Consider the following 72,089-nt stretch of genomic DNA (forward strand, 5'->3'; position numbering starts at 1 on the left):
CTGACCTGTATTATAGTAGATGTGGCCTGTAGACCTGGCCTGTATTAAAATATACCTGGCCTGTATTATACTAGACCTGGCCTGTAGACCTGGCCTGTATTATTATAATAGACCTGGCCTGTATTATAATAGACCGGGCCTGTATTATAATATACCTGACTTGTAGACCTGACCTGTAGTATAATAGACCTGGCCTGTATTATAATAGATCTGGCCTGTATTATAATAGACCTGGATTGTATAATAATAGATCTGACCTGTCGACCTGGCCTGTATTATAGTATACCTGGCCTGTATTATAATAGACCTGGCCTGTATTATAATAGACCTGGCCTGTAGACCTGTTCTGTGTTATAATAATCCTGGCCAGTATTATAATACACCTGGCCTGTATTATAATAGACCTGGCCTGTATTATAATAGACCTGGCCTGTTAACCCGGCCTGTATTATAATAGACCTGGCCTGTATTATAATAGACTTGGTCTGTATTATAACAGACCTTTGCTGTATTATACAAGACCTGGCCTGTATTATAATATACCTGGCCTGTATTATACTAGACCTGGCCTGTAGACCTGGCCTGTATTATAATAGACCTGGCCTGTATTATAATAGACCTGGCCTGTATTATAATAGACCTGGTATGTATTATAATAGACCTGACCTGTATTATAGTAGATGTGGCCTGTAGACCTGGCCTGTATTATAATAGCCCTGGCCTGTATTATAATAGACCTGGCCTGTAAACCTGGCCTGTATTATAATATACCTGGCCTGTATTATACTAGACCTGGCCTGTAGACCTGGCCTGTATTATACTAGACCTGGCCTGTAGACCTGGCCTGTATTATAATAGACCTGGCCTGTATTATACTAGACCTGGCCTGTAGACCTGGCCTGTATTATACTAGACCTGGCCTGTATTATAATAGACCTGGACTGTTTTATACTAGACCTGGCCTGTAGACCTGGCCTGTATTATAATAGACCTGGCCTGTATTATAATAGAAATGGTCTGTATTATAATAGACCTGTTCTGTGTTATAATAATCCTGGCCAGTATTATAATAGACCTGGCCTGTATTATAATACACCTGGCCTGTATTATAATAGACCTGGCCTGTATAATAATATACCTGGCCTGTCGACCTGGCCTGTATTATAGTAGACCTGGCCTGTATTATAATAGACTTGGTCTGTATTATAATAGACCTAACCTGTATTATAATAGACCTGGTCTGTATTATAATATACCTGGCCTGTATTATACTAGACCTGGCCTGTAGACCTGGCCTGTATTATAATAGACCTGGCCTGTATTATAATAGACCTGGCCTGTATTATAATAGACCTGGCCTGTATTATAATAGACCTGGTCTGTATTATAGTAGACCTGGCCTGTAGACCTGGCCTGTATTATAATAGACCTGGCCTGTATTATAATAGACCTGGCCTGTAAACCTGGCCTGTATTATAATAGACCTGGCCAGTATTATACTAGACCTGGCCTGTAGACCTGGACTGTATTATAATAGACCTGGCCTGTAGACCTGGCCTGTATTATAATAGACCTGGCCTGTATTATAATAGAAATGGTCTGTATTTTAATAGACCTGCCCTGTATTATACTAGATGTGGCCTGTAGACCTGGCCTGTATTATAATAGACCTGGCCTGTATTATAATAGACCTGGCCTGTATTATAATATACCTGGCCTGTATTATACTAGACCTGGCCTGTAGACCTGGCCTGTATTATAATAGACCTGGCCTGTATTATAATAGACCTGGCATGTATTATAATAGACATGACTTGTATTACAATATACCTGGTCTGTATTATTATAGATCTGGCCTGTATTATAATAGACCTGGCCCGTATAATAATAGACATGGCCTGTATTATAATAGACCTGGTCTGTATTATAATAGACCTGTCTGAATTATAATAGACCTGGCCTGTAGACCTGACCTGTATTATAATAGACCTTGCCTGTATTATAATATACCTTGTCTGTATAATAATAGACCTGACCTGTAGACCTGTTCTGTATTATAATAGACCACGCACTCTACACACACGTACACATGGATGTTGTATTGTAGATATGTGGTAGTAGAGTAGTTTAATGTGTTGTGAAAAGTGTTATGAAATGTAATGTCATGTAATATTTTAAATTGTACAGTGGCAAGAAAAAGTATGCGAACCCTTTGGAAATACCTGTATTTCTGCATAAATTGGTCATCAAATTTGATCTGATCTTCATCTAGGTCATAACAATAGACAAACAGTCTGCTTAAACTAATAAAACACCAACACATTTTTTTTTCATGTCTTTATTGAACACACCTTATAAACATTCACAGTGCATGGCGGAAGAAGTATGTGAACCCTTTGGCAGAATTAACCTCAACCAAACGTTTTCTGTATTTGCGGACCAGACCTGCACAACGGTCAGGAGGAATTTTGGACAATTCCTCTTTACAAAACTGTTTCAGTTCAGCAATATTCTTGGGATGTCTGGCGTGAACTGCTCTCTTGAGGTCATCTCAATCGGGTTGAGGTCAGGACTCTGACTGGGCCACTCCAGAAGGCGCATTTTCTTCAGTTGAAGCCATTCTGTTGTTGATTTACTTCTGTGTTTTGGGTCATTGTCCTGTTGCATCACCCAACTTCTGTTTAGCTTCAATTGGCGGACAGATAGCTTAACATTCTCCTGCAAAATGTCTTGATATACTTGGAAATTCATTTTTCCATATATGATCGCAAGCTGTCCATGCCCTGAGGCAGCAAAGCAGCCCCAAACCATGATGCTCCCTCCACCAAACTTTACAGTTGGGATGATGTGTTGATGTTGCTGTGCCTTCTTTTATCCACACAGTGTTGTGTGTTTCTTCCAAACAACTCAACTGTAGTTTCATCTGTCCACAGAATATTTTGTAGCGCTGTGAAACATCCAGATGCACTTTTGCAAACTTCAGACGTGCAACAATGTTTTTTTTTACATTAATGGCTTCTTCCGTGGTGTCCTCCCATGAACACCATTCTTGTTTAGTGTTTTACGTATCGTAGACTCGTCAACAGAGATGTTGGCATGTTCCAGAGATTTCTGTAAGTCTTTAACTTACACTCTCCATTTATAGACAATTTGTCTTACCGTGGATTGATGAACATCAAGGCTTTTAGAGATACTTTTGTTACCCTTTCCAGCTTTATGCAAATGTTATAAATCTCCTGTGAATATCAGGTTACAGTGGGTCTGCTTTATAGTGCCCTCTCTCTCCCACAGAGGGGGAGAGGAAGAGAGTTGGACAGTTTTATGATGGTCGTAAATACTTTGCAGAAACTCTGCCTATGGGCTCTGCAGGATGGAGGGGAAAGAAACCTTTTGTTACAAGGACTACAACATAAAAAGGTTGAATAATTATATTTTTAAAAATCCAAACCGTTGGAATGGTCAGTGGGTCCTTAAAGAACAATTGTCAGATCAGTTGTTGTTTTGGGAACTCATTAAGGACGGTATAACTACATAACTGTATCTCTGAATGTTTATATTTCCCAGTTATCAGGTTTGCTATAAATGTTGTGGAATTTATAGGATTAAATATGAAACTATTTGTGAGAAGACGAAATGTGATCTTGGCCTTCTAAATGAGAAAATGTTTTTTCATGTAAAGTTTGTCCAGTCAGTAACCACGTCCACGTGAGCACAGACATTATGCCAAACGTAATGGAATGTAATTTTCCCCCAAGTGTTTAAAATGACCCGCTGAAGAACTCTCTATAGACCAGTTATGTGCAGCGCCAGCTGAATACGTTACAAATGGTTAAGAAAACTACAAGAGACCAAGCAGGCCGGACGGTGTGGAACCGGACATCACGAATGGTCAGACTCTGAGACCAGAAAAACGTGGAGCGTGGCTGCACGTTGAAATGGTTAGAAAACGTTGAAACTCTGTCGAAGACAGACAGGACAGAGGAACTACACAGGAACATCCAGTCTGCAGCTGTTTTAAGTACTTTGGTCTAGTAAACTCGACCGAGAACCATGGGGTGGTACTTTGAAAGATCCATTCAAACGAACATTGGTCTGGAAGATTCGTTCTAACAGACACTCCGAGACCAACCTAGTACAACTACAAAGGACATGGTGATCTCTGGTGGACAACCAGAGACTTACACAACCAGAGACTTTCTGTCAAATTACTCTCCGTAGATGGATCGAGTGTTTTCAACAGAGAGACAGCAAAGACACGTAAATATGTACAGTGGGGCAAAAAAGTATTTAGTCAGCCACCAATTGTGCAAGTTCTCCCACTTAAAAAGATGAGAGAGGCCTGTAATTTTCATCATAGGTACACTTCAACTATGACAGACAAAATGAGAAAAAAAAATCCAGAAAATGACATTGTAGAATTTTTTATGAATTTATTTGCAAATTATGGTGGAAAATAAGTATTTGGTCAATAACAAAAGTTTATCTCAATACTTTGTTATATACCCTTTGTTGGCAATGACAGAGGTCAAATGTTTTCTGTAAGTCTTCACAAGGTTTTCACACACTGTTGCTGGTATTTTGGCCCATTCCTCCATGCAGAGGATAAAATGCAAATGAATTACTTAAAAATCATACAATGTGATTTTCTGGATTTTTGTTTTAGATTCCGTCTCTCACAGTTGAAGTGTACCTATGATAAAAAAATTACAGACCTCTACATGCTTTGTAAGTAGGAAAACCTGCAAAATCGGCAGTGTATCAAATACTTGTTCTCCCCACTGTACCTCGATCCCTGCGGAAGGTGAGGAGTCAGACCACATCCCTGCGGAAGGTGAGGAGTCAGACCACATCCCTGCGGAAGGTGAGGAGTCAGACCACATCCCTGCGGAAGGTGAGGAGTCAGACCACATCCCTGCGGAAGGTGAGGAGTCAGACCACATCCCTGCGGAAGGTGTAGTTTCCTAAAGTATGTTCCAGAAATAACATGTGTTTTTCTCCACTGTGGTGTATATTATCAACACAGTCTCAAGCATCAGATCATATTTTGGTAAAATCACTTTAATATTATTCATAAAGAAATAAGACATAGTTTTGTTAAAAAACACAAGTCACATGAATTAATAAATATAGACAATATAAGCATTTACACAAGTAATTCAGGATATAAAATAAATGAGAAAGAAAGAAATACATTATTTTAAAAAGGGAGTTTTTTTTCTTCTCTTAGATAGCGTTATAGTCTATGCCTCTATATGCATAGTGCTGCGTTCATTGAGATTTGAAACGGATAGAAACCCACAGAGAAGCATGCAACAGGCTCATCTAGTCACATGACGTCTCCTGGTTCCCGTGGTAACCACGGTCAAGGCTACAGGGTCTGTACAATAGGGTCAAGAGTAAATTGGCACTGTAGTGCTATCTGTAGTGCTGCGGATAGCCTAGTAGCTGCTCGCAACAAACAAGTTATGAGGGACTGTACACAGATCGAGATGGAGGGTTGAGAAAACACTGTTGTAAAGCAGTCTCACTTAGCAGTAAGACAGGCCTAGATATATAAATATATGGATATGCCTACACACACTGATGTTTCTCCTTGGTTTATAAAGCCATTGGCAGTGTCGCCTACTGTTGAATCACCAGCAGACCGGTACACTGCATGGTCTTCAGTGTCTAAACCTGACACAGAGCACAGGACTATAGCCTCAGCATCTCTGACTGATGCTTCTGGTAGTCAGGCTGCAGTTCTGAGTGGTCATGGGATGGCTGAGGGACAGATATGTAGTGGACTGATCGTTCCCCCAATCACCGCTACTAGAAGAACAACGCAGTCCAGTGATGTGCTGATCTGTAATGTAATATTGGTAGGATAAAGACAGATGATTAGGCTCACTGCCTGAATACTGCATGTCTGTCAAGTCTTCTCCACAACATTTCCATTCATTATAATCCACATTATAATTCACATTTCCTGTTGCCACTGCAGGATTAATTTATTTCTGTAGGAAACTGGTTCAAATGAAGATCCTACATCTGTAAATGTTGTTGACCATATTCTGCCAGGGTAGTAAACATAACCCATGTGAAGATCCTACATCTGTAAATGTTGTTGACCATATTCTGCCAGGGTAGTAAACATAACCCATGTGGTTCAACTGGCCTTTAATGACTCATTAGAAAGTGAACAACGGCAGATGCTTGGGAGGAATGGTTTTCTATGAATTCACTATTTCCATGTATTATGATCTGTTTACATGCTGCCCACACGTCCTTAGACTGGCAGTAGTAGTGTGGTGGATGTCGCTGTGCTTGCTTCGCTGGAGCTGAGTTTGGAAGCAGCGTCACACCAGGGAGTGAAGGGAGATCTTACATGCATTGTTCATTCAGGGGTAAGGAAGATATGGTTTGGTAGGCTATGTTATGGTAGGGTATAGGAAGATATGGTTTGGTAGGGTATATTATGGTAGAGTACTGTTTGGTAGGCTATGTTATGGTTGGGTATAGGAAGATATGGTTTGGTAGGGTATATTATGGTAGAGTACTGTTTGGTAGGGTATGTTATGGTAGGGTATAGGAGGATATGGTATGGTAGGATATGGTAGGGTAGGATATATGATATTGTAGGGTATGGTACTGTAGGGTAGGGTATGGTATGGTAGGATAGGGTATTGTATGATATGGTAGGGTAGGGTATTGTAGGGTAGGGTAGGATAGGATATGGTATAGTATGGTATTGTAGGATATGGTAGGATAGGATATGGTATAGTATGGTATTGTAGGATATGGTATAGTATGGTATTGTAGGGTAGGATAGGATAGGATATGGTATAGTATGGTATTGTAGGATAGGGTAGGGTATGGTATAGTATGGTATTGTAGGGTAGAATAGGATATGGTATAGTATGGTATTGTAGGATAGGATAGGATAGGATATGGTATAGTATGGTATTGTAGGGTAGGATAGGATATGGTATAGTATGGTATTGTAGGATAGGGTAGGATAGGATATGGTATAGTATGGTATTGTAGGATAGGATATGGTATAGTATGGTATTGTAGGGTAGGATAGGATATGGTATAGTATGGTATTGTAGGATAGGGTAGGATAGGATATGGTATAGTATGGTATTGTAGGATAGGGTAGGATAGGTTATGGTATAGTATGGTATTGTAGGATAGGGTAGGATAGGTTATGGTATAGTATGGTATTGTAGGATAGGATAGGATAGATATGGTATAGTATGGTATTGTAGGATAGGATATGGTATAGTATGGTATTGTAGGATAGGGTAGGATATGGTATCGTATGGTATTGTAGGATAGGGTAGGATAGGTTATGGTATAGTATGGTATTGTAGGATAGGGTAGGATAGATATGGTATAGTATGGTATTGTAGGATAGGATATGGTATAGTATGGTATTGTAGGATAGGGTAGGATAGGATATGGTATAGTATGGTATTGTAGGATAGGATAGGATAGGATATGGTATAGTATGGTATTGTAGGATAGGATAGGTTATGGTATAGTATGGTATTGTAGGATAGGGTAGGATAGATATGGTATAGTATGGTATTGTAGGATAGGATATGGTATAGTATGGTATTGTAGGATAGGGTAGGATAGATATGGTATAGTATGTTATTGTAGGATAGGGCAGGGTATGGTCGGGAAGGGTAGGATATATGGTAGGATAAGGGAATTTGTAGGGTATGGTAGGATATGGTATTGTAGAGTATGGTAGGGTAGGGTATGGTTTTATAGGGTATGGTAGGGTAGGGTATGGTAGGGTATGGTAGGGTATGGTATTGTAGGGTATGGTAGAGTATGGTAGGATATGGTATTGTCGGGTATGGTATGGTAGGATATATGGTATTGTATGGTATGGTAGGATATATGGTATTGTAGGGTATGGTAGGATATGGTATTGTAGGGTATGGTAGGATATGGTATTTTAGGGTATGGTAGAATATATGGTATGGTATGGTAGGATAGGATATGGTCAGGTATGGTATGATACAGCAATCCAACTGCAATGGATACCTAGCTATGATAAATTATTAACAGGGTGGAGCTGGAAAGATAAAAAAAAAAAAAGCATTGTAGACAGCGACCATACCGGTAACATTGCAGGCATTTTTTTACTGATATCCATCATTACGATAAGTAGCCCATACTAGAGAAATGTGACGTTTTAAATGAAATAACTTTGCTAATATGGGTGATTGTTCATGGAACAATTGATGGCCACAACCATCAAACTAGCAGTAGTAGTTTAAAACCTTTTCTCAATAGGGGGTGCTGTTTTCACTAGCAGTAGTAGTTTAAAAGATAATAACAAACTGTGGTGCACATTAATGATAGAAACTGTGGTGCACATTAATGATAGAAACTGTGGTGCACATTCATGTTAGAAACTGTGGTGCACATTAATGATAGAAACTGTGGTGCACATTAATGTTAGAAACTGTGGTGCACATTAATGATAGAAACTGTGGTGCACATTAATGATAGAAACTGTGGTGCACATTAATGATAGAAACTGTGGTGCACATTAATGATAGAAACTGTGGTGCACATTCATGTTAGAAACTGTGGTGCACATTCATGATAGAAACTGTGGTGCACATTAATGTTAGAAACTGTGGTGCACATTAATGATAGAAACTGTGGTGCACATTCATGATAGAAACTGTGGTGCACATTAATGATAGAAACTGTGGTGCACATTAATGATAGAAACTGTGGTGCACATTCATGATAGAAACTGTGGTGCACATTCATGATAGAAACTGTGGTGCACATTAATGATAGAAACTGTGGTGCACATTCATGATAGAAACTGTGGTGCACATTCATGATAGAAACTGTGGTGCACATTAATGCTAGAAACTGTGGTGCACATTCATGCTAGAAACTGTGGTGCACATTCATGATAGAAACTGTGGTGCACATTCATGATAGAAACTGTGGTGCACATTAATGTTAGAAACTGTGGTGCACATTAATGATAGAAACTGTGGTGCACATTAATGCTAGAAACTGTGGTGCACATTCATGATAGAAACTGTGGTGCACATTAATGTTAGAAACTGTGGTGCACATTCATGATAGAAACTGTGGTGCACATTCATGATAGAAACTGTGGTGCACATTCATGATAGAAACTGTGGTGCACATTCATGATAGAAACTGTGGTGCACATTCATGTTAGATACGGATCCTTCATTTTATCGTTATTGTACCAATTCAGGCAATTTATGGCCATATGGATATTTTTCCATATGATCCAGCTCTGTTACAGGGCTTCAATCATTGTTATGTGGACTTAGTTTGGGTAGAGGAGCGTTGGTCTGAAATGGCACCCTTATTCCCTTGTCTTGACCAGAGCCTACCCAGTTCCCTATGTAGTGCACTAGTTCTGACCAGTTTGTACCCAGTTCCCTATGTAGTGCACTAGTTCTGACCAGTTTGTACCCTGTTCCCTATGTAGTGCACTAGCTCTGACCAGTTTGTACCCTATTCCCTATGTAGTGCACTAGCTCTGACCAGTTTGTACCCTATTCCCTATGTAGTGCACTAGTTCTGACCAGTTTGTACCCTATTCCCTATGTAGTGCACTAGTTCTGACCAGTTTGTACCCTATTCCCTATGTAGTGCACTAGCTCTGACCAGTTTGTACCCTATTCCCTATGTAGTGCACTAGCTCTGACCAGTTTGTACCCAGTTCCCTATGTAGTGCACTAGTTCTGACCAGTTTGTACCCAGTTCCCTATGTAGTGCACTAGTTCTGACCAGTTTGTACCCTATTCCCTATGTAGTGCACTAGTTCTGACCAGTTTGTACCCTATTCCCTATGTAGTGCACTAGTTCTGACCAGTTTGTACCCTATTCCCTATGTAGTGCACTAGTTCTGACCAGTTTGTACCCTATTCCCTATGTAGTGCACTAGTTCTGACCAGTTTATACCCTATTCCCTATGTAGTGCACTAGTTCTGACCAGTTTGTACCCTATTCCCTATGTAGTGCACTAGTTCTGACCAGTTTGTACCCTATTCCCTATGTAGTGCACTAGTTCTGACCAGTTTGTACCCTATTCCCTATGTAGTGCACTAGTTCTGACCAGTTTGTACCCTATTCCCTATGTAGTGCACTAGTTCTGACCAGGAACTGTATAGGGACTAAGGTGCCATTTCAGATGTACCCTTGGAGGAGTGTGGAGACTGAGAAATCTGGCAGTGGAGCCGTCCTCCTCCCTCCCTCCCTCCCTCCCTCCCTCCCTCCCTCCCTGGGGCCAATGTGACACCTCTGCCTGCCAGCTGAGATCTCAGGTTTTTGATTTAGAACGCCACAGATGCTAGCATCAAGACCATGTCTGAGGCGTATGTTGACGTCCTGTGACTTGTGTGAGAGAAGAGACCAACGTCTGTCTGTTCAGATGGTTTCCGATCCGATCCCAGCTGTGGTGTCCAATTATAACTACTGTGAAGGAGTAACATGACAGATAGCTAGGTTAGGAGCCTGCTAGGCTACTTTAGGAGCCCGCTATGCTAGGAGCCTGCTATGCTAGGTTAGGTTAGGAGCCCGCTAGGCTAGGAGTCCAAGGAGTTTTGGGGATGTTGTGGGTCACTCATCAGAGAGATCATATACAGTTTGTGGACCAGCTCAAATGTGACAACGGAGTGGAGGACATTGCATCTGCAAATGGAGGACAGGGAGGCAGCTGTAGAAGTCACTCCTACTGTTCACCCTACTGTTCGACTCCAGACGACCAGCTGATGATGATAAGATGTTGTGGGTCACTCAGGGTGGGTTGGGTCTGTTGGAGACACAGACCAGAGGCAGGGAGCCGTGGTCAAACAGTTTGTACGGCAGCGTCCCCTTGGAGGTCCACACGTCCGTCTTGGGGTCGTAACACTCGAAGCAGTCCGAGTCCTCGATGGTGTCGTGCCCGTTCAGGAAGCGCCCGCCCGTCACGTACAGCTTGTTGTTGATGACCGTGGCGCTGTGGTGCATTCGCCTCTCCTTCAGGTTCTCACACTTTACAAACTTGTTGGCTTTGGTGTCGTAGGCGATCATCCGTCTAGTGTACCCTAAAAAATGAAACATTTCCAATACACATGACTCTTATTAAGGCAGCCGGCGTCCCGAATAGCAGCCTATTCCCTATATAGTGCACTCCTTTCGACCAGAGCCCAGAGGGAACAGGGGGCCATTGGGGACATAGCCTACCCACAGATTGTTCAGAATCACAACATCAAAGTAAATCAAGTTGAAAGGAGATGACTCCATTGAAGATGAAAAAGAGAGACATGCTATCAACTCATGTGGACTGTAACAGCTGTGGATATTCTACATGTTGCAAGCGGCAGCCTGTTCACCTCCAATGATGTAGATCTTATCTTCGATGACAGCAGCAGGTGCACAGACGTTCTTCACCGTCCGGGTTTCCAATCTGGACCACAGGTTCCTGGAGATGTGGTACACCTGAGAGACAGAGATACCAGAGAGAGTTTCAGTCAGTCAGTCAATGACAAGGACCGCCAGAACACGTGTGGTGAGGCCACACCACTTTTGATTTAGTTTAATAAAGGGGAAAGGGCTGTTTTTAGACCAATTTGCCTCATGATTTGTCTCTTTGCGTATCTTGACCAATCAGATTCATGGACATCGCAGGTCTTGTGGGCCGGGCACAAAGCTCAAGGGTCAGTGCTATTGGGATGTCCCTATTCTAAACTCTAACATTAACCCTTACCTAACCCCTACCCTGACCCTTAACCCTGACCTAACCACTACCCTGACCCTTAACCCTTACCTAACCCCTACCCTGACCCTTAACCCTGACCTAACCTAGCCTTAACCCTTACATTAACCATTTTACAATGGGATAGGTTCTTCCAAAGGAAACTGGACAGCACGGACAAAAGTTCAAGGCGTGCTGTTCACCTTCCTCCAGTATTGATTTAGCAAGCGTGATAACACATCACTCCTGACAGACACAACCAAAAACGTACATAAATGTAGCAGCCTATAGACCAGTGGTTGCCAACTGGTCGATCTTCAAGGCATTCTTAGTCGATCACCAAATATTTCTGTAGAAAAACCAACGAACCATAAAGGCTTCCGATCCTTTTATTTAAATCGTGTTGAGCTGTTACCGGTAGGTGCACTTGTTTCAAAAGTCCTGCGCACCGGGTAAGCAAAGTGTTCCCATGAAACAAACTCCGCCTGCCCGGCGGACCGTCAAATCTGTGACTAAATCGAGTGCACCTACTGTGTTGCCCATCAGATAGCTCAAATCACCATGGCTACAGCTTCCATGACACTGGCCACAGCCAAGTCGAATAGGCTACTAACCTACGTCAGATTTAATAACTTTTAAAACCATGAACACAATACTGTCAACGAATACAGCAAAGAGCTGCTGTTTTTATGAGTGAGTTCATGTTTAAGTTTATATTCAGCACTGTCGCTGCTTTTATTCAACGCTATTACAAAACGCGCTTCTCCGTACTTCCGCGCAGGCTGCAGCTGCAATGAATGAGTAGCCAAGTATCGATAGCCCTGCGTTTTATTATTATTAGCAGCTCGTCGTGTCGATTTTAATATTAATGAATATTTAACTTTCTCTGGTCACAGGAACAAAATGAATTTGTTTATGAGGCAGATGCGGTGTGACTCGAGTTTCACCATCAGGTGGAAGACGGGTGTCCCCTCTCTCTGGTCAGTCTCACCGGAGGAAAGGAAGGAGAGAGCAGGGACCGTGAGAGGGAAAAAAATCGTTTTGAATTGTCATCCGACTCAGAATTCCAAGTCGGAAACTCGGGCATCTTTCTGGAGCTCCGGCTTTTCGACCTGAAGATCACTGACGTCATACCATCAGTCCAGTACAATAAAAAAGCAAATGATTTCAATTCATGCTCCACAGTGCCTCACAAGTGCTAAAACAGCTGATCTATTTTGTTATCAAAGCTCGAGTTTTGAAATATAATATGGTGTGATTAACAATATTGGCAGGTCAATCATATAGCCAATATGCTGTGATAATGTATTAGACCGACTGCCCAAACCTCATTCCTACAAAACGGTTTGTGTGAGGTTAATGTAAAATAAAAAACATCTGAGCAGTAGATCTCGGTTTGCTTTTTGACTGCGAAAGTGATCTTGACAAAGGTTGGTGACCACTGCTATAGACCTAAAACATTAGCTGTATTGCATGGCAAATATAAAAAATGTCTGTCAGCTTCCTAGGCAACAGCCTGGGCTCAGAGGTAGATGTAACATAGTAAATGTACTAACAACAGCAGCTTCCTAGTCAACAGCCTGGACTCAGAGGTAGATGTAACATAGTAAATGTACTAACAACAGCAGCTTCATAGTCAACAGCCTGGACTGACAGGTAGATGTAACATAGTAAATGTAAATCTCAGACACTCCAATTAGTATGATATGTTACGTTTCGTATGGTATGTTTTAATTTATGGATGTCCATCATCCATTTCGTATGATATGTGACGAATTGCATTTTGTACAATATGTTACGAATTTGCAAATGGTATTATATGTAGCAAATCCAATTGGTTGTGGTCAACGTAAGCTAGGTGGCTAATGTTAGCTAGGGGTTAAGGTTAGCTAGGTGGCTAACGTTAGCTAGATGGCTAACGTAAGCTAGGGGTTAAGGTTAGCTAGGTGGCTAACGTAAGCTAAGGGTTAAGGTTAGTTAGGTGGCTAACGTTAGCTAGATGGCTAACGTAAGCTAGCGGTTAAGGGTAGCTAGGTGGCTAACGTAAGCTAGGGGTTAAGGTTAGCTAGGTGGCTAACGTAAGCTAGGGGTTAAGGTTAGCTAGGTGGCTAACGTAAGCTAGGGGTTAAGGTTAGCTAGGTGGCTAACGTTAGCTAGATGGCTAACGTAAGCTAGGGGTTAAGGTTAGCGGAAGGGTTAGCGAACATGCAAAGTAGCTAAAAAGTAGTAAGTAGTTGTTGATTAGCTAATGTACTCCGTGATGAGATTCGAACACGCAACCTTTGGGTTAGGGTTATATGCCCACCCATTCACCCCGACCATCCACCCTTATTTTGCCTTATTATGTAATGTTCTGTCTTGTGTAACCATACCAAACGTAACATATCATACTAATTTTAGTGTCCCGGATGTACTTTACTATGTTACGTTGAGTTCATGAGACCAGGCTTTCGTGTAGCCTGCTATGCGCCCTGCCCCTCTGGCCAGTGTAAACGAAGCGGTAACGTTGTGTATTTATAGCCCATTTGTTTGTGAGAAAAATGTGAACGGGATCAAATTTGGTAAATATTCAAACTTGGGCTGACGAGACTACCTATACTTTTACAATCCAAAATGATTGGAACTGGAATGAATGAATTAACACAATAGCTGACAGACTGTTAGTTAATGTGTAATTATGCCCACAGTTGCATAGGGCAGGACTACACGATGAAAAGCTGCATAAAACAAGCCCTGTGAGTTTTATGGTCCAATCATGTTGCTTTCTCTGTGTATTTAGGGTTTTCATCCTTAGCCCATATTAAATCTTTTTTACAAAACGGATTAGTCACGTCATACCGTATAGGGTCCAGAGTTTTACCTGGTTAGGTTACCAGATCAGGAAAAACTACGGGCCCCATAATTATTTTTCTTCTTCGCCCCACCACTCTCTCCACCTCTGGTCAATGATATCAAAGATTAAGATCCATCAACCATCTGTCAGGCTATTAGTGTAACAGTATAACTTTAGACCGTCCCCTCGCCCCGACACGGGCGCGAACCAGGGACCTTCTGCACACATCAACAACGGTCGCCCACGAAGCATCGTTACCCATCGCTCCACAAAAGCCGCGGCCCTTGCAGAGCAAGGGGAACCACTACTTCTAGGTTTCAGAGCAAGTGACGTAACCGACTGAAAGGCTGCTAGCGCGCACCACCGCTAACTAGCTAGCCATTTCACATCCGTTACATTAGCATACACGCTAAAGGAATTGCCTCCTCCCTTCTTTGTTACAACTGTTTCTGTTTCTGTTCTGGATTGGTTGGTTGGTTGATGGTTACCTGTATCTCCCTGACAGGGTTCTGCATGGCGTCCTCCCCTCCGAACACATAGACCCTCTGGTCGTTGGCGGCGACGGCGGGGTGCAGCACGGCGCTGGGGAGAGGAGCCATGGCCTCCCATTGGTTAAACATACTGTTGTACCTCTCCACGGAGTTGGAGATCTGTTTGTCCACTCCGATCCCCCCCAGGACAAAGATGAAGTGGAGATAGGAGACACTCTGATGGGCGTAGCGCGGCTCCAACATGGGCTCCGCCGTCCTCCACTGGTTACAGAGACGGGTGGATTTCAATAAGGCAGCATTACATGGTATCAATAGCAGCTAAGGTCAAAATGTACCATTTTCATAAATTCACAATACAAAATAATTATCGATCAGCACAATAAAATCTAATTTAAAAATACCTATTTTCTGGACAAACCGTCAGTGCTGTGGGTATGCTAGCCCCTTCATACCTGGTTGGTCTTGAGGGAGAGGGTGTAGACGGTGGCAGATACAGAGCTGTCTCCGGAGGCCATACTGAGGCTGAGCCCCCCCACCACATACAGGATGCTGTGGATACAGACGTAGGAGGCCTTGTAGAGTCGCAGGGGCAGCTTGGCCAGCCACTGCCAGCGCTGAGTCCTCTCATCATAGAGCAGGGCTTCCCGGGATGTCTGCTCGTTATTCTTGCGCCCGCCGACCACAACGAGCGTCTCTCGGCAGGTGTAGCGGCGCGGTGTGGTCCAGAGGGGCTTCAGCTCACGACCGCACTTGGCACTGACCGAGAGCATGAGGCGACGGACGGACTCTATGATCTCAGTGCAGAGCGTGGAGGACTGCACTAGCGGGTCGTTGGCGATGAACTGGAACAGGTAGGTGGGGTGGATGTAGCGCAGACGCACCTTCCTGAAGAGGTCGGAGATGGCGCCACGTCGGGAGAACGGGTCGTGGTGGATCCACGCCAGGAGGGTCTCAAACACCTGCGGAATTGGACTTTTAGTACTAATCTCCCATGTTAAAAACGATCTTATATCTCTACTCATCTCTTCTCATCTCATATCACCTGCTCCTCCTCGGCACACAGTCGGTCATCCTCCAGGTAACACATGAGCTCCGGTAAGGAGAGCTCACAGAAGTCCTCGGAGGCAGCTACGTCTGAGAAGCTCCTCACGGCCATCTCCTTAGCCTTCTCCTTCAGACTGTCACAGTGGAGGATCTCTGACAACCTGATCATACTGAGACAGTTGTCTGGGCTCAGCTGCTCCTGAAATATATTATAATTTAACGAAGACCGTGTGTGGGCACATTATTATTATTTAGTATTTTATTTATTTATTTATGCAGGAAAGTCCAATTGAGATAAATGGCCTATTTTGTAAGGGAAGCCTGATTCACAAACACAATCAGGAGTTAGTGGCACAATCACATCAATCAATACTGCAGTTTCAAAATCAATCTGACAGTCCCAGAGTTGGCAAAAAAGCTGATTTCCATCTGTAGTCACCTGAAGGAAGGTGGAGCAGGCCTCAAACAGCCGCCCATAGTACAACATAGAGGCTGCCTGCATTAGAGGCAGCACTATGTCCATGCTGATGGTGATGGCTCCTGTATACACATAGTCCACTATGCCACTGAGCACGTCAGGGGAGATGCCCTTCAGATCCACCCGACCCTGGCTGCTCTCCACAAAGTTACTGCAGAACATGGCCCTGAAGAATAGACATGACAAGTTACTCCAGAACATGGCCCTGAAGAATAGACATGACAAGTTACTGCAGAACATGGCCCTGAAGAATAGACATGACAAGTTACTGCAGAACATGGCCCTGAAGAATAGACATGACAAGTTACTCCAGAACATGGCCCTGAAGAATAGACATGACAAGTTACTGCAGAACATGGCCCTGAAGAATAGACATGACAAGTTACTGCAGAACATGGCCCTGAAGAATAGACATGACAAGTTACTGCAGAACATGGCCCTGAAGAATAGACATGACAAGTTACTCCAGAACATGGCCCTGAAGAATAGACATGACAAGTTACTGCAGAACATGGCCCTGAGGAATAGACATGACAAGTTACTGCAGAACATGGCCCTGAAGAATAGACATGACAAGTTACTGCAGAACATGGCCCTGAAGAATAGACATGACAAGTTACTCCAGAACATGGCCCTGAAGAATAGACATGACAAGTTACTGCAGAACATGGCCCTGAGGAATAGACATGACAAGTTACTCCAGAACATGGCCCTGAAGAATAGACATGACAAGTTACTGCAGAACATGGCCCTGAGGAATAGACATGACAAGTTACTCCAGAACATGGCCCTGAAGAATAGACATGACAAGTTACTCCAGAACATGGCCCTGAAGAATAGACATGACAAGTTACTCCAGATAATGGCCCTGAAGAATAGACATGACAAGTTACTCCAGAACATGGCCCTGAGGAATAGACATGACAAGTTACTCCAGAACATGGCCCTGAAGAATAGACATGACAAGTTACTCCAGAACATGGCCCTGAGGAATAGACATGACAAGTTACTGCAGAACATGGCCCTGAGGAATAGACATGACAAGTTACTGCAGAACATGGCCCTAAAGAATAGACATGACAAGTTACTGCAGAACATGGCCCTGAGGAATAGACATGACAAGTTACTGCAGAACATGGCCCTGAAGAATAGACATGACAAGTTACTGCAGAACATGGCCCTGAAGAATAGACATGACAAGTTACTGCAGAACATGGCCCTGAAGAATAGACATGACAAGTTACTGCAGAACATGGCCCTGAAGAATAGACATGACAAGTTACTCCAGAACATGGCCCTGAGGAATAGACATGACAAGTTACTGCAGAACATGGCCCTGAGGAATAGACATGACAAGTTACTCCAGAACATGGCCCTGAAGAATAGACATGACAAGTTACTGCAGAACATGGCCCTGAGGAATAGACATGACAAGTTACTCCAGAACATGGCCCTGAAGAATAGACATGACAAGTTACTCCAGAACATGGCCCTGAAGAATAGACATGACAAGTTACTGCAGAACATGGCCCTGAGGAATAGACATGACAAGTTACTCCAGAACATGGCCCTGAAGAATAGACATGACAAGTTACTCCAGAACATGGCCCTGAGGAATAGACATGACAAGTTACTCCAGAACATGGCCCTGAGGAATAGACATGACAAGTTACTGCAGAACATGGCCCTGAAGAATAGACATGACAAGTTACTGCAGAACATGGCCCTGAAGAATAGACATGACAAGTTACTGCAGAACATGGCCCTGGAGAATAGACATGACAAGTTACTGCAGAACATGGCCCTGAAGAATAGACATGACAAGTTACTGCAGAACATGGCCCTGAAGAATAGACATGACAAGTTACTGCAGAACATGGCCCTGAAGAATAGACATGACAAGTTACTCCAGAACATGGCCCTGAGGAATAGACATGACAAGTTACTGCAGAACATGGCCCTGAAGAATAGACATGACAAGTTACTGCAGAACATGGCCCTGAGGAATAGACATGACAAGTTACTGCAGAACATGGCCCTGAAGAATAGACATGACAAGTTACTGCAGAACATGGCCCTGAGGAATAGACATGACAAGTTACTGCAGAACATGGCCCTGAAGAATAGACATGACAAGTTACTCCAGAACATGGCCCTGAGGAATAGACATGACAAGTTACTCCAGAACATGGCCCTGAGGAATAGACATGACAAGTTACTGCAGAACATGGCCCTGAGGAATAGACATGACAAGTTACTGCAGAACATGGCCCTGAGGAATAGACATGACAAGTTACTCCAGAACATGGCCCTGAAGAATAGACATGACAAGTTACTGCAGAACATGGCCCTGAAGAATAGACATGACAAGTTACTGCAGAACATGGCCCTGAAGAATAGACATGACAAGTTACTGCAGAACATGGCCCTGAAGAATAGACATGACAAGTTACTCCAGAACATGGCCCTGAGGAATAGACATGACAAGTTACTGCAGAACATGGCCCTGAAGAATAGACATGACAAGTTACTGCAGAACATGGCCCTGAAGAATAGACATGACAAGTTACTGCAGAACATGGCCCTGAAGAATAGACATGACAAGTTACTCCAGAACATGGCCCTGAAGAATAGACATGACAAGTTACTGCAGAACATGGCCCTGAGGAATAGACATGACAAGTTACTGCAGAACATGGCCCTGAAGAATAGACATGACAAGTTACTGCAGAACATGGCCCTGAGGAATAGACATGACAAGTTACTGCAGAACATGGCCCTGAAGAATAGACATGACAAGTTACTGCAGAACATGGCCCTGAAGAATAGACATGACAAGTTACTGCAGAACATGGCCCTGAAGAATAGACATGACAAGTTACTGCAGAACATGGCCCTGAAGAATAGACATGACAAGTTACTGCAGAACATGGCCCTGAAGAATAGACATGACAAGTTACTCCAGAACATGGCCCTAAAGAATAGACATGACAAGTTACTGCAGAACATGGCCCTGAAGAATAGACATGACAAGTTACTCCAGAACATGGCCCTGAAGAATAGACATGACAAGTTACTGCAGAACATGGCCCTGAAGAATAGACATGACAAGTTACTGCAGAACATGGCCCTGAAGAATAGACATGACAAGTTACTCCAGAACATGGCCCTGAAGAATAGACATGACAAGTTACTGCAGAACATGGCCCTGAAGAATAGACATGACAAGTTACTGCAGAACATGGCCCTGAGGAATAGACATGACAAGTTACTCCAGAACATGGCCCTAAAGAATAGACATGACAAGTTACTCCAGAACATGGCCCTGAAGAATAGACATGACAAGTTACTCCAGAACATGGCCCTGAAGAATAGACATGACAAGTTACTGCAGAACATGGCCCTGAAGAATAGACATGACAAGTTACTCCAGAACATGGCCCTGAAGAATAGACATGACAAGTTACTGCAGAACATGGCCCTGAGGAATAGACATGACAAGTTACTGCAGAACATGGCCCTGAGGAATAGACATGACAAGTTACTCCAGAACATGGCCCTGAAGAATAGACATGACAAGTTACTGCAGAACATGGCCCTGAAGAATAGACATGACAAGTTACTGCAGAACATGGCCCTGAAGAATAGACATGACAAGTTACTCCAGAACATGGCCCTGAAGAATAGACATGACAAGTTACTGCAGAACATGGCCCTGAAGAATAGACATGACAGGTTACTGCAGAACATGGCCCTGAAGAATAGACATGACAAGTTACTGCAGAACATGGCCCTGAAGAATAGACATGACAAGTTACTGCAGAACATGGCCCTGAAGAATAGACATGACAAGTTACTGCAGAACATGGCCCTGAAGAATAGACATGACAAGTTACTGCAGAACATGGCCCTGAAGAATAGACATGACAAGTTACTCCAGAACATGGCCCTGAAGAATAGACATGACAAGTTACTGCAGAACATGGCCCTGAAGAATAGACATGACAAGTTACTCCAGAACATGGCCCTGAGGAATAGACATGACAAGTTACTCCAGAACATGGCCCTGAAGAATAGACATGACAAGTTACTCCAGAACATGGCCCTGAAGAATAGACATGACAAGTTACTGCAGAACATGGCCCTAAAGAATAGACATGACAAGTTACTGCAGAACATGGCCCTGAAGAATAGACATGACAAGTTACTCCAGAACATGGCCCTGAAGAATAGACATGACAAGTTACTGCAGAACATGGCCCTGAAGAATAGACATGACAAGTTACTGCAGAACATGGCCCTAAAGAATAGACATGACAAGTTACTGCAGAACATGGCCCTGAAGAATAGACATGACAAGTTACTGCAGAACATGGCCCTGAAGAATAGACATGACAAGTTACTCCAGAACATGGCCCTAAAGAATAGACATGACAAGTTACTCCAGAACATGGCCCTGAAGAATAGACATGACAAGTTACTGCAGAACATGGCCCTAAAGAATAGACATGACAAGTTACTGCAGAACATGGCCCTGAAGAATAGACATGACAAGTTACTGCAGAACATGGCCCTGAAGAATAGACATGACAAGTTACTCCAGAACATGGCCCTGAAGAATAGACATGACAAGTTACTGCAGAACATGGCCCTGAAGAATAGACATGACAAGTTACTGCAGAACATGGCCCTGAAGAATAGACATGACAAGTTACTGCAGAACATGGCCCTGAAGAATAGACATGACAAGTTACTGCAGAACATGGCCCTGAAGAATAGACATGACAAGTTACTCCAGAACATGGCCCTGAAGAATAGACATGACAAGTTACTCCAGAACATGGCCCTGAAGAATAGACATGACAAGTTACTGCAGAACATGGCCCTGAAGAATAGACATGACAAGTTACTCCAGAACATGGCCCTAAAGAATAGACATGACAAGTTACTGCAGAACATGGCCCTGAAGAATAGACATGACAAGTTACTGCAGAACATGGCCCTGAAGAATAGACATGACAAGTTACTCCAGAACATGGCCCTGAAGAATAGACATGACAAGTTACTGCAGAACATGGCCCTGAAGAATAGACATGACAAGTTACTCCAGAACATGGCCCTGAAGAATAGACATGACAAGTTACTGCAGAACATGGCCCTGAAGAATAGACATGACAAGTTACTGCAGAACATGGCCCTGAAGAATAGACATGACAAGTTACTGCAGAACATGGCCCTGAGGAATAGACATGACAAGTTACTCCAGAACATGGCCCTGAAGAATAGACATGACAAGTTACTGCAGAACATGGCCCTGAAGAATAGACATGACAAGTTACTGCAGAACATGGCCCTGAAGAATAGACATGACAAGTTACTGCAGAACATGGCCCTGAGGAATAGACATGACAAGTTACTGCAGAACATGGCCCTGAAGAATAGACATGACAAGTTACTGCAGAACATGGCCCTGAAGAATAGACATGACAAGTTACTGCAGAACATGGCCCTGAAGAATAGACATGACAAGTTACTGCAGAACATGGCCCTGAAGAATAGACATGACAAGTTACTCCAGAACATGGCCCTGAGGAATAGACATGACAAGTTACTGCAGAACATGGCCCTGAAGAATAGACATGACAAGTTACTCCAGAACATGGCCCTGAAGAATAGACATGACAAGTTACTGCAGAACATGGCCCTGAGGAATAGACATGACAAGTTACTGCAGAACATGGCCCTGAAGAATAGACATGACAAGTTACTGCAGAACATGGCCCTGAAGAATAGACATGACAAGTTACTGCAGAACATGGCCCTGAAGAATAGACATGACAAGTTACTGCAGAACATGGCCCTGAAGAATAGACATGACAAGTTACTCCAGAACATGGCCCTGAGGAATAGACATGACAAGTTACTCCAGAACATGGCCCTGAGGAATAGACATGACAAGTTACTGCAGAACATGGCCCTGAAGAATAGACATGACAAGTTACTCCAGAACATGGCCCTGAAGAATAGACATGACAAGTTACTGCAGAACATGGCCCTGAAGAATAGACATGACAAGTTACTGCAGAACATGGCCCTGAAGAATAGACATGACAAGTTACTGCAGAACATGGCCCTGAAGAATAGACATGACAAGTTACTCCAGAACATGGCCCTGAAGAATAGACATGACAAGTTACTGCAGAACATGGCCCTGAAGAATAGACATGACAAGTTACTGCAGAACATGGCCCTGAAGAATAGACATGACAAGTTACTCCAGAACATGGCCCTGAAGAATAGACATGACAAGTTACTGCAGAACATGGCCCTGAAGAATAGACATGACAAGTTACTGCAGAACATGGCCCTGAAGAATAGACATGACAAGTTACTGCAGAACATGGCCCTGAAGAATAGACATGACAAGTTACTGCAGAACATGGCCCTGAAGAATAGACATGACAAGTTACTGCAGAACATGGCCCTGAAGAATAGACATGACAAGTTACTCCAGAACATGGCCCTGAAGAATAGACATGACAAGTTACTGCAGAACATGGCCCTGAAGAATAGACATGACAAGTTACTGCAGAACATGGCCCTGAGGAATAGACATGACAAGTTACTGCAGAACATGGCCCTGAAGAATAGACATGACAAGTTACTGCAGAACATGGCCCTGAGGAATAGACATGACAAGTTACTGCAGAACATGGCCCTGAAGAATAGACATGACAAGTTACTGCAGAACATGGCCCTGAAGAATAGACATGACAGGTTACTCCAGAACATGGCCCTGAAGAATAGACATGACAGGTTACTCCAGAACATGGCCCTGAGGAATAGACATGACAAGTTACTGCAGAACATGGCCCTGAGGAATAGACATGACAAGTTACTGCAGAACATGGCCCTGAAGAATAGACATGACAAGTTACTCCAGAACATGGCCCTGAGGAATAGACATGACAAGTTACTGCAGAACATGGCCCTGAAGAATAGACATGACAAGTTACTCCAGAACATGGCCCTGAGGAATAGACATGACAAGTTACTGCAGAACATGGCCCTGAAGAATAGACATGACAAGTTACTGCAGAACATGGCCCTGAGGAATAGACATGACAAGTTACTGCAGAACATGGCCCTGAAGAATAGACATGACAAGTTACTCCAGAACATGGCCCTGAAGAATAGACATGACAAGTTACTCCAGAACATGGCCCTAAAGAATAGACATGACAAGTTACTGCAGAACATGGCCCTGAGGAATAGACATGACAAGTTACTGCAGAACATGGCCCTGAAGAATAGACATGACAAGTTACTGCAGAACATGGCCCTGAAGAATAGACATGACAAGTTACTGCAGAACATGGCCCTGAGGAATAGACATGACAAGTTACTGCAGAACATGGCCCTAAAGAATAGACATGACAAGTTACTCCAGAACATGGCCCTGAGGAATAGACATGACAAGTTACTGCAGAACATGGCCCTGAAGAATAGACATGACAAGTTACTGCAGAACATGGCCCTGAAGAATAGACATGACAAGTTACTGCAGAACATGGCCCTGAAGAATAGACATGACAAGTTACTGCAGAACATGGCCCTGAAGAATAGACATGACAAGTTACTCCAGAACATGGCCCTGAGGAATAGACATGACAAGTTACTGCAGAACATGGCCCTGAAGAATAGACATGACAAGTTACTGCAGAACATGGCCCTGAGGAATAGACATGACAAGTTACTGCAGAACATGGCCCTAAAGAATAGACATGACAAGTTACTGCAGAACATGGCCCTGAGGAATAGACATGACAAGTTACTCCAGAACATGGCCCTGAAGAATAGACATGACAAGTTACTGCAGAACATGGCCCTGAAGAATAGACATGACAAGTTACTCCAGAACATGGCCCTGAGGAATAGACATGACAAGTTACTGCAGAACATGGCCCTGAAGAATAGACATGACAAGTTACTCCAGAACATGGCCCTGAGGAATAGACATGACAAGTTACTGCAGAACATGGCCCTGAAGAATAGACATGACAAGTTACTGCAGAACATGGCCCTGAGGAATAGACATGACAAGTTACTGCAGAACATGGCCCTGAAGAATAGACATGACAAGTTACTGCAGAACATGGCCCTGAAGAATAGACATGACAAGTTACTGCAGAACATGGCCCTGAGGAATAGACATGACAAGTTACTGCAGAACATGGCCCTGAGGAATAGACATGACAAGTTACTGCAGAACATGGCCCTGAAGAATAGACATGACAAGTTACTGCAGAACATGGCCCTGAAGAATAGACATGACAAGTTACTGCAGAACATGGCCCTGAAGAATAGACATGACAAGTTACTGCAGAACATGGCCCTAAAGAATAGACATGACAAGTTACTGCAGAACATGGCCCTGAGGAATAGACATGACAAGTTACTGCAGAACATGGCCCTGAAGAATAGACATGACAAGTTACTCCAGAACATGGCCCTGAGGAATAGACATGACAAGTTACTGCAGAACATGGCCCTGAAGAATAGACATGACAAGTTACTCCAGAACATGGCCCTGAAGAATAGACATGACAAGTTACTGCAGAACATGGCCCTGAGGAATAGACATGACAAGTTACTGCAGAACATGGCCCTGACGAATAGACATGACAAGTTACTGCAGAACATGGCCCTGAGGAATAGACATGACAAGTTACTCCAGAACATGGCCCTAAAGAATAGACATGACAAGTTACTGCAGAACATGGCCCTGAAGAATAGACATGACAAGTTACTCCAGAACATGGCCCTGAAGAATAGACATGACAAGTTACTGCAGAACATGGCCCTGAAGAATAGACATGACAAGTTACTGCAGAACATGGCCCTGAGGAATAGACATGACAAGTTACTGCAGAACATGGCCCTGAAGAATAGACATGACAAGTTACTGCAGAACATGGCCCTGAAGAATAGACATGACAAGTTACTCCAGAACATGGCCCTGAGGAATAGACATGACAAGTTACTGCAGAACATGGCCCTGAAGAATAGACATGACAAGTTACTCCAGAACATGGCCCTGAAGAATAGACATGACAAGTTACTCCAGAACATGGCCCTGAGGAATAGACATGACAAGTTACTCCAGAACATGGCCCTGAGGAATAGACATGACAAGTTACTGCAGAACATGGCCCTGAGGAATAGACATGACAAGTTACTCCAGAACATGGCCCTAAAGAATAGACATGACAAGTTACTCCAGAACATGGCCCTGAGGAATAGACATGACAAGTTACTCCAGAACATGGCCCTGAGGAATAGACATGACAAGTTACTGCAGAACATGGCCCTGAGGAATAGACATGACAAGTTACTCCAGAACATGGCCCTGAAGAATAGACATGACAAGTTACTCCAGAACATGGCCCTGAGGAATAGACATGACAAGTTACTCCAGAACATGGCCCTGAGGAATAGACATGACAATAATAACAATAATAATGTATCATCTATACATACTTTTCTTTTTTTAAAGATTTTTTTCTTTTTATAAAAAAATACGAAACAAAGCATTCACACACTCTACAAAAGACACAGAGGAACACAAACATCAACAACACACAGAGGAACACAAACATCAACAACACAAACATCAACAACACACAGAGGAACACAAACATCAACAACACACAGAGGAACACAAACATCAACAACACAAACATCAACAACACACAGAGGAACACAAACATCAACAACACAAACATCAACAACACACAGAGGAACACAAACATCAACAACACACAGAGGAACACAAACATCAACAACACAAACATCAACAACACACAGAGGAACACAAACATCAACAACACAAACATCAACAACACACAGAGGAACACAAACATCAACAGCACAAACATCAACAACACACAGAGGAACACAAACATCAACAACACACAGAGGAACACAAACATCAACAACACAAACATCAACAACACACAGAGGAACACAAACATCAACAACACAAACATCAACAACACAAACATCAACAACACACAGAGGAACACAAACATCAACAACACAAACATCAACAACACAAACATCAACAACACAAACATCAACAACACAAACATCAACAACACAAGACAACACACAGAGGAACACAAACATCAACAACACAAACATCAACAACACACAGAGGAACACAAACATCAACAACACAAACATCAACAACACACAGAGGAACATAAACATCAACAACACAAACATCAACAAAACACGGAGGAACACAAACATCAACAACACACAGAGGAACACAAACATCAACAACACAAACATCAACAACACACAGAGGAACACAAACATCAACAACACAAACATCAACAACACACAGAGGCACACAAACATCAACAACACAAACATCAACAACACAAGCATTTCACTACACCCGCAATAACATCTGCTAAATATGTAGGTGAACAAAAAAATCTTGATTTTGATTTGAACATTACTCTCCTGTCTAGACCCATCTGTTCTCACCCCTATCGCCAGTGCCTGCATTACTCTCCTGTCTAGACCCATCTGTTCTCACCCCTATCTCCAGTGCCTGCATTACTCTCCGCCACATGTCCTCAAATTGCACCATTTTGTTCCCCTCCTTCGCCCACGCTCTTTTAATATCCAGATAATGAAGCATATGATTTGTCCCATTGTCTTAACCATGGAGGATTGGTTGATTTCCTGGTAAGTATACGTTTTTTAAAGATAATTGATGAGAAGAGTATCGTCCGTCCCATCGGGTATCTCACCGCACCTCATGTGACATGTCTTGAAGTAGCAGACAGATTAAAAGTACATTTCCGTTGTAATATTTCTGACAGACAACTTTCTAACTCCGCCCATAACTTTTGGACTATTATTATTATTATTATTATTATTATTATTGGTTCATGACTCTGCCGTTGTGCTGTAGAATTTGTGATTTTTTAAAATCTTGTATAATAAATTCTTTACAAGTTTAAACTGGGTTAAGCGTACATTTTAGTTACCTGTAATTTCGTTAGAATGTTCCAATGTTCCCTCCATTTGTGCTAATATCAGTTATTTTTAAGTCTTGGTTCCAGTAGTTTATATTGTTTTTCGAAGAGATTGTTAGTTGGATAGGCTCTCTGCAAGGTTTTGTATATCTTACCTGTTATATAAATATTATTTTCTGATTCAAATAAGATTCCCTCAAGATTGCTCTGATGTACAAAAGATTTCAAATTTAAATTTTGTGATATGAAACTTTTAAGTTGCATGTTTTTGAAAATATCTACATTGGTCAGTCCAAAATTGCTGTTTAATTCTGTCATGGAAATAAATGTTTTTCCTATTACTAAGTAATTTCCGGTTCCTATGCTTTAATTTCCCACGTGGACCAATTTATTGGTGCATTCTGGAAAGCTATCCAAGGATTGCTCCATAGGGTTGTGTTTCTAGGGAGGGATATTGGTTCTTGTAGAATCCATTTAATTTTCTTCCAGATTGTTATAGTGTTCCATATTGTTGTAGTGTTCCATATTGTTGTAGTGTTCCATATTGTTATAGTGTTCCAGATTGTTATAGTGTTCCATATTGTTGTAGTGTTCCATATTGTTGCAGTGTTCCATATTGTTGTAGTGTTCCATATTGTTATAGTGTTCCATATTGTTATAGTGTTCTATATTGTTGTAGTGTTCCATATTGTTGCAGTGTTCCATAATGTTATAGTGTTCCAGATTGTTGTAGTGTTCCAGATTGTTGTAGTGTTCCAGATTGTTATAGTGTTCCATATTGTTATAGTGTTCCATATTGTTGTAGTGTTCCATATTGTTATAGTGTTCCATATTGTTGCAGTGTTCCATATTGTTATAGTGTTCCAGATTGTTGTAGTGTTCCAGATTGTTGTAGTGTTCCAGATTGTTATAGTGTTCCATATTGTTGTAGTGTTCCATATTGTTATAGTGTTCCATATTGTTGTAGTGTTCCAGATTGTTATAGTGTTCCATATTGTTATAGTGTTCCATATTGTTGCAGTGTTCCATAATGTTATAGTGTTCCAGATTGTTGTAGTGTTCCAGATTGTTGTAGTGTTCCAGATTGTTATAGTGTTCCAGATTGTTATAGTGTTCCATATTGTTGTAGTGTTCCATATTTGTAGTGTTCCATATTGTTGTAGTGTTCCATATTGTTTGTAGTGTTCCATATTGTTGTAGTGTTCCATATTGTTGTAGTGTTCCATATTGTTATAGTGTTCTATATTGTTGTAGTGTTCCATATTGTTATAGTGTTCTATATTGTTATAGTGTTCCATATTGTTATAGTGTTCCATATTGTTGTAGTGTTCCATATTTGTAGTGTTCCATATTGTTGTAGTGTTCCATATTGTTTGTAGTGTTCTATATTGTTGTAGTGTTCCATATTGTTGTAGTGTTCCATATTGTTATAGTGTTCCATATTGTTATAGTGTTCCATATTGTTATAGTGTTCCATATTGTTAATGTAGTGTTCCATATTGTTGTAGTGTTCATATTGTTATAGTGTTCCATATTGTTATAGTGTTCCATATTGTTATAGTGTTCCATATTGTTATAGTGTTCCATATTGTTGTAGTGTTCCATATTTGTAGTGTTCCATATTGTTGTAGTGTTCCATATTGTTATAGTGTTCCATATTGTTATAGTGTTCCATATTGTTATAGTGTTCCATATTGTTGTAGTGTTCCATATTGTTGTAGTGTTCCATATTGTTGTAGTGTTCCATATTGTTGTAGTGTTCCATATTGTTGTAGTGTTCCATATTGTTGCAGTGTTCCATATTGTTATAGTGTTCCATATTGTTATAGTGTTCCATATTGTTATAGTGTTCCATATTGTTGTAGTGTTCCATATTGTTGTAGTGTTCCATATTGTTATAGTGTTCCATATTGTTATAGTGTTCCATATTGTTTGTAGTGTTATTGTTGTAGTGTTCCATATTGTTGTAGTGTTCCATATTGTTATAGTGTTCCATATTGTTATAGTGTTCCAGATTGTTGTAGTGTTCCATATTGTTGTAGTGTTCCATATTGTTATAGTGTTCCATATTGTTGTAGTGTTCCATATTGTTATAGTGTTCCATATTGTTATAGTGTTCCATATTGTTGTAGTGTTCCATATTGTTGCAGTGTTCCATATTGTTGCAGTGTTCCATATTGTTATAGTGTTCCATATTGTTATAGTGTTCCATATTGTTAATGTAGTGTTCCATATTGTTATAGTGTTCCATATTGTTATAGTGTTCTATATTGTTGTAGTGTTCCATATTGTTGTAGTGTTCCATATTGTTGTAGTGTTCCATATTGTTGTAGTGTTCCATATTGTTGTAGTGTTCCATATTGTTATAGTGTTCCATATTGTTATAGTGTTCCATATTGTTATAGTGTTCCATATTGTTAATGTAGTGTTCCATATTGTTATAGTGTTCCATATTGTTATAGTGTTCCATATTGTTGTAGTGTTCCATATTGTTGTAGTGTTATTGTTGTAGTGTTCCATATTGTTATAGTGTTCCATATTGTTGTAGTGTTCCATATTGTTGTAGTGTTATTGTTGTAGTGTTCCATATTGTTGTAGTGTTCCATATTGTTGTAGTGTTATTGTTGTAGTGTTCCATATTGTTGTAGTGTTCCATATTGTTGTAGTGTTCCATATTGTTATAGTGTTCCATATTGTTGTAGTGTTATTGTTGTAGTGTTCCATATTGTTGTAGTGTTCCATATTGTTGTAGTGTTCCATATTGTTGTAGTGTTCCATATTGTTGTAGTGTTCCATATTGTTGTAGTGTCCATATTGTTGTAGTGTTCCATATTGTTATAGTGTTCCATATTGTTGTAGTGTTCCATATTGTTGTAGTGTTCCATATTGTTGTAGTGTTATTGTTGTAGTGTTCCATATTGTTATAGTGTTCCATATTGTTGTAGTGTTCCATATTGTTGTAGTGTTCCATATTGTTGTAGTGTTATTGTTGTAGTGTTCCATATTGTTGTAGTGTTCCATATTGTTGTAGTGTTCCATATTGTTATAGTGTTCCATATTGTTGTAGTGTTATTGTTGTAGTGTTCCATATTGTTGTAGTGTTCCATATTGTTATAGTGTTCCATATTGTTGTAGTGTTCCATATTGTTATAGTGTTCCATATTGTTATAGTGTTCCATATTGTTATAGTGTTCCATATTGTTATAGTGTTCTATATTGTTATAGTGTTCCATATTGTTATAGTGTTCCATATTGTTATAGTGTTCCATATTGTTAATGTAGTGTTCCATATTGTTAATGTAGTGTTCCATATTGTTATAGTGTTCCATATTGTTATAGTGTTCCATATTGTTATAGTGTTCCATAATGTGTAGTGTTCCATATTGTTAATGTAGTGTTCCATATTGTTAATGTAGTGTTCCATATTGTTAATGTAGTGTTCCATATTGTTATAGTGTTCCATATTGTTACAATGTAGTGTTCCATAATGTTATAGTGTTCCATATTGTTATAGTGTTCCATATTGTTGTAGTGTTCCATATTGTTGTAGTGTCCATATTGTTGTAGTGTTCCATATTGTTGTAGTGTTCCATATTGTTATAGTGTTCCATATTGTTATAGTGTTCCATATTGTTATAGTGTTCCATATTGTTGTAGTGTTCCATATTGTTGTAGTGTCCATATTGTTGTAGTGTTCCATATTGTTGTAGTGTTCCATATTGTTATAGTGTTCCATATTGTTATAGTGTTCCATATTGTTATAGTGTTCCATATTGTTATAGTGTTCCATATTGTTGTAGTGTTCCATATTGTTGTAGTGTTCCATATTGTTATAGTGTTCCATATTGTTGTAGTGTTCCATATTGTTATAGTGTTCCATATTGTTATAGTGTTCCATATTGTTATAGTGTTCCAGATTGTTATAGTGTTCCATATTGTTGTAGTGTTCCATATTGTTGTAGTGTTCCATATTGTTATAGTGTTCCATATTGTTGTAGTGTTCCATATTGTTATAGTGTTCTATATTGTTATAGTGTTCCATATTGTTGTAGTGTTCCATATTGTTATAGTGTTCCATATTGTTATAGTGTTCCATATTGTTATAGTGTTCTATATTGTTATAGTGTTCCATATTGTTATAGTGTTCTATATTGTTATAGTGTTCCATATTGTTGTAGTGTTCCATATTGTTGTAGTGTTCCATATTGTTATAGTGTTCCATATTGTTATAGTGTTCCATATTGTTATAGTGTTCTATATTGTTATAGTGTTCCATATTGTTATAGTGTTCCATATTGTTATAGTGTTCCATATTGGTATAGTGTTCCATATTGTTTTAGTGTTCCATATTGTTATAGTGTTCCATATTGTTAATGTAGTGTTCCATATTGTTATAGTGTTCCATATTGTTATAGTGTTCCATATTGTTATAGTGTTCCATATTGTTGTAGTGTTCCATATTGTTATAGTGTTCCATATTGTTATAGTGTTCCATATTGTTATAGTGTTCCAGATTGTTATAGTGTTCCATATTGTTGTAGTGTTCCATATTGTTATAGTGTTCCATATTGTTGTAGTGTTATTGTTGTAGTGTTCCATATTGTTATAGTGTTCCATATTGTTATAGTGTTCCATATTGTTGTAGTGTTCCATATTGTTGTAGTGTTCCATATTGTTATAGTGTTCCATATTGTTGTAGTGTTCCATATTGTTGTAGTGTTCCATATTGTTGTAGTGTTCCATATTGTTGCAGTGTTCCATATTGTTGTAGTGTTCCATATTGTTATAGTGTTCCATATTGTTATAGTGTTCCATATTGTTGTAGTGTTCCATATTGTTGTAGTGTTCCATATTGTTGCAGTGTTCCATATTGTTGTAGTGTTCCATATTGTTATAGTGTTCCATATTGTTATAGTGTTCCATATTGTTAATGTAGTGTTCCATATTGTTGTAGTGTTCATATTGTTATAGTGTTCCATATTGTTATAGTGTTCCATATTGTTATAGTGTTCCATATTGTTATAGTGTTCCATATTGTTATAGTGTTCCATATTGTTGTAGTGTTCCATATTGTTGTAGTGTTCCATATTGTTGTAGTGTTCCATATTGTTATAGTGTTCCATATTGTTATAGTGTTCCATATTGTTGTAGTGTTCCATATTGTTGTAGTGTTCCATATTGTTGTAGTGTTCCATATTGTTGTAGTGTTCCATATTGTTGTAGTGTTCCATATTGTTATAGTGTTCCATATTGTTATAGTGTTCCATATTGTTGTAGTGTTATTGTTGTAGTGTTCCATATTGTTATAGTGTTCCATATTGTTATAGTGTTCCATATTGTTATAGTGTTCCATATTGTTATAGTGTTCCATATTGTTGCAGTGTTCCATATTGTTGCAGTGTTCCATATTGTTGCAGTGTTCCATATTGTTGTAGTGTTCCATATTGTTGTAGTGTTCCATATTGTTGTAGTGTTCCATATTGTTATAGTGTTCCATATTGTTGTAGTGTTCCATATTGTTATAGTGTTCCATATTGTTATAGGGTTCCATATTGTTGTAGTGTTCCATATTGTTATAGTGTTCCATATTGTTATAGTGTTCCATATTGTTATAGGGTTCCATATTGTTGTAGTGTTCCATATTGTTATAGTGTTCCATATTATGTAGTGTTCTAAACTATGAAGTTGTTCATGTTCTTAGCTGTATCCTTTGAAAACAGACACATAAAAGATTCTGGGGATGAGCATGCGCATTTTCAATATGTACCCATTGTTCCTCTTTAGTGCATTTAACTATTTGTCTCAAGTTTAATAGGGCTAGGTGTCCCGCTAGTGGGACAACTTCCGGTGAAACTGGAGGGCGTGCTATTCAAATAAATAATCATAAAAATTATGGATATTAAACATTTAGGTACATATGTGTCTTATATCAGTTGAAAGATTACATTCTTGTTAATCTAACTGCACTAACAGCGAACAGCGAAAACATATCATTTTCCAACCGCACAGGTTTCATAAATTCACAAATAGCGATTAAATATGCACTTAGTTTTTGAAAATCTTCCTCTGATTTGTCATCCAAAGGGTTCCAGCTATAACATGTAGTGTTGTTTTGTTAGATAAAATCCTTCTTTATATCCCAAAAAGTCTGTTTAGTTGGCGCCATCGATTTGAGTAATCCACTCGTTCAACTTGCAGAGAAAGGAATCCGAAAATCTACCCCTAAACTTTCTTTCAACAAGTCAAAATACATTTCTATTTACTCCTCATATACCCTAAAATGTAATCAAATGATAATATTTTTTACGGAAATAAGTATGTTCAATAGGAAACCGATTTTAGCAGGTGCGTCCTGTCTTCATGCGCAAACGAATTTCCAAGACTGTGTCCCTGTACTAAAACTGATATTTCTCATTCGTTTTTGAAGTTACAAGCCTGAAACATTGAACATAGACTGCTGACACCCTGTGGAAGCCATAGGAATTGCATCCATGGAGCAAATTTTCAATATGACCTTATACTTGCCATTCTAAGAGGATGGTCTCTCAAAAAAACTCTGGGTGATTATTCTCCTACCATATCTATTGTGTTATATTCTCCTACATTATTTTAATATTTCTACAAACTTCAACGTGCTTTCTATCCAATGGTACCAATTATATGCATATCCTGGCTTCAGGGCCTGAGCAACAGGCAGTCAGTCATTCAGGCGGAAATTGAGGGGGGAAAAGTGGCCTAGCGCTAAGTTAATTAAAGCCTTGGGTGGCAAGTTGATACAATTCCAAGTCTGGGAGGTTAAAACCATCCTCAGACTAAGGAAGATATACAACTTTCCTTTATATTCTGAGTTCTATTTGCCCATATAAAGTCTATTATGGCAGAGTCTACTTTTTTAACTGGGGGCAGTGTTGAGTAGCTTGGATGAATAAGTAAACTGCCTGCTACTCAGTCCCAGAAGCTAGAATATGCATATTATTAGTAGATGTGGATAGAAAACACTCTGAAGTTTCTAAAACTGTTTGAATGATGTCTGTGAGTAAAACAGAACTCATATGGCAGGCAAAAACCTGAGAAAAAATCCAACCAGGAAGTGGAAAATCTGAGGTTTGTCGGTTTGTCTATCCAATATAAAGTGTCTTTGGGGTCATATTGCACTTCCTAAGGCTTCCACTAGACGTCAACAGTCTTTAGAACCTTGTTTGATGCTTCTACTGTGAAGAATGAGGGAAGGAGAGCTCTTTGAGTCAGGTGTCTGGCATGAGCTGGCCATGCGCGCTCCAGTGAGAGCGACCTGCGTTCCATCGCATTTCTGAAGACAAAGGAATTCTCTGGTTGGAACATTATTAAGGATTTATGTTAAAAACATCCTAAGGATTGATTCTAAACATCGTTTGACATGTTTCTACAAACTGTAATGGAATTTTTTGACTTTTCGTCTGACCTACGCGTCATCAATTTGGATTTTGGAACTAAACGCACAAACAAAAGGAGGTATTTGGGCATAAATTATGAACGTTATCGAACAAAACAAACAGTTATTGTGGAACTGGGATTCCTGGGAGTGCATTCTGATGAAGATCATCAAAAATAAGGGAATATTTATAATATTATTTCTGACTAATGCTAACCATGTGTATGTGACCAGTAACATCTGCTAACCATGTGTATGTGACCAGTAACATCTGCTAACCATGTGTATGTGACCAATAACATCTGCTAACCATCTGTATGTGACCAGTAACATCTGCTAACCATGTGACCAATAACATCTGCTAACCATGTGTATGTGACCAATAACATCTGCTAACCATGTGTATGTGACCAATAACATCTGCTAACCATGTGACCAATAACATCTGCTAACCATGTGTATGTGACCAATAACATCTGCTAACCATGTGACCAATAACATCTGCTAACCATGTGTATGTGACCAATAACATCTGCTAACCATGTGTATGTGACCAATAACATCTGCTAACCATGTGTATGTGACCAATAACATCTTCTAACCATGTGTATGTGACCAATAACATCTGCTAACCATGTGTATGTGACCAATAACATCTGCTAACCATGTGTATGTGACCAATAACATCTGCTAACCATGTGTATGTGACCAATAACATCTTCTAACATGTGTATGTGACCAATAACATCTGCTAACCATGTGTATGTGACCAGTAACATCTGCTAACCATGTGTATGTGACCAATAACATCTGCTAACCATGTGTATGTGACCATTAACATCTGCTAACCATGTGACCAATAACATCTGCTAACCATGTGTATGTGACCAATAACATCTGCTGAACACGTGTATGTGACCATTAACATCTGTTAAACATGTGTATGTGACCAATAACATCTGTTAAACATGTGTATGTGACCATTAACATCTGCTAACCATGTGTATGTGACCAATAACATCTGCTAACCATGTGTATGTGACCATTAACATCTGCTAACCATGTGTACGTGACCAATAACATCTGCTAACCATGTGTATGTGACCAATAACATCTGCTAACCATGTGTATGTGACCATTAACATCTGCTAACCATGTGTATGTGACCATTAACATCTGCTAACCATGTGTATGTGACCAATAACATCTGCTAACCATGTGTATGTGACCAATAACATCTGCTAACCATGTGTATGTGACCAATAACATCTGCTAACCATGTGTATGTGACCATTAACATCTGCTAACCATGTGTATGTGACCAATAACATCTGCTAACCATGTGTACGTGACCAATAACATCTGCTAACCATGTGTATGTGACCAATAACATCTGCTAACCATGTGTATGTGACCAATAACATCTGCTAACCATGTGTATGTGACCAATAACATCTGCTAACCATGTGTATGTGACCAATAACATCTGCTAACCATGTGTATGTGACCAATAACATCTGCTAACCATGTGTATGTGACCAATAACATCTGCTAACCATGTGACCAATAACATCTGCTAACCATGTGTATGTGACCAATAACATCTGCTAACCATGTGACCAATAACATCTGCTAACCATGTGTATGTGACCAATAACATCTGCTAACCATGTGTATGTGACCAATAACATCTGCTAACCATGTGTATGTGACCAATAACATCTTCTAACCATGTGTATGTGACCAATAACATCTGCTAACCATGTGTATGTGACCAATAACATCTGCTAACCATGTGTATGTGACCAATAACATATTCTAACCATGTGTATGTGACCAATAACATCTGCTAACCATGTGTATGTGACCAATAACATCTGCTAACCATGTGTATGTGACCAATAACATCTGCTAACCATGTGTATGTGACCATTAACATCTGTTAAACATGTGTATGTGACCAATAACATCTGTTAAACATGTGTATGTGACCAATAACATCTGCTAACCATGTGTATGTGACCAGTAACATCTGCTAACCATGTGTATGTGACCAATAACATCTGCTAACCATGTGTATGTGACCAATAACATCTGCTGAACACGTGTATGTGACTATTAACATCTGATAACCATGTGTATGTGACCAATAACATCTGCTAACCATGTGTATGTGACCAATAACATCTGCTAACCATGTGTATGTGACCAATAACATCTGCTAACCATGTGTATGTGACCATTAACATCTGCTAACCATGTGTATGTGACCAATAACATCTGCTAACCATGTGTACGTGACCAATAACATCTGCTAACCATGTGTATGTGACCAATAACATCTGCTAACCATGTGTATGTGACCAATAACATCTGCTAACCATGTGTATGTGACCAATAACATCTGCTAACCATGTGTATGTGACCAATAACATCTGCTAACCATGTGTATGTGACCAATAACATCTGCTAACCATGTGTATGTGACCAATAACATCTGCTAACCATGTGACCAATAACATCTGCTAACCATGTGTATGTGACCAATAACATCTGCTAACCATGTGACCAATAACATCTGCTAACCATGTGTATGTGACCAATAACATCTGCTAACCATGTGTATGTGACCAATAACATCTGCTAACCATGTGTATGTGACCAATAACATCTTCTAACCATGTGTATGTGACCAATAACATCTGCTAACCATGTGTATGTGACCAATAACATCTGCTAACCATGTGTATGTGACCAATAACATATTCTAACCATGTGTATGTGACCAATAACATCTGCTAACCATGTGTATGTGACCAATAACATCTGCTAACCATGTGTATGTGACCATTAACATCTGCTAACCATGTGTATGTGCCCAATAACATCTGCTAACCATGTGTATGTGACCATTAACATCTGCTAACCATGTGTATGTGACCAATAACACAATAACATCTGCTAACCATGTGTATGTGACCAATAACATCTGCTAACCACGTGTACATGACCAATAACATCTGCTAACCATGTGTATGTGACCAATAACATCTGCTAACCATGTGTATGTGACCAATAACATCTGCTAACCATGTGTATGTGACCTATAACATCTGCTAACCATGTGTATGTGACCAATAACATCTGCTAACCATGTGTATGTGACCAATAACATCTGCTAACCATGTGTATGTGACCAATAACATCTGCTAACCATGTGTATGTGACCAATAACATATTCTAACCATGTGTATGTGACCAATAACATATTCTAACCATGTGTATGTGACCAATAACATCTGCTAACCATGTGTATGTGACCAATAACATCTTCTAACCATGTGTATGTGACCAATAACATCTGCTAACCATGTGTATGTGACCAGTAACATCTGCTAACCATGTGTATGTGACCAATAACATCTGCTAACCATGTGTATGACCAATACAATTAGATTTAATTTGATTTGAACAGAAGGTGGCAGCAGAGCCTCTCCAACCCAACTCCTCTTTAAATATTCAACGTCAAAAAAAATTTAATGTAACAAAAAACCCACATTTAGTTGACAATCTCTTTAGGTTGCTGGAGCCCATGCACAAACCATGTAGTTAGTTAGACTTCTTTAATTTTTTAAAAATTTGTATTTGAATCAAAGTTAACCTTGTCTGTTCCGTCTATCACTGAAGAACCTAATCAAACATTTTAACAGATGAGGGCAGCGGACATCCCATTGAATGGTAGGATCATAGTATACATACGTAGTTATTGTATACATCACATATATAGAGCATGTGGATTGAGCAGACGTTTTAACAGAGAACAACGTAATTATTTCTTCACTGTTTTAGGGCTTTTAAGCTCCAACTCGTCTCCTAATGTACCAAAAGCCTGTGGATTATGTATATACATACACATGACAATACATTGGAGAAAGACTGCCACTTACAGTGCTTTAGAGAAAACACCCCTTGACAATTTCCACATTTTGTTGTGCTACAGCCTGGATTTCAAATGGATTCAATTGTCACTGGCCTACACACAATACCCCAACAGGCCTACACACAATACCCCAACAGCCCTACACACAATACCCCAACAGGCCTACACACAATACACCAACAGGCCTACACACAATACACCAACAGGCCTACACACAATACCCCAACAGACCTACACACAATACCCCAACAGGCCTACACACAATACCCCAACAGGCCTACACACAATACCCCAACAGGCCTACACACAATACCCCAACAGGCCTACACACAATACCCCAACAGACCTACACACAATACCCCAACAGACCTACACACAATACCCCAACAGGCCTACACACAATACCCCAACAGACCTACACACAATACCCCAACAGGCCTACACACAATACCCCAACAGACCTACACACAATACCTCAACAGGCCTACACACAATACACCAACAGGCCTACACACAATACCCCAACAGGCCTACACACAATACACCAACAGGCCTACACACAATACCCCAACAGACCTACACACAATACCCCAACAGGCCTACACACAATACCCCAACAGGCCTACACACAATACCCCAACAGGCCTACACACAATACCCCAACAGGCCTACACACAACACCCCAACAGGCCTACACACAACACCCCAACAGACCTACACACAATACCCCAACAGGCCTACACACAATACCCCAACAGACCTACACACAATACCCCAACAGACCTACACACAATACCCCAACAGGCCTACACACAATACCCCAACAGGCCTACACACAATACCCCAACAGGCCTACACACAATACCCCAACAGGCCTACACACAATACCCCAACAGACCTACACACAATACCCCAACAGACCTACACACAATACCCCAACAGGCCTACACACAATACCCCAACAGACCTACACACAATACCCCAACAGGCCTACACACAATACCCCAACAGACCTACACACAATACCTCAACAGGCCTACACACAATACACCAACAGGCCTACACACAATACCCCAACAGGCCTACACACAATACACCAACAGGCCTACACACAATACCCCAACAGACCTACACACAATACCCCAACAGGCCTACACACAATACCCCAACAGGCCTACACACAATACCCCAACAGGCCTACACACAATACCCCAACAGGCCTACACACAACACCCCAACAGGCCTACACACAACACCCCAACAGGCCTACACACAACACCCCAACAGGCCTACACACAACACCCCAACAGGCCTACACACAATACCCCAACAGACCTACACACAATACCCCAACAGGCCTACACACAATACCCCAACAGGCCTACACACAATACCCCAACAGGCCTACACACAATACCCCAACAGGCCTACACACAACACCCCAACAGGCCTACACACAACACCCCAACAGGCCTACACACAACACCCCAACAGGCCTACACACAACACCCCAACAGGCCTACACACAATACCCCAACAGGCCTACACACAATACCCCAACAGGCCTACACACAATACCCCAACAGACCTACACACAATACCCCAACAGGCCTACACACAATACCCCAACAGGCCTACACACAATACCCCAACAGGCCTACACACAATACCCCAACAGGCCTACACACAATACCCCAACAGGCCTACACACAATACCCCAACAGGCCTACACACAATACCCCAACAGACCTACACACAATACCCCAACAGGCCTACACACAATACCCCAACAGGCCTACACACAATACCCCAACAGGCCTACACACAATACCCCAACAGGCCTACACACAATACACCAACAGGCCTACACACAATACCCCAACAGGCCTACACACAATACCCCAACAGGCCTACACACAATACCCCAACAGACCTACACACAATACCCCAACAGGCCTACACACAATACCCCAACAGGCCTACACACAATACCCCAACAGGCCTACACACAATACCCCAACAGGCCTACACACAATACCCCAACAGGCCTACACACAATACCCCAACAGGCCTACACACAATACCCCAACAGGCCTACACACAATACCCCAACAGGCCTACACACAATACCCCAACAGGCCTACACACAATACACCAACAGGCCTACACACAATACCCCAACAGGCCTACACACAATACCCCAACAGGCCTACACACAATACCCCAACAGGCCTACACACAATACCCCAACAGGCCTACACACAATACACCAACAGGCCTACACACAATACCCCAACAGGCCTACACACAATACCCCAACAGGCCTACACACAATACCCCAACAGGCCTACACACAATACACCAACAGGCCTACACACAATACCACAACAGGCCTACACACAATACCCCAACAGGCCTACACACAATACCCCAACAGGCCTACACACAACACCCCAACAGGCCTACACACAATACCCCAACAGGCCTACACACAATACCCCAACAGGCCTACACACAACACCCCAACAGGCCTACACGCAATACCCCAACAGGCCTACACACAATACACCAACAGGCCTACACACAATACCCCAACAGGCCTACACACAATACACCAACAGGCCTACACACAATACACCAACAGGACTACACACAATACCCCAACGGTCCTACACACAATACCCCAACAGGCCTACACACAATACACCAACAGGCCTACACACAATACCCCAACAGGCCTACACACAATACACCAACAGGCCTACACACAATACCCCAACAGGCCTACACACAATACCCCAACAGGCCTACACACAATACCCCAACAGGCCTACACACAATACCCCAACAGGCCTACACACAATACCCCAACAGGCCTACACACAATACCCCAACAGGCCTACACACAATACACCAACAGGCCTACACACAATACACCAACAGGCCTACACACAATACCCCAACAGGCCTACACACAATACCCCAACAGGCCTACACACAATACCCCAACAGGCCTACACGCAATACCCCAACATGCCTACACACAATACCCCAACAGGCCTACACACAATACCCCAACATGCCTACACACAATACCCCAACAGGCCTACACACAATACCCCAACAGGCCTACACACAATACCCCAACAGGCCTACACACAATACACCAACAGGCCTACACACAATACCCCAACAGGCCTACACACAATACCCCAACAGGCCTACACACAATACCCCAACAGGCCTACACACAATACCCCAACAGGCCTACACACAATACCCCAACAGGCCTACACACAACACCCCAACAGGCCTACACACAATACCCCAACAGGCCTACACACAACACCCCAACAGGCCTACACACAATACCCCAACAGGCCTACACACAATACACCAACAGGCCTACACACAATACCCCAACAGACCTACACACAATACCCCAACAGGCCTACACACAATACCCCAACAGGCCTACACACAATACCCCAACAGGCCTACACACAACACCCCAACACGCCTACACACAATACACCAACAGGCCTACACACAATACCCCAACAGACCTACACACAATACCCCAACAGGCCTACACACAATACCCCAACAGGCCTACACACAATACCCCAACAGGCCTACACACAATACCTCAACAGGCCTACACACAATACACCAACAGGCCTACACACAATACCCCAACAGGCCTACACGCAATACCCCAACATGCCTACACACAATACCTCAACAGGCCTACACACAATACACCAACAGGCCTACACACAATACCCCAACAGGCCTACACACAATACCCCAACAGGCCTACACACAAGACCCCAACAGGCCTACACACAAGACCCCAACAGGCCTACACACAATACACCAACAGGCCTACACACAATACCCCAACAGGCCTACACACAATACCCCAACAGGCCTACACACAATACACCAACAGGCCTACACACAACACCCCATAATGTTAAAGTGGAATTATGTTTTTAGAAATGTTTACAAATGAATTAAAAATGAAAAGCTGAAATGTCTTGAGACAATAAGTATTCAACCCCTTTGTTATGGCAAGGAGCCTAAATAAGTTCAGGAGTAAAAATGTTCCTTAACAAGTCACATAATAAGTTGCATGGAATCACTCTGTCTGTAGTAATAGTATTTAACATGATGTTTGAATGACGAGCTCATCTCTGTACCCCACACATACAATTATCTGTAAGGTCTCTCAGTCGAGCAGTGTCGAGCAAGGGTACCTACTGGTATACAGGTTAAAACACATACAATTATCTGTAAGGTCTCTCAGTCGAGCAGTGAATTACAAGGGTACCTACTGGTATACAGGTTAAAACACATACAATTATCTGTAAGGTCTCTCAGTCGAACAGTGAATTACAAGGGTACCTACTGGTATACAGGTTAAAACACATACAATTATCTGGTCGGTTCCTCAATAGAGAATTACATTTCGACCACAAAGACCAGGGAGGTTTTCCAAATGCCTCACAGAGAAGCGCTCCTATTGGTAGATGGATTAAATAAAAATAAAAAAGCAGACATTGAATATCCCTTTGAGCATGTTGAAGATTTTAATTACACTTTGGAAGGTATATCAATACACCCAGTCACAACAAAGATACAGGCGTCCTTCCTAACTCAGTAGTTGGAGAGGAAGGAAATTGCTCAGAGATTTCACCATGAGGCCAATGGTGACTTGAATACAGTTACAGAGTTTAATGGCTGTGAGAGGAGAGAACTGAGGATGGATCAACAACATTGTAGTTACTCCACAACACTAACCTAAATGACAGAGTGAAAAGAAGGAAGCCTGTACAGAATAAAACATATTCCAAAACATACATCCTGTTTGCAAATAAGGCACTAAAGTAAATCTGCAAAAAATGTAGCTAAGAAATTAACTTTTTGTCCTGAATACAAAGCGTTATGTTTGGGGCAAATCCAACACATCACTGATTACCACTCTTCATATTTTCAAGTATGATGGTGGCTGCAACATGTTATGGGTATGCTTGCAATCGTTTAGGACTAGGGAGTTGTTTAGGATAAAAAATACACGGAACAGAGCTAAGCACAGACAAAATTTGGAGGAAAACCTGGTTCAGTTTGCTTTCCAACAGACACTGGGAGACAAATTCACCTTTCAGCAAGACAATAACCTAAAACACAAGGCCAAATCTACACTGGAGTTGCTTACCAAGATGACATTGAATGTTCCTGAGTGGCCTAGTTACAGTTGAGTTGAATCAGCTTGAAAATATATGGCAAGACAGGAAAATGGCTGTCTAGCAATGATCAACAACCAACTTGACAAACATTGAAGACTCTACCCAGAAAGCTCTACTCAGAATGTCTCACAGCTGTAATCACTGCCAAAGGTGATTCTGACATATATTGACTTAGGAGCATGAATACTTATGTAAATGAGATATTAGTGTATTTAAAAAAAAAAATTGCAAAAAAATTCTAAAAACATATTTTCACTTTGCCGTTATGTGTGTAGATGGGTGAGACAAAAAATCTATTTAATCCATTTTAAAGTCAGTCTGTAACAACAAAATGTGGAATATGTTAATGGTTGGAAATACTTTCAAAAGGCATGGTAAGTATTGTGGTCAGTTTGTAGTACCTCGTGAATTAAATAATACTATACAGTGCATTCTGAAAGTATTCAGACCCCTTCACATTTTCCACATTTTGTTACATTACATCCTTATTCTAAAATTGATTAAATTCTAGATTTCTTTCCTCATCAATCTACACACAATACCCCATAATGACAAAGCGAAAACAGGTTTTTAGAAATACCTTATTTACATAAGTATTCAGACCCTTTGCTATGAGAAATTGAGCTCAGGTGCATCCTGTTTCCATTGATCATGCTTGAGATGTTTCTACAACTTGATTGGAGTCCACCTGTGGTAAATTCAATTGATTGGACATGATTTGGTAAGGCACACACCTGTCTATATAAGGTCCCACATTTGACGGTACATGTCAGAGCAAAAACCAAGCCATGAGGTCGAAGGAATTGTCCGTAGAGCTCTAAGACAGAATTGTGTCGAGACACAGATCTGGTGAAGGGTACCCAAAAATGTCTGTAACATTGAAGGTCCCCAAGAACAGTGGTCTCCATCATTCTAAAATGGAAAAAGTTTGGAACCACCAAGACTCTTCCTAGAGCTGGCCGCCCGGCCAAACTGAGCAATCAGGGGAGAATGGCCTTGGTCAGGGAGGTGACCAAGAACCCGGTGGTCACTATGACAGAGCTACAGAGTTCCTTTGTGGAGATGGGAGAACCTTCCAGAAGGACAACCATCTCTGCAGCATTCCATGGTAGAGTGGCCATAGACATTCCTCAGTAAAAGGCACATGACAGCCTGCTTGGAGTTTGCCAAAAGGCACCTCAAGACTCTCACAAACCTGGCACCATCCCTAAGGCGAAGCATGGTGGTAGCAGCATCATGCTGTGGGGATGTTTTTCAGGGGCAGGGACTGGGAGACTAGTCAGGATCGAAGCAAAGATGAACAGAGCAAAGTACAGAGAGATCCTTGATGAAAACCTGCTCCAGAGCGCTCCGGACCTCAGACTGGGGCGAAGGGTCACCTTCCAACAGGACAACGACCCTAAGCACACAGCCAAGACAATGCAGGAGTGGCTTCGGGACAAGACTCTGAATGTCCTTGAGTGGCCCAGCCAGAGCCCGGACTTGAACCCGATCGAACATCTCTGGAGAGACCTGAAAATAGATGTGCAGCGACACTCCCCATCCAACCTGGCAGAGCTTGAGAGGATCTGCAGAGAAGAATGGGAGAAACTCCCAAATCCCCAAATACAGATGTGCCAAGCTTGTAGTGTCATACGCAAGAAGACCCAAGGCTGTAATTGCTGCCAAAGGTGCTTCAACAAAGTACTGAGTAAAGGGTCTAAATAGTTTTTTTTTTTTTTTACCTTTATATAACTAGGCAAGTCAGTGAAGAACAAATTCATATTTACAATGACGGCCTACCAGGGAACTGCCTTGTTCAGGGGCAGAACGACAGATTTTTACCTTGTCATCTCAGGGATTCTGAATAAATAATACATAAGTATGATATTTAATTTTATAAATGTCCTATAATTTCTAAAAAACTGGTTTTGCTTTGTCATTACAAGGTATTGTGTGTAGATTGATGATGAAATAAGACTAGTTAATCAATTTTGGAATAAGGCTGTAACGTAACAAAATGTGGGAAAACTCAAGGGGTCTGAATACTTTCAGAATGCCCCAATCCATCAGATAGAACACATCTCCACTCTCACCAATAACCACCATTGAATTTTAGCTATGATGGCAAACAAAGAATAATAATGACTCGACATCCTCTCTTAATCTGTCCAGTTTTACTCCCCCCTTTACCGAAACCCAAGCCAAGCTTGCCCCAACCTCCCATCCTTTACCCCGCCCAAGCCAAGCTTGTCCCACCCTCCCCCCTTTACCCCACCCAAGCCAAGCTTGCCCCAACCTCCCATCCTTTACCCTATCCAAGCCAAGCTTGTCCCACCCTCCCCCCTTTACCCCACCCAAGCCAAGCTTGTCCCAGCCTCCCATCTTTACCCCACCCAAGCCAAGCTTGTCCCAACCCCCCACCCAAGCCAAGCTTGTCCCACCCTCCCCTCTTTACCCCACCCAAGCCAAGCTTGTCCCAACCTCCCACCCAAGCCAAGCTTGTCCCAACCCCCCACCCAAGCCAAGCTTGTCCCAACCCCCCACCCAAGCCAAGCTTGTCCCACCCTCCCATCTTTACCCCACCCAAGCCAAGCTTGTCCCAACCCCCCACCCAAGCCAAGCTTGTCCCACCCTCCCCTCTTTACCCCACCCAAGCCAAGCTTGTCCCAACCTCCCACCCAAGCCAAGCTTGTCCCACCCTCCCCTCTTTACCCCACCCAAGCCAAGCTTGTCCCAACCCCCCACCCAAGCCAAGCTTGTCCCACCCTCCCCCCTTTACCCCACCAAAGCCAAGTTTGTCCCAACCTCTCATCTTTTCACACCCTCCCTTCCTCTTAGATATACTTACACCCATCAATCCATCAAGTAACTCATCCATTCTCCTTCATTCACACACAACATATAACCTATGCCTCCACACACCCATTCTCTCCCGCCCTCCTACACATATTCACCATCCCTCACACTCCCATTCATAAGCACACACACACACACACACACGTGCCCCACAGACAGACAGTTCTGTAGTCGTATTGTGTTTGGTGAGTTCTGTAGTCGTGTTGTGTTTGGTGAGGTTCTGTAGTCGTGTTGTGTTTGGTGAGGTTCTGTAGTCGTGTTGTGTTTGGTGAGTTCTGTAGTCATGTTGTGTTTGGTGAGGTTCTGTAGTCATGTTGTGCTTGGTGAGTTCTGTAGTCGTGTTGTGCTAGGTGAGTTCTGTAGTCGTGTTGTGCTAGGTGAGTTCTGTAGTCGTGTTGTGCTAGGTGAGTTCTGTAGTCGTGTTGTGTTTGGTGAGGTTCTGTAGTCGTGTTGTGTTTGGTGAGTTCTGTAGTCGTGTTGTGTTTGGTGAGGTTCTGTAGTCGTGTTGTGTTTGGTGAGTTCTGTAGTCGTGTTGTGTTTGGTGAGTTCTGTAGTCGTGTTGTGTTTGGTGAGGTTCTGTAGTCGTGTTGTGTTTGGTGAGGTGCTGTAGTCATGTTGTGCTAGGTGAGGTTCTGTAGTCATGTTGTGCTAGGTGAGTTCTGTAGTCGTGTTGTGTTTGGTGAGTTCTGTAGTCATGTTGTGCTAGGTGAGTTCTGTAGTCGTGTTGTGTTTGGTGAGGTTCTGTAGTCGTGTTGTGCTAGGTGAGTTCTGTAGTCGTGTTGTGTTTGGTGAGTTCTGTAGTCGTGTTGTGCTAGGTGAGTTCTGTAGTCGTGTTGTGCTAGGTGAGTTCTGTAGTCATGTTGTGCTAGGTGAGGTTCTGTAGTCATGTTGTGTTTGGTGAGGTTCTGTAGTCGTGTTGTGTTTGGTGAGGTTCTGTAGTCGTGTTGTGTTTGGTGAGGTTCTGTAGTCGTGTTGTGTTTGGTGAGGTTCTGTAGTCGTGTTGTGTTTGGTGAGGTTCTGTAGTCGTGTTGTGTTTGGTGAGTTCTGTAGTCATGTTGTGCTAGGTGAGGTTCTGTAGTCGTGTTGTGTTTGGTGAGGTTCTGTAGTCGTGTTGTGTTTGGTGAGTTCTGTAGTCATGTTGTGTTTGGTGAGGTTCTGTAGTCGTGTTGTGCTAGGTGAGTTCTGTAGTCGTGTTGTGCTAGGTGAGTTCTGTAGTCATGTTGTGCTTGGTGAGTTCTGTAGTCGTGTTGTGTTTGGTGAGGTTCTGTAGTCGTGTTGTGCTAGGTGAGGTTCTGTAGTCGTGTTGTGCTAGGTGAGTTCTGTAGTCGTGTTGTGCTAGGTGAGTTCTGTAGTCATGTTGTGCTAGGTGAGTTCTGTAGTCGTGTTGTGCTAGGTGAGTTCTGTAGTCGTGTTGTGTTTGGTGAGTTCTGTAGTCGTGTTGTGCTAGGTGAGTTCTGTAGTCGTGTTGTGCTAGGTGAGTTCTGTAGTCATGTTGTGCTAGGTGAGGTTCTGTAGTCATGTTGTGTTTGGTGAGGTTCTGTAGTCGTGTTGTGTTTGGTGAGGTTCTGTAGTCGTGTTGTGTTTGGTGAGGTTCTGTAGTCGTGTTGTGTTTGGTGAGGTTCTGTAGTCGTGTTGTGTTTGGTGAGGTGCTGTAGTCATGTTGTGCTAGGTGAGGTGCTGTAGTCATGTTGTGCTAGGTGAGGTTCTGTAGTCGTGTTGTGCTAGGTGAGGTTCTGTAGTCGTGTTGTGTTTGGTGAGTTCTGTAGTCGTGTTGTGCTAGGTGAGGTTCTGTAGTCGTGTTGTGCTTGGTGAGGTTCTGTAGTCGTGTTGTGCTTGGTGAGGTTCTGTAGTCGTGTTGTGCTAGGTGAGGTTCTGTAGTCATGTTGTGTTTGGTGAGGTTCTGTAGTCGTGTTGTGTTTGGTGAGGTTCTGTAGTCGTGTTGTGTTTGGTGAGGTTCTGTAGTCGTGTTGTGTTTGGTGAGGTTCTGTAGTCGTGTTGTGTTTGGTGAGGTGCTGTAGTCATGTTGTGCTAGGTGAGGTGCTGTAGTCATGTTGTGCTAGGTGAGGTTCTGTAGTCGTGTTGTGCTAGGTGAGGTTCTGTAGTCGTGTTGTGTTTGGTGAGTTCTGTAGTCGTGTTGTGCTAGGTGAGGTTCTGTAGTCGTGTTGTGCTTGGTGAGGTTCTGTAGTTGTGTTGTGCTTGGTGAGGTTCTGTAGTCGTGTTGTGCTTGGTGAGGTTCTGTAGTCGTGTTGTGCTTGGTGAGGTTCTGTAGTCGTGTTGTGTTTGGTGAGGTTCTGTAGTCGTGTTGTGCTAGGTGAGTTCTGTAGTCGTGTTGTGCTTGGTGAGTTCTGTAGTCGTGTTGTGTTTGGTGAGTTCTGTAGTCGTGTTGTGTTTGGTGAGGTTCTGTAGTCGTGTTGTGCTTGGTGAGGTTCTGTAGTCGTGTTGTGCTAGGTGAGTTCTGTAGTCATGTTGTGTTTGGTGAGGTTCTGTAGTCATGTTGTGCTTGGTGAGTTCTGTAGTCGTGTTGTGTTTGGTGAGTTCTGTAGTCGTGTTGTGTTTGGTGAGGTTCTGTAGTCGTGTTGTGCTTGGTGAGGTTCTGTAGTCATGTTGTGTTTGGTGAGGTTCTGTAGTCGTGTTGTGTTTGGTGAGTTCTGTAGTCGTGTTGTGCTAGGTGAGTTCTGTAGTCGTGTTGTGTTTGGTGAGTTCTGTAGTCGTGTTGTGTTTGGTGAGTTCTGTAGTCGTGTTGTGCTAGGTGAGTTCTGTAGTTGTGTTGTGTTTGGTGAGTTCTGTAGTCATGTTGTGCTAGGTGAGGTTCTGTAGTCGTGTTGTGTTTGGTGAGGTTCTGTAGTCGTGTTGTGTTTGGTGAGTTCTGTAGTCATGTTGTGTTTGGTGAGGTTCTGTAGTCGTGTTGTGCTAGGTGAGGTTCTGTAGTCGTGTTGTGCTAGGTGAGTTCTGTAGTCGTGTTGTGCTAGGTGAGTTCTGTAGTCATGTTGTGCTTGGTGAGTTCTGTAGTCGTGTTGTGTTTGGTGAGGTTCTGTAGTCGTGTTGTGCTAGGTGAGGTTCTGTAGTCGTGTTGTGCTAGGTGAGTTCTGTAGTCGTGTTGTGCTAGGTGAGTTCTGTAGTCATGTTGTGCTAGGTGAGTTCTGTAGTCATGTTGTGTTTGGTGAGTTCTGTAGTCGTGTTGTGTTTGGTGAGGTTCTGTAGTCATGTTGTGCTAGGTGAGGTTCTGTAGTCATGTTGTGCTAGGTGAGGTTCTGTAGTCATGTTGTGCTAGGTGAGTTCTGTAGTCATGTTGTGTTTGGTGAGGTTCTGTAGTCGTGTTGTGTTTGGTGAGTTCTGTAGTCGTGTTGTGTTTGGTGAGGTTCTGTAGTCGTGTTGTGTTTGGTGAGTTCTGTAGTCGTGTTGTGCTAGGTGAGGTTCTGTAGTCGTGTTGTGTTTGGTGAGTTCTGTAGTCGTGTTGTGTTTGGTGAGTTCTGTAGTCGTGTTGTGCTAGGTGAGTTCTGTAGTCGTGTTGTGCTAGGTGAGTTCTGTAGTCGTGTTGTGTTTGGTGAGTTCTGTAGTCGTGTTGTGTTTGGTGAGGTTCTGTAGTCGTGTTGTGTTTGGTGAGTTCTGTAGTCATGTTGTGTTTGGTGAGGTTCTGTAGTAGTGTTGTGTTTGGTGAGGTTCTGTAGTCGTGTTGTGCTTGGTGAGGTTCTGTAGTCATGTTGTGTTTGGTGAGGTTCTGTAGTCGTGTTGTGCTAGGTGAGTTCTGTAGTCATGTTGTGCTAGGTGAGTTCTGTAGTCGTGTTGTGCTAGGTGAGTTCTGTAGTCATGTTGTGCTAGGTGAGTTCTGTAGTCATGTTGTGTTTGGTGAGTTCTGTAGTCGTGTTGTGTTTGGTGAGGTTCTGTAGTCATGTTGTGCTAGGTGAGGTTCTGTAGTCATGTTGTGCTAGGTGAGGTTCTGTAGTCATGTTGTGCTAGGTGAGTTCTGTAGTCATGTTGTGCTTGGTGAGGTTCTGTAGTCGTGTTGTGCTAGGTGAGTTCTGTAGTCGTGTTGTGTTTGGTGAGTTCTGTAGTCGTGTTGTGCTAGGTGAGTTCTGTAGTCATGTTGTGCTAGGTGAGTTCTGTAGTCGTGTTGTGTTTGGTGAGGTTCTGTAGTCATGTTGTGTTTGGTGAGGTTCTGTAGTCGTGTTGTGCTAGGTGAGTTCTGTAGTCGTGTTGTGTTTGGTGAGTTCTGTAGTCGTGTTGTGTTTGGTGAGGTTCTGTAGTCATGTTGTGCTAGGTGAGTTCTGTAGTCGTGTTGTGTTTGGTGAGGTTCTGTAGTCGTGTTGTGTTTGGTGAGTTCTGTAGTCGTGTTGTGCTAGGTGAGTTCTGTAGTCGTGTTGTGCTAGGTGAGGTTCTGTAGTCATGTTGTGCTAGGTGAGTTCTGTAGTCATGTTGTGCTTGGTGAGGTTCTGTAGTCGTGTTGTGCTAGGTGAGTTCTGTAGTCGTGTTGTGTTTGGTGAGTTCTGTAGTCGTGTTGTGTTTGGTGAGTTTCTGTAGTCGTGTTGTGCTTGGTGAGGTTCTGTAGTCGTGTTGTGCTTGGTGAGGTTCTGTAGTCGTGTTGTGCTTGGTGAGGTTCTGTAGTCGTGTTGTGCTTGGTGAGGTTCTGTAGTCGTGTTGTGTTTGGTGAGGTTCTGTAGTCATGTTGTGTTTGGTGAGGTTCTGTAGTCATGTTGTGTTTGGTGAGGTTCTGTAGTCGTGTTGTGCTAGGTGAGTTCTGTAGTCGTGTTGTGCTTGGTGAGGTTCTGTAGTCGTGTTGTGCTAGGTGAGTTCTGTAGTCATGTTGTGTTTGGTGAGTTCTGTAGTCATGTTGTGTTTGGTGAGGTTCTGTAGTCGTGTTGTGCTAGGTGAGTTCTGTAGTCGTGTTGTGCTAGGTGAGGTTCTGTAGTCATGTTGTGCTTGGTGAGTTCTGTAGTTGTGTTGTGTTTGGTGAGTTCTGTAGTCATGTTGTGCTAGGTGAGGTTCTGTAGTCGTGTTGTGTTTGGTGAGGTTCTGTAGTCGTGTTGTGTTTGGTGAGTTCTGTAGTCGTGTTGTGCTTGGTGAGGTTCTGTAGTCATGTTGTGCTTGGTGAGGTTCTGTAGTCATGTTGTGCTTGGTGAGTTCTGTAGTCGTGTTGTGCTAGGTGAGTTCTGTAGTCGTGTTGTGCTAGGTGAGTTCTGTAGTCGTGTTGTGCTAGGTGAGGTTCTGTAGTCGTGTTGTGCTAGGTGAGGTTCTGTAGTCGTGTTGTGCTTGGTGAGGTTCTGTAGTCATGTTGTGTTAGGTGAGGTTCTGTAGTCGTGTTGTGCTAGGTGAGTTCTGTAGTCGTGTTGTGCTAGGTGAGGTTCTGTAGTCGTGTTGTGTTTGGTGAGGTTCTGTAGTCGTGTTGTGCTAGGTGAGGTTCTGTAGTCATGTTGTGCTTGGTGAGGTTCTGTAGTCGTGTTGTGCTAGGTGAGGTTCTGTAGTCGTGTTGTGTTTGGTGAGTTCTGTAGTTGTGTTGTGCTAGGTGAGTTCTGTAGTCGTGTTGTGCTTGGTGAGGTTCTGTAGTCGTGTTGTGTTTGGTGAGGTTCTGTAGTCGGGTTGTGCTAGGTGAGTTCTGTAGTCGTGTTGTGCTAGGTGAGTTCTGTAGTCGTGTTGTGCTAGGTGAGTTCTGTAGTCGTGTTGTGCTAGGTGAGGTTCTGTAGTCATGTTGTGCTAGGTGAGTTCTGTAGTCATGTTGTGCTTGGTGAGGTTCTGTAGTCGTGTTGTGCTAGGTGAGTTCTGTAGTCGTGTTGTGTTTGGTGAGTTCTGTAGTCGTGTTGTGCTAGGTGAGTTCTGTAGTCATGTTGTGTTTGGTGAGGTTCTGTAGTCATGTTGTGTTTGGTGAGGTTCTGTAGTCGTGTTGTGCTAGGTGAGTTCTGTAGTCGTGTTGTGTTTGGTGAGTTCTGTAGTCGTGTTGTGTTTGGTGAGGTTCTGTAGTCATGTTGTGCTAGGTGAGTTCTGTAGTCGTGTTGTGTTTGGTGAGGTTCTGTAGTCGTGTTGTGTTTGGTGAGTTCTGTAGTCGTGTTGTGCTAGGTGAGTTCTGTAGTCGTGTTGTGCTAGGTGAGGTTCTGTAGTCATGTTGTGCTAGGTGAGTTCTGTAGTCATGTTGTGCTTGGTGAGGTTCTGTAGTCGTGTTGTGCTAGGTGAGTTCTGTAGTCGTGTTGTGTTTGGTGAGTTCTGTAGTCGTGTTGTGTTTGGTGAGTTTCTGTAGTCGTGTTGTGCTTGGTGAGGTTCTGTAGTCGTGTTGTGCTTGGTGAGGTTCTGTAGTCGTGTTGTGCTTGGTGAGGTTCTGTAGTCGTGTTGTGCTTGGTGAGGTTCTGTAGTCGTGTTGTGTTTGGTGAGGTTCTGTAGTCATGTTGTGTTTGGTGAGGTTCTGTAGTCATGTTGTGTTTGGTGAGGTTCTGTAGTCGTGTTGTGCTAGGTGAGTTCTGTAGTCGTGTTGTGCTTGGTGAGGTTCTGTAGTCGTGTTGTGCTAGGTGAGTTCTGTAGTCATGTTGTGTTTGGTGAGTTCTGTAGTCATGTTGTGTTTGGTGAGGTTCTGTAGTCGTGTTGTGCTAGGTGAGTTCTGTAGTCGTGTTGTGCTAGGTGAGGTTCTGTAGTCATGTTGTGCTTGGTGAGTTCTGTAGTTGTGTTGTGTTTGGTGAGTTCTGTAGTCATGTTGTGCTAGGTGAGGTTCTGTAGTCGTGTTGTGTTTGGTGAGTTCTGTAGTCGTGTTGTGCTTGGTGAGGTTCTGTAGTCGTGTTGTGTTTGGTGAGTTCTGTAGTCGTGTTGTGCTTGGTGAGGTTCTGTAGTCATGTTGTGCTTGGTGAGGTTCTGTAGTCATGTTGTGCTTGGTGAGTTCTGTAGTCGTGTTGTGCTAGGTGAGTTCTGTAGTCGTGTTGTGCTAGGTGAGTTCTGTAGTCGTGTTGTGTTAGGTGAGGTTCTGTAGTCGTGTTGTGCTAGGTGAGGTTCTGTAGTCGTGTTGTGCTTGGTGAGGTTCTGTAGTCGTGTTGTGTTAGGTGAGGTTCTGTAGTCGTGTTGTGCTAGGTGAGTTCTGTAGTCGTGTTGTGCTAGGTGAGGTTCTGTAGTCGTGTTGTGTTTGGTGAGGTTCTGTAGTCGTGTTGTGCTAGGTGAGGTTCTGTAGTCATGTTGTGCTTGGTGAGGTTCTGTAGTCGTGTTGTGCTAGGTGAGGTTCTGTAGTCGTGTTGTGTTTGGTGAGTTCTGTAGTTGTGTTGTGCTAGGTGAGTTCTGTAGTCGTGTTGTGCTTGGTGAGGTTCTGTAGTCGTGTTGTGTTTGGTGAGGTTCTGTAGTCGGGTTGTGCTAGGTGAGTTCTGTAGTCGTGTTGTGCTTGGTGAGTTCTGTAGTCGTGTTGTGCTAGGTGAGGTTCTGTAGTCGTGTTGTGTTTGGTGAGTTCTGTAGTCGGGTTGTGCTAGGTGAGTTCTGTAGTCGTGTTGTGCTTGGTGAGTTCTGTAGTCGTGTTGTGCTTGGTGAGTTCTGTAGTCATGTTGTGTTTGGTGAGTTCTGTAGTCGTGTTGTGTTTGGTGAGTTCTGTAGTCGTGTTGTGCTAGGTGAGGTTCTGTAGTCGTGTTGTGCTAGGTGAGTTCCGTAGTCGTGTTGTGTTTGGTGAGTTCTGTAGTCGTGTTGTTTTTGGTGAGTTCTGTAGTCGTGTTGTGCTAGGTGAGGTTCTGTAGTCGTGTTGTGTTTGGTGAGTTCTGTAGTCGTGTTGTGCTAGGTGAGGTTCTGTAGTCGTGTTGTGTTTGGTGAGTTCTGTAGTCGTGTTGTGTTTGGTGAGTTCTGTAGTCGTGTTGTGCTAGGTGAGTTCTGTAGTCGTGTTGTGCTAGGTGAGTTCTGTAGTCGTGTTGTGTTTGGTGAGTTCTGTAGTCGTGTTGTGTTTGGTGAGGTTCTGTAGTCGTGTTGTGTTTGGTGAGTTCTGTAGTCATGTTGTGTTTGGTGAGGTTCTGTAGTAGTGTTGTGTTTGGTGAGGTTCTGTAGTCGTGTTGTGCTTGGTGAGGTTCTGTAGTAGTGTTGTGTTTGGTGAGGTTCTGTAGTCGTGTTGTGTTTGGTGAGTTCTGTAGTCATGTTGTGTTTGGTGAGGTTCTGTAGTAGTGTTGTGTTTGGTGAGGTTCTGTAGTCGTGTTGTGCTTGGTGAGGTTCTGTAGTCATGTTGTGTTTGGTGAGGTTCTGTAGTAGTGTTGTGTTTGGTGAGGTTCTGTAGTCGTGTTGTGCTAGGTGAGTTCTGTAGTCGTGTTGTGTTTGGTGAGTTCTGTAGTCATGTTGTGCTAGGTGAGTTCTGTAGTCGTGTTGTGCTAGGTGAGTTCTGTAGTCGTGTTGTGTTTGGTGAGGTTCTGTAGTCATGTTGTGCTAGGTGAGTTCTGTAGTCGTGTTGTGCTAGGTGAGTTCTGTAGTCATGTTGTGCTAGGTGAGTTCTGTAGTCATGTTGTGTTTGGTGAGTTCTGTAGTCGTGTTGTGTTTGGTGAGGTTCTGTAGTCATGTTGTGCTAGGTGAGGTTCTGTAGTCATGTTGTGCTAGGTGAGGTTCTGTAGTCATGTTGTGCTAGGTGAGTTCTGTAGTCATGTTGTGCTTGGTGAGGTTCTGTAGTCGTGTTGTGCTAGGTGAGTTCTGTAGTCGTGTTGTGTTTGGTGAGTTCTGTAGTCGTGTTGTGCTAGGTGAGTTCTGTAGTCATGTTGTGCTAGGTGAGTTCTGTAGTCGTGTTGTGTTTGGTGAGGTTCTGTAGTCATGTTGTGTTTGGTGAGGTTCTGTAGTCGTGTTGTGCTAGGTGAGTTCTGTAGTCGTGTTGTGTTTGGTGAGTTCTGTAGTCGTGTTGTGTTTGGTGAGGTTCTGTAGTCATGTTGTGCTAGGTGAGTTCTGTAGTCGTGTTGTGTTTGGTGAGGTTCTGTAGTCGTGTTGTGTTTGGTGAGTTCTGTAGTCGTGTTGTGCTAGGTGAGTTCTGTAGTCGTGTTGTGCTAGGTGAGGTTCTGTAGTCATGTTGTGCTAGGTGAGTTCTGTAGTCATGTTGTGCTTGGTGAGGTTCTGTAGTCGTGTTGTGCTAGGTGAGTTCTGTAGTCGTGTTGTGTTTGGTGAGTTCTGTAGTCGTGTTGTGTTTGGTGAGTTTCTGTAGTCGTGTTGTGCTTGGTGAGGTTCTGTAGTCGTGTTGTGCTTGGTGAGGTTCTGTAGTCGTGTTGTGCTTGGTGAGGTTCTGTAGTCGTGTTGTGCTTGGTGAGGTTCTGTAGTCGTGTTGTGTTTGGTGAGGTTCTGTAGTCATGTTGTGTTTGGTGAGGTTCTGTAGTCATGTTGTGTTTGGTGAGGTTCTGTAGTCGTGTTGTGCTAGGTGAGTTCTGTAGTCGTGTTGTGCTTGGTGAGGTTCTGTAGTCGTGTTGTGCTAGGTGAGTTCTGTAGTCATGTTGTGTTTGGTGAGTTCTGTAGTCATGTTGTGTTTGGTGAGGTTCTGTAGTCGTGTTGTGCTAGGTGAGTTCTGTAGTCGTGTTGTGCTAGGTGAGGTTCTGTAGTCATGTTGTGCTTGGTGAGTTCTGTAGTTGTGTTGTGTTTGGTGAGTTCTGTAGTCATGTTGTGCTAGGTGAGGTTCTGTAGTCGTGTTGTGTTTGGTGAGGTTCTGTAGTCGTGTTGTGTTTGGTGAGTTCTGTAGTCGTGTTGTGCTTGGTGAGGTTCTGTAGTCATGTTGTGCTTGGTGAGGTTCTGTAGTCATGTTGTGCTTGGTGAGTTCTGTAGTCGTGTTGTGCTAGGTGAGTTCTGTAGTCGTGTTGTGCTAGGTGAGTTCTGTAGTCGTGTTGTGCTAGGTGAGGTTCTGTAGTCGTGTTGTGCTAGGTGAGGTTCTGTAGTCGTGTTGTGCTTGGTGAGGTTCTGTAGTCATGTTGTGTTAGGTGAGGTTCTGTAGTCGTGTTGTGCTAGGTGAGTTCTGTAGTCGTGTTGTGCTAGGTGAGGTTCTGTAGTCGTGTTGTGTTTGGTGAGGTTCTGTAGTCGTGTTGTGCTAGGTGAGGTTCTGTAGTCATGTTGTGCTTGGTGAGGTTCTGTAGTCGTGTTGTGCTAGGTGAGGTTCTGTAGTCGTGTTGTGTTTGGTGAGTTCTGTAGTTGTGTTGTGCTAGGTGAGTTCTGTAGTCGTGTTGTGCTTGGTGAGGTTCTGTAGTCGTGTTGTGTTTGGTGAGGTTCTGTAGTCGGGTTGTGCTAGGTGAGTTCTGTAGTCGTGTTGTGCTAGGTGAGTTCTGTAGTCGTGTTGTGCTAGGTGAGTTCTGTAGTCGTGTTGTGCTAGGTGAGGTTCTGTAGTCATGTTGTGCTAGGTGAGTTCTGTAGTCATGTTGTGCTTGGTGAGGTTCTGTAGTCGTGTTGTGCTAGGTGAGTTCTGTAGTCGTGTTGTGTTTGGTGAGTTCTGTAGTCGTGTTGTGCTAGGTGAGTTCTGTAGTCATGTTGTGTTTGGTGAGGTTCTGTAGTCATGTTGTGTTTGGTGAGGTTCTGTAGTCGTGTTGTGCTAGGTGAGTTCTGTAGTCGTGTTGTGTTTGGTGAGTTCTGTAGTCGTGTTGTGTTTGGTGAGGTTCTGTAGTCATGTTGTGCTAGGTGAGTTCTGTAGTCGTGTTGTGTTTGGTGAGGTTCTGTAGTCGTGTTGTGTTTGGTGAGTTCTGTAGTCGTGTTGTGCTAGGTGAGTTCTGTAGTCGTGTTGTGCTAGGTGAGGTTCTGTAGTCATGTTGTGCTAGGTGAGTTCTGTAGTCATGTTGTGCTTGGTGAGGTTCTGTAGTCGTGTTGTGCTAGGTGAGTTCTGTAGTCGTGTTGTGTTTGGTGAGTTCTGTAGTCGTGTTGTGTTTGGTGAGTTTCTGTAGTCGTGTTGTGCTTGGTGAGGTTCTGTAGTCGTGTTGTGCTTGGTGAGGTTCTGTAGTCGTGTTGTGCTTGGTGAGGTTCTGTAGTCGTGTTGTGCTTGGTGAGGTTCTGTAGTCGTGTTGTGTTTGGTGAGGTTCTGTAGTCATGTTGTGTTTGGTGAGGTTCTGTTGTCATGTTGTGTTTGGTGAGGTTCTGTAGTCGTGTTGTGCTAGGTGAGTTCTGTAGTCGTGTTGTGCTTGGTGAGGTTCTGTAGTCGTGTTGTGCTAGGTGAGTTCTGTAGTCATGTTGTGTTTGGTGAGTTCTGTAGTCATGTTGTGTTTGGTGAGGTTCTGTAGTCGTGTTGTGCTAGGTGAGTTCTGTAGTCGTGTTGTGCTAGGTGAGGTTCTGTAGTCATGTTGTGCTTGGTGAGTTCTGTAGTTGTGTTGTGTTTGGTGAGTTCTGTAGTCATGTTGTGCTAGGTGAGGTTCTGTAGTCGTGTTGTGTTTGGTGAGTTCTGTAGTCGTGTTGTGCTTGGTGAGGTTCTGTAGTCGTGTTGTGTTTGGTGAGTTCTGTAGTCGTGTTGTGCTTGGTGAGGTTCTGTAGTCATGTTGTGCTTGGTGAGGTTCTGTAGTCATGTTGTGCTTGGTGAGTTCTGTAGTCGTGTTGTGCTAGGTGAGTTCTGTAGTCGTGTTGTGCTAGGTGAGTTCTGTAGTCGTGTTGTGTTAGGTGAGGTTCTGTAGTCGTGTTGTGCTAGGTGAGGTTCTGTAGTCGTGTTGTGCTTGGTGAGATTCTGTAGTCGTGTTGTGTTAGGTGAGGTTCTGTAGTCGTGTTGTGCTAGGTGAGTTCTGTAGTCGTGTTGTGCTAGGTGAGGTTCTGTAGTCGTGTTGTGTTTGGTGAGGTTCTGTAGTCGTGTTGTGCTAGGTGAGGTTCTGTAGTCATGTTGTGCTTGGTGAGGTTCTGTAGTCGTGTTGTGCTAGGTGAGGTTCTGTAGTCGTGTTGTGTTTGGTGAGTTCTGTAGTTGTGTTGTGCTAGGTGAGTTCTGTAGTCGTGTTGTGCTTGGTGAGGTTCTGTAGTCGTGTTGTGTTTGGTGAGGTTCTGTAGTCGGGTTGTGCTAGGTGAGTTCTGTAGTCGTGTTGTGCTTGGTGAGTTCTGTAGTCGTGTTGTGCTAGGTGAGGTTCTGTAGTCGTGTTGTGTTTGGTGAGTTCTGTAGTCGGGTTGTGCTAGGTGAGTTCTGTAGTCGTGTTGTGCTTGGTGAGTTCTGTAGTCGTGTTGTGCTTGGTGAGTTCTGTAGTCATGTTGTGTTTGGTGAGTTCTGTAGTCGTGTTGTGTTTGGTGAGTTCTGTAGTCGTGTTGTGCTAGGTGAGGTTCTGTAGTCGTGTTGTGCTAGGTGAGTTCCGTAGTCGTGTTGTGTTTGGTGAGTTCTGTAGTCGTGTTGTTTTTGGTGAGTTCTGTAGTCGTGTTGTGCTAGGTGAGGTTCTGTAGTCGTGTTGTGTTTGGTGAGTTCTGTAGTCGTGTTGTGCTAGGTGAGGTTCTGTAGTCGTGTTGTGCTAGGTGAGTTCTGTAGTCGTGTTGTGTTTGGTGAGTTCTGTAGTCGTGTTGTGCTTGGTGAGTTCTGTAGTCGTGTTGTGCTAGGTGAGTTCTGTAGTCGTGTTGTGCTTGGTGAGGTTCTGTAGTCGTGTTGTGCTAGGTGAGTTCTGTAGTCATGTTGTGTTTGGTGAGGTTCTGTAGTCGTGTTGTGTTTGGTGAGTTCTGTAGTCGTGTTAGGTGAGTTTCTGTAGTCGGGTTGTCTTCTGCTCTCTGTATAATGAATCAATGAGTTTGTACTGTATTGTAGCTGACCTGAAGTATAGGCTGGAGGACACCAGTACGTTCCTATGGCAGGGGATCTCTGTGTTTTCTGAACAGAGCAGCACGTCAGTTAGGATCCTCTCCTGTCTCAGGCTGTTCAGCTGGGACAGCAGGAGGGAAGACAGCTCTGGGTCTCTAAACGGGAACACCTCAAGGGTCTTCAGGGACGCACAGAGAGCCATTCTGTTAAAGGGAGAGAGGGAGGGAGAATAACTGTATTGAATGGTTTTATGAGCATTTTACCAGAGTTGGGGTCAATTTTTGTTCAATATAAATATGAGAATGACACAAATATACATTTTCACAAAGTCTGCTGCCTCAGTTTGTATGATGGCAATTTGCATATACTCCAGAATGTTATGAAGAGTGATCAGATGATTTGCAATTAAGTGGACAAGGCTGGAGATCACTCTGTCATGCTGATTGAGTTCGAATAACAGACTGGAAGCTTCAAAAGGAGGGTGGTGCGTGGAATCATTGTTCTTCCTCTGTCAACCGTGGTTACCTGCAAGGAAACACGTGCCGTCATCATTGCTTTGCACAAAAAGGGCTTCACAGGCAAGGATATTGCTGCCAGTAAGATTGCACCTAAATCAACCATTTATCGGATCATCAAAAACTTAAAGGAGAGCGGTTCAATTGTTGTGAAGGAGGCTTCAGGGCACCCAAGAAAGTCCAGCAAGCGACAGGACCGTCTCCTAAAGTTGATTCAGCTGTGGGGATCGGGGCACCACCAGTACAGAGCTTGCTCAGGAATGGCAGCAGGCAGGTGTGAGTGCATCTGCACGCACAGTGAGGCGAAGACTTTTGGAGGATGGCCTGGTGTCAAGAAGGGCATCAAAGAAGCCACTTCTCGCCAGGAAAAACATCAGGGCAGACTGATATTCTGCGAAAGGTACAGGGATTGGACTGCTGAGGACTGGGGTCAAGAAATTTTCTCTGATGAATCCCCTTTCCGATTGTTTGGGGCATCCGGGAAAAGCTTGTCCGGACAAGACAAGGTGAGCGCTACCATCAGTCCTGTATCATGCCAACAGTAGAGCATCCCGAAACCATTCATGTGTGGGGTTGCTTCTCAGCCAAGGGAGTGGGCTCACTCACAATTTTGCCTAAGAACACAGCCATGAATAAAGAATGGTACCAACACATCCTCCGAGAGCAACTTCTCCCAACCACCGAGGAACAGTTTGGTGACGAACGATGCCTTTTCCAGCATGATGGAGCACCTTGCCATAAGGCAAAAGTGATAACTAAGTGGCTCGGGGAACAAAACATCGATATTTTGGGTCCATGGCCAGGAAACTCCCCAGACCTTAATCCCATTGAGAACTTGTGGTGAATCCTCAAGAGGCGGTTGGACAAACAAAAACCCACAAATTCTGACAAACTCCAAGCATTGCCATCAGTCAGGATGTGGCCCAGAAGTTAATTGACAGCATGCCAGAGCGGATTGCAGAGGTCTTGAAAAAGAAGGGTCAACACTGCAAATATTGACTCTTTGCATCAACTTCATGTACTTGTCAATAAAAGCCTTTGACACTTATGAAATACTTGTAATTATACTTCAGTATTCCATAGTAACATCTGACAAAAATATCTAAAGACACTGAAGCAGCAAACTTGTGGAAATTAATATTTGTGTCATTCTCAAAACTTTTGGCCACGACTGGACACACAATACGCCATATAATGATAAAGTGAATACGTTTTTAGAAAATGTTGGCAAATTTATTGAAAATGAAATACAGAAATGTCTTATTTACATAGGTAATCAAACCCCCGAGTCAATACTTTGTAGAAGCACCTTTGGCAGCGATTACAGTTGTGAGTCTTTCTGGGTAAGTCTCTAAGAGCTTTCCACACCCCTTCGGAAGCACCTTTGGCAGCGATTACAGTTGTGAGTCTTTCTGGGTAAGTCTCTAAGAGCTTTCCACACCCCTTCGGAAGCACCTTTGGCAGCGATTACAGTTGTGAGTCTTTCTGGGTAAGTCTCTAAGAGCTTTCCACACCCCTTCGGAAGCACCTTTGGCAGCGATTACAGCTGTGAGTCTTTCTGGGTAAGTCTCTAAGAGCTTTCCACACCCCTTCGGAAGCACCTTTGGCAGCGATTACAGTTGTGAGTCTTTCTGGGTAAGTCTCTAAGAGCTTTCCACACCCCTTCGGAAGCACCTTTGTACAATATTTGCACATTACTATTTGTTTAATTAATAATATTTATTTGTTTAATTCTTCAAGCTCTGTCAAGTTGGTTGTTGATCATTGCTAGACAGCCATTTTCAAGTTTTGCCATAGATTTTCAAGCAGATTTAAGTCAACTGTAACCACTCAGGAACATTCACTGTCATCTTGGTAAGCAACTCCAGTGTATATTTGGCCTTGTGTTTTAGGTTATTGTCCTGCTGAAAGGTACATTTGTCTCCCAGTGTCTGTTGGAAAGCAGACTGAACCAGGTTATCCTCTAGGATTTTGCCTGTGCTTATCTCTATTCAGTTTATTTTTATCCTAAACAACTCCCTAGTCCTTGTCGATGACAAGCATATCCATAACATGAAGCAGCCACCATGCTTGAAAATATGAAGAGTGGTAATCAGTGATGTGTTGGATTTGCCCCAAACACAATGCTTACATAAAGTACATTTCTTTGCTTTATATTTTGCAGTTTTACTTTAGTGCCTTAATGCATGTTCAGGAATATTTTTATTCTATACATGCTTCCTTCTTTTCACTCTGTCATTTAGGTTAGTGTTGTGGAGTAACTACAATGTTGTTGATCCATCCTCAGTTTTCTCCTATCACAGCTATTAAACTCTGTAACTGTTTTGAAGTCACCATTGGCCTCATGGTGAAATCCCTGAGCGGTTTCCTTCCTCTCCGGTAATTGAGTTAGGAAGGACGCCTGTATCTTTGTAGTGACTGGGTGTATTGATACACCATCCAAAGTGTAAGTAATAACTTCACCATGCTCAAGGGGATATTCAATATTTGCTTCTTATTTAATTTTTACCCAGAATAAATACATTGGAAAACCTCCCTGGTCATTATGGTTGAATCGCCGTGTTTGGAGGAAGAAGAAGGATGAGTACAACCCCAAGAACACCATCCCAACCGTGAAGCATGGAGGTGGAAACATCATTCTTTGGGGATGCTTTTCTGCAAAGGGGACAGGACGAGTGCACTGTATTGAGGGGAGGATGGATGGGGCCATGTATCGCGAGATCTTGGCCAACAATCTCCTTCCCTCAGTAAGAGCATTGAAGATGGGTCGTGGCTGAGACTTCCAGCATGACAACGACCCGAAACACACAGCCAGAGGTAACTAAGGAGTGGCTTCATAAGAAGCATCTCAAGGTTCTGGAGTAGCCTTGCCAGTCTCCAGACCTGAACCCAATAGAAAATCTTTGGAGGGAGCTGAAAGTCCGTATTGCCCAGCGACAGCCCCGAAACCTGAAGGATCTGGAGAAGGTCTGTATGGAGGAGTGGGCCAAAATCCCTGCTGCAGTGTGTGCAAACCTGGTCAAGAACTACAGGAGACGTATGATCTCTGTAATTGCAAACAAAGGTTTCTGTACCAAATATTAAGTTCTGCTTTTCTAATGTATCAAATACTTATGTAATGCAATAAAATGCAAATTAATTACTTAAAAATCAAACAATGTGATTTTCTGGATTTTTGTTTTAGATTCCGTCTCTCACAGTTGAAGTGTACCTATGATAAAAATTACAGACCTCTACATGCTTTGTAAGTAGGAAAACCTGCAAAATCGGCAGTGTATCAAATACTTGTTCTCCCAACTGTATATGTGAAATAATCTGTCTGTAAACAATTGGTGGAAAAACTACTTGTGTCATGCACAAAGTAGATGTCCTAACCGACTTGCCAAAACTATAGTTTGTTAACAAGACATTTGTGGAGTGGTTGAAAAACGAGTTTTAATGCCTCCAACCTAAGTGTATGTAAACTTCCGACTTCAACTGTACATCACATGTCTGTCAATTTTTTGGTCCATAAATGAACTGGTATACTTTTTTATTGATCACAATTTTCTTTAACCAATGATGGTCTTTAATGCCGACAGACAAGTTCATTACATTTTCCCTTCCTTTGCTTTTCTTTGCTGTGATGCTGCAATTATGGGTGTGAATACTTTTTGCAGGGACTGTATATCAATTTATTTTTTATTTTTATGTTGTTAAATTTAATTTTATTGTTTAAAGAAATTATGAAATAGATTGGTGTGTTTTTTTTTCACTATCTAACCTTGGGGTTGTTGAATGACAGACATGTATTTGTTTAAAATCATCACTTGATTTAATTTCAGACATAAAAAATCGTACTGTATATCTGCCTGAGAAAGAAGTGGTGCCGGTTATACAGTCAAATGGAACAAATAAATACTTTTTTTTATAAAGAACTTTTCATTTGTAACATCATCTGTAAAACATTAATATTTAAATACAGTAATATTATATTTTTAGAAATTTAAGTCATTTAGCAGATGCTCTAATCCAGAGAGATTTACTATAAATGCATTAATTTTAAAATAGCTAGGTGAGACAACCATATTTCACAATATTTTCCATAACCAAAAATATAGTATTTTCATCTGTTTCAAGCTGGTGTACAAAACCTAAAGTAAAAGATGTAAGATTTTAACTTAAGAACGGGAAGCATAGAAATAGAGTACACAGAACAGATCTACCGCTTCTTAGACTGGCTTTCAATGAGAATGATAGATCTATAACTCATAGAACAGATCTACCAATTCTTAGACTGGCTTTCAATGAGAATAACAGATCTATAACTCACATTTCTATGTGAATTTGGTCAGTTCGCCCTAAAAGTTTGGGATGTTCCTGCATGTGGGCATTCCTGCATCTGCAAGAACCCCTCTTTATACTTTTATTGGTCTATGACTCCGGTACGGAGGCCTCCGGTACAGAGGTGGGAGACGGAGGTGCTCCAGTGCAGTAGATGGCAGTAATGCACCATAACATTGGATGCCAACCGCAGATAAACTCCATAGAAGATGAGGCGTGGGTGACAATGGTGGCTAGCTATAGCTGGTACAGGCTATTGAAAAAGTTACTGCAGCTTTACTTCTGACCAGGGTCCTTACTCACTACTTCTAACCAGGATCCTTACTCACTACTTCTGACCAGGGTCCTTACTCACTACTTCTAACCAGGGTCCTTACTCACTACTTCTGACCAGGATCCTTACTCACTACTTCTGACCAGGGTCCTTACTCACTACTTCTAACCAGGGTCCTTACTCACTACTTCTGACCAGGGTCCTTACTCACTACTTCTAACCAGGGTCCTTACTCACTACTTCTAACCAGGGTCCTTACTCACTACCTCTAACCAGGGTCCTTACTCACTACTTCTAACCAGGGTCCTTACTCACTACTTCTAACCAGGATCCTTACTCACTACTTCTAACCAGGGTCCTTACTCACTACTTCAGACCAGGGTCCTTACTCACTACTTCTAACCAGGGTCCTTACTCACTACCTCTAACCAGGGTCCTTACTCACTACCTCTAACCAGGGTCCTTACTCACTACTTCAGACCAGGGTCCTTACTCACTACTTCAGACCAGGGTCCTTACTCACTACTTCAGACCAGGGTCCTTACTCACTACCTCTAACCAGGGTCCTTACTCACTACTTCTAACCGGGGTCCTTACTCACTACTTAAGACCAGGGTCCTTACTCACTACTTCAGACCAGGGTCCTTACTCACTACTTCTAACCAGGGTCCTTACTCACTACTTCTGACCAGGGTCCTTACTCACTACTTCTAACCAGGGTCCTTACTCACTACTTAAGACCAGGGTCCTTACTCACTACTTCTGACCAGGGTCCTTACTCACTACTTCAGATCAGGGTCCTTACTCACTACTTCAGATCAGGGTCCTTACTCACTACCTCTAACCAGGGTCCTTACTCACTACTTCTAACCAGGGTCCTTACTCACTACCTCTAACCAGGGTCCTTACTCACTACTTCTAACCAGGGTCCTTACTCACTACTTCAGACCAGGGTCCTTACTCACTATTTCTAACCAGGGTCCTTACTCACTACCTCTAACCAGGGTCCTTACTCACTACTTCTAACCAGGGTCCTTACTCACTACTTCAGACCAGGGTCCTTACTCACTACTTCTAACCAGGGTCCTTACTCACTACTTCTGACCAGGGTCCTTACTCACTACTTCTAACCAGGGTCCTTACTCACTACCTCTAACCAGGGTCCTTACTCACTACTTCAGACCAGGGTCCTTACTCACTACCTCTAACCAGGGTCCTTACTCACTACTTCTAACCAGGGTCCTTACTCACTACTTCTAACCAGGGTCCTTACTCACTACTTCTGACCAGGGTCCTTACTCACTACCTCTAACCAGGGTCCTTACTCACTACTTCTAACCAGGGTCCTTACTCACTACTTCAGACCAGGGTCCTTACTCACTATTTCTAACCAGGGTCCTTACTCACTACCTCTAACCAGGGTCCTTACTCACTACTTCTAACCAGGGTCCTTACTCACTACTTCAGACCAGGGTCCTTACTCACTACTTCTAACCAGGGTCCTTACTCACTACTTCTGACCAGGGTCCTTACTCACTACTTCTAACCAGGGTCCTTACTCACTACCTCTAACCAGGGTCCTTACTCACTACTTCAGACCAGGGTCCTTACTCACTACCTCTAACCAGGGTCCTTACTCACTACTTCTAACCAGGGTCCTTACTCACTACTTCTAACCAGGGTCCTTACTCACTACTTCTGACCAGGGTCCTTACTCACTACTTCTGACCAGGGTCCTTACTCACTACTTCTGACCAGGATCCTTACTCACTACTTCAGACCAGGGTCCTTACTCACTACTTCAGACCAGGGTCCTTACTCACTACTTCAGACCAGGGTCCTTACTCACTACTTTTGACCAGGGTCCTTACTCACTACTTCAGACCAGGGTCCTTACTCACTACTTCTAACCAGGGTCCTTACTCACTACCTCTAACCAGGGTCCTTACTCACTACTTCTAACCAGGGTCCTTACTCACTACTTCAGACCAGGGTCCTTACTCACTACCTCTAACCAGGGTCCTTACTCACTACTTCAGAACAGGGTCCTTACTCACTACTTCAGACCAGGGTCCTTACTCACTACTTCAGACCAGGGTCCTTACTCACTACTTCAGACCAGGGTCCTTACTCACTACTTCTAACCAGGGTCCTTACTCACTACTTCTGACCAGGGTCCTTACTCACTACTTCTGACCAGGGTCCTTACTCACTACTTCTAACCAGGGTCCTTACTCACTACTTCTAACCAGGGTCCTTACTCACTACTTCTAACCAGGGTCCTTACTCACTACTTCAGACCAGGGTCCTTACTCACTACTTCTAACCAGGGTCCTTACTCACTACTTCTAACCAGGGTCCTTACTCACTACTTCAGACCAGGGTCCTTACTCACTACTTCTAACCAGGGTCCTTACTCACTACCTCTAACCAGGGTCCTTACTCACTACCTCTAACCAGGGTCCTTACTCACTACTTAAGACCAGGGTCCTTACTCACTACTTCAGACCAGGGTCCTTACTCACTACTTCAGACCAGGGTCCTTACTCACTACTTCTGACCAGGGTCCTTACTCACTACTTCTAACCAGGGTCCTTACTCACTACCTCTAACCAGGGTCCTTACTCACTACTTCAGACCAGGGTCCTTACTCACTACCTCTAACCAGGGTCCTTACTCACTACTTCAGACCAGGGTCCTTACTCACTACTTCAGACCAGGGTCCTTACTCACTACCTCTAACCAGGGTCCTTACTCACTACTTCAGACCAGGGTCCTTACTCACTACTTCAGACCAGGGTCCTTACTCACTACTTCAGACCAGGGTCCTTACTCACTACTTCAGACCAGGGTCCTTACTCACTACTTCTAACCAGGGTCCTTACTCACTACTTCTGACCAGGGTCCTTACTCACTACTTCTGACCAGGGTCCTTACTCACTACTTCAGACCAGGGTCCTTACTCACTACTTCTAACCAGGGTCCTTACTCACTACTTCTAACCAGGGTCCTTACTCACTACTTCAGACCAGGGTCCTTACTCACTACTTCTAACCAGGGTCCTTACTCACTACTTCTGACCAGGGTCCTTACTCACTACTTCTGACCAGGGTCCTTACTCACTACTTCAGACCAGGGTCCTTACTCACTACCTCTAACCAGGGTCCTTACTCACTACTTCTAACCAGGTTCCTTACTCACTACTTCAGACCAGGGTCCTTACTCACTACTTCAGACCAGGGTCCTTACTCACTACCTCTAACCAGGGTCCTTACTCACTACTTCTGACCAGGGTCCTTACTCACTACTTCTGACCAGGGTCCTTACTCACTACTTCTGACCAGGGTCCTTACTCACTTCTTCTAACCAGGGTCCTTACTCACTACCCATAAGGCTCAGGTCAGACATCTAGTCAGTTTCCTCTTAGTGTTCCATTGGCTCAACAGAGCAGTCACAAAAAACATTCCCCTGATTAAACCAACTACCACCAAGATACCACCAGCTTTCTCCACGTTGCTGCTGACTCCCTGCTAGGACACACCCTGAGTCCCGGGCTGAGGCCGGGTAGGCAGGCAGCTTTCTCCATGTTGCTGCTGACTCCCTGCTAGGACACACCCTGAGTCCCGGGCTGAGGCCGGGTCGGCAGGCAGCTTTCTCCATGTTGCTGCTGACTCCCTGCTAGGACACACCCTGAGTCCCGGGCTGAGGCCGGGTAGGCAGGCAGCTTTCTCCATGTTGCTGCTGACTCCCTGCTAGGACACACCCTGAGTCCCGGGCTGAGGCCGGGTAGGCAGGCAGCTTTCTCCATGTTGCTGCTGACTCCCTGCTAGGACACACCCTGAGTCCCGGGCTGAGGCCGGGTAGGCAGGCAGCTTTCTCCATGTTGCTGCTGACTCCCTGCTAGGACACACCCTGAGTCCCGGGCTGAGGCCGGGTCGGCAGGCAGCTTTCTCCATGTTGCTGCTGACTCCCTGCTAGGACACACCCTGAGTCCCGGGCTGAGGCCGGGTAGGCAGGCAGCTTTCTCCATGTTGCTGCTGACTCCCTGCTAGGACACACCCTGAGTCCCGGGCTGAGGCCGGGTAGGCAGGCAGCTTTCTCCATGTTGCTGCTGACTCCCTGCTAGGACACACCCTGAGTCCCGGGCTGAGGCCGGGTAGGCAGGCAGCTATCTATTTCCATTCTGCCTCCTAAATCATCCAAATGGATCCATGTAGCGATTGGCCACATCTCCACCTCACTGGCTAACTTCATCAGAGCTGTCACATGAACCAGCTGTTTTTCTCTCTCTCCCCCACTCCTCTCTTTCTCTCCCCCCTCCTCTCTCTCTCTCCCCCAATCCTCTCTCTCTCTCCCCCCTCCTCTCTCTCTCTCCCCCACTCCTCTCTCTAACTCCCCCACTCCTCTCTCTCTCTCCCCCCCTCCTCTCTCTCTCTCCCCCACTCCTCTCTCTCTCTCCCCCCCTCCTCTCTCTCTCTCCCCCACTCCTCTCTCTAACTCCCCCACTCTTCTCTCTCTCTCCCCCACTCTTCTCTCTCTCTCCCCCACTCTTCTCTCTCTCTCCCCCACTCCTCTCTCTCTCTCCCCCACTCCTCTTTTTAACTCCCCCACTCCTCTAACTCCCCTCCTCTCTCTCTCCCCCACCCCTCTCCCTCTCTGCCCCACCCCTCTCTCTAACTCCCCACTCCTCTCTCTCTCTCTCCCACTCTTCTCTCTCTCTCCCCCACTCCTCTCTCTCTCTCCCCCACTCCTCTAACTCCCCTCCTCTCTCTAACTCCCCACTCCTCTCTCTAACTCCCCCACTCTTCTCTCTCTCTCCCCCACTCCTCTCTCTAACTCCCCCACTACTCTCTCTCTCTCCCCCACTCCTCTCTCTCTCTCTCCCCCTCCTCTCTCTCTCTCCCCCACTCCTCTCTCTCTCCCCCCTCCTCTCTCTCTCTCCCCCACTCCTCTAACTCCCCTCCTCTCTCTAACTCCCCACTCCTCTCTCTAACTCCCCCACTCTTCTCTCTCTCTCCCCCACTCTTCTCTCTCTCTCCCCCACTCCTCTCTCTCTCTCCCCCACTCCTCTTTTTAACTCCCCCACTCCTCTAACTCCCCTCCTCTCTCTAACTCCCCACTCCTCTCTCTAACTCCCCCACTCTTCTCTCTCTAACTCCCCCACTCTTCTCTCTCTCTCCCCCACTCCTCTCTCTCTCTCCCCCACTCCTCTTTTTAACTCCCCCACTCCTCTAACTCCCCTCCTCTCTCTCTCCCCCACCCCTCTCCCTCTCTGCCCCACCCCTCTCTCTCTCTCTCTCCCCCACTCTTCTCTCTCTCTCCCCCACTCCTCTCTCTCTCTCCCCCACTCCTCTAACCCCCCCCCTCTCTCTCTCCCCCACCCCTCTCTCTCTCTGCCCCACCCCTCTCTCTCTCTCTCCCACTCTTCTCTCTCTCTCCCCCACCCCTCTCTCTAACTCCCCACCCCTCTCTCTAACTCCCCACTCCTCTCTCTCTCTCTCCCACTCTTCTCTCTCTCTCCCCCACTCCTCTCTCTCTCTCCCCCACTCCTCTAACTCCCCTCCTCTCTCTAACTCCCCCACTCCTCTCTCTAACTCCCCCACTCTTCTCTCTCTCTCCCCCACTCTTCTCTCTCTCTCCCCCACTCTTCTCTCTCTCTCCCCCACTCCTCTCTCTCTCTCCCCCACTCCTCTTTTTAACTCCCCCACTCCTCTAACTCCCCTCCTCCCTCTCTGCCCCACCCCTCTCTCTAACTCCCCCCTCCTCTCTCTCTCTCTCCCACTCTTCTCTCTCTCTCCCCCACTCCTCTCTCTCTCTCCCCCACTCCTCTAACTCCCCTCCTCTCTCTAACTCCCCACTCCTCTCTCTAACTCCCCCACTCTTCTCTCTCTCTCCCCCACTCCTCTCTCTAACTCCCCCACTACTCTCTCTCTCTCCCCCACTCCTCTCTCTCTCTCTCCCCCTCCTCTCTCTCTCTCCCCCACTCCTCTCTCTCTCCCCCCTCCTCTCTCTCTCTCCCCCACTCCTCTAACTCCCCTCCTCTCTCTAACTCCCCACTCCTCTCTCTAACTCCCCCACTCTTCTCTCTCTCTCCCCCACTCTTCTCTCTCTCTCCCCCACTCCTCTCTCTCTCTCCCCCACTCCTCTTTTTAACTCCCCCACTCCTCTAACTCCCCTCCTCTCTCTAACTCCCCACTCCTCTCTCTAACTCCCCCACTCTTCTCTCTCTAACTCCCCCACTCTTCTCTCTCTCTCCCCCACTCCTCTCTCTCTCTCCCCCACTCCTCTTTTTAACTCCCCCACTCCTCTAACTCCCCTCCTCTCTCTCTCCCCCACCCCTCTCCCTCTCTGCCCCACCCCTCTCTCTCTCTCTCTCCCCCACTCTTCTCTCTCTCTCCCCCACTCCTCTCTCTCTCTCCCCCACTCCTCTAACTCCCCTCCTCTCTCTCTCCCCCACCCCTCTCTCTCTCTGCCCCACCCCTCTCTCTCTCTCTCCCACTCTTCTCTCTCTCTCCCCCACCCCTCTCTCTAACTCCCCACCCCTCTCTCTAACTCCCCACTCCTCTCTCTCTCTCTCCCACTCTTCTCTCTCTCTCCCCCACTCCTCTCTCTCTCTCCCCCACTCCTCTAACTCCCCTCCTCTCTCTAACTCCCCCACTCCTCTCTCTAACTCCCCCACTCTTCTCTCTCTCTCCCCCACTCTTCTCTCTCTCTCCCCCACTCTTCTCTCTCTCTCCCCCACTCCTCTCTCTCTCTCCCCCACTCCTCTTTTTAACTCCCCCACTCCTCTAACTCCCCTCCTCTCTCTCTCCCCCACCCCTCTCTCTAACTCCCCACCCCTCTCTCTAACTCCCCACTCCTCTCGCTCTCTCTCCCACTCTTCTCTCTCTCTCCCCCACTCCTCTCTCTCTCTCCCCCACTCCTCTAACTCCCCTCCTCTCTCTAACTCCCCCACTCCTCTAACTCCCCTCCTCTCTCTCCCCCACCCCTCTCCCTCTCTGCCCCACCCCTCTCTCTTACTCCCCAAACTCCTCCCCCTCTCTCCCCAACTCCTCCCCCTCTCTCCCCCCTCTTCTCCTCTCAGTCTCTCTCTCTCTCTTTATCTCCCTCTCTCTCTGTGTGTCCCACTACCTCCCTCAGGGGTTTGCCCTTGAAGATCGTCTAGCTGTGGTGAGTAGACGAGAGCATTTCATAGGGCTAGTGTCAGCACTAAGTCAGCTAATCACCAGAGACAGCTATTCATGTGATTTAGTCCCGGATCACTGGGCCAC

At 43.6% G+C, this 72,089-nt stretch overlaps 1 protein-coding gene across 1 annotated transcript; it reads right to left on the reverse strand.

Moving 5' to 3' along the window:
* Positions 1-10,800: 10,800 nt before the first annotated feature.
* klhl38a (kelch-like family member 38a) lies at positions 10,801-59,908 on the reverse strand. Its single transcript, XM_038987264.1, has 7 exons — positions 59,718-59,908; positions 16,548-16,752; positions 16,107-16,307; positions 15,517-16,023; positions 15,062-15,325; positions 11,379-11,484; positions 10,801-11,090 (listed from the first exon to the last, which is right to left on the reverse strand). Exons 1-7 carry the CDS (start codon positions 59,906-59,908, stop codon positions 10,801-10,803), a joined length of 1,764 nt encoding a protein of 587 aa, XP_038843192.1.
* Positions 59,909-72,089: the final 12,181 nt, after the last annotated feature.

Source organism: Salvelinus namaycush, unplaced genomic scaffold, assembly GCF_016432855.1.
Source record: "Salvelinus namaycush isolate Seneca unplaced genomic scaffold, SaNama_1.0 Scaffold681, whole genome shotgun sequence".
In the NCBI taxonomy this organism is placed as follows: Eukaryota; Metazoa; Chordata; class Actinopteri; order Salmoniformes; family Salmonidae; genus Salvelinus; species Salvelinus namaycush.

Excerpts from the sequence above, each read along its gene's own strand:
- klhl38a (XM_038987264.1), bottom strand. The coding sequence starts at position 59,908 with ATGGCTCTCTGTGCGTCCCTGAAGACCCTTGAGGTGTTCCCGTTTAGA. Across the intron at positions 16,308-16,547 it reads CCTGCTCCACCTTCCTTCAG|GAGCAGCTGAGCCCAGACAA; the intron begins GTGACTACAGAT and ends AATATATTTCAG. Across the intron at positions 11,091-11,378 it reads TAAGATCTACATCATTGGAG|GGTACACTAGACGGATGATC; the intron begins GTGAACAGGCTG and ends TTCATTTTTTAG.